Genomic DNA, 72089 nt, shown 5'->3' with positions numbered 1-72089 from the left:
ACTTGGCTAAACCAATGGATATACCTGATCCAGTGTGTGACTTATCAGGGCAGTTGAACACAACCTACCTAGATGTCTCAGATTTTATTGTGGAAAGGGGAATGAAGTATACCAGTCCAACTAAATCGTTTATGTTTGATGTACTGAACTTATAGTTCAAAACTAGCATTTCAAATTCAATAAAAGTGTGTTTAAATTTCCTATTATAACTTGCTTTTAACTATGATTCCTTTACTCAGAGAGCATGGATAAAAACTATGGTCATTCTCAAAACATGAGAAATGGCAGAGTTATTTGCCTTGCAGACTGCGCAACCACGCATGCAATACTTCGAGATCGAAAGTATTTCTTAAGATTGATGCTTACAAAAGTAAGGGTAACAACACTATCAGACCATTCAGATGTAATTAAAGGCTCAGGGAAAGCCCCGATTATGTTACCAAATGGAACAATATTGTCCATACAGAATGCGTTGTACGCTACTCGATTTACTCGAAATTTGTTAAGTTTTAAAGACATACATTTAAATGGATACCACAGTGAAATGAAAAGTGCATAAAATGTGGAGTATCTATGCATTACCTCTAATGATACCCAGAAGTGTATATTGGAGAAGTTGCATGATTTGACGAGTGGATTGTATTACACGTACATAAAGATAGTTGAATCACATACTGTCATGAACCATAAGTTCATTGATTCAAAAGTTTACATACTTTGGCATGACCGTCTGGGTCACCCAAGATCTACCATGATGCGTAGAATCATTAACAACTCCAATAGACATCCATTATTAAGCAAACACATTGCTATCTCAAATGATAACCCTTGCAAAGCTTGTTCTCAAAGGAAGTTGGTAATTAGACCATCACAACTAAAGATTGATGCTGAATCCCCATCAATTCTGCAAAGAATTCAAGGGGATATTTGTGGTCATATTCAACCATCATATGGACCATTCCGATATTTTATGGTTTTGGTTGATGCATCTACCCGATGGTCACATGTTTGTCTCTTGTTTACTCGGAATGTAACTTTTGCAAGACTTCTTGCTCAGATAATTAAGTTGCGAGCACAGTTCCCATATTACCCCATTAAGTTAATCTGACTTGATAACGCTGGTGAATTTACGTCTCAAACTTTTGATGATTACTGCATGACATTGGGCATTAATGTTAAACACCTTGTTCCTCATGTCCATGCTCTAAATGGTTTAGCAGAAGCATTGATCAAGCGGCTTTAGTTAATAGCCCGCACTTTGCTCATGAAAACAAAATTGCCAGTTTCTGCATAAGGACATGCCATCTTACATGCTACATCATTGGTTCGATTAAGACCTATAGCCAACCACCAACACTCATCAGTACAACTCGTGTTTGGATATCAGCCAAACATTTCACATTTACAAGTTTTTGATTGTGCTGTTTATGTACCTATTGCACCACTACAATGCACTAAAATAGGACCTCAGCGCCAACTAGGAATTTATGTGGGTTTTGATTCACCATCTATCATTAGATATTTGGAACCCTTGACAGGTGATATGTTTACAACTCGTTTTGCTGATTGTCACTTTGATGAGACAGTCTTCCCATCGTTAGGGGGAGAAAAGCCCGTTCCAGAAGAATGGCAAGAGCTAACATGGGTTGTTCCCACCTTATCTCATTTTGATCCTCGAAGCATTCAATGTGAAGATGAAGTAAAAAAGATTGTTCATCTTCAAAGTATTGCCAATCAAATGCCAAATGCATTTAATGATGCTATGAAAGTGACAAAATCACATATACCAGCTACAAATGCACTTGCAAGAATTGATGTCCCTGTTGAACAAAATAAAGTGGCAGTGAATGATTTATCTGGTACACACTTGAAGCGTGGTAAACCTCCAGGTTCAAAAGATTCAACCCCTCGAAAGAGAAGGACAAAGGCATAACTTAATCCAAATGAAATCATTCAAGAAGAGAAAATGAATGACGAATCCACAATTCATGATTTTGTACTTTCAAAAAAAGAAAATATCCTTGATGAGACACATGTACCCAAAGATATAAAGGTACATGAAAGCAAAGAAATCTTCATAAATTATGCTTGCACTAATAAATTGTGGGATTATAATGAAATAATCATCGATGACATGTTCGCATTCGTAGTAGCTAATGAAATTATATTAGGTGATGATCTTGAGCCCCGCTCTGTTGATGAATGCAAACAGAGACAATATTGGCCTAAGTGGAAAGATGCAATCCAGGCAGAATTAAATTCCTTGGAAAGGTGAAATGTTTTTTGGACCAATAGTCTAAACCCCGCCTGGTGTAAACCTCGTGGGTTACTAATTGGTATTCACAAGAAAACACAATTAGAAAAATGAGATTGCAAGATATAAAGCACGACTCGTTGCACAAGGTTTTTCGCAAAGACCTGTAATTGATTATGAGGAGACATACTTTCCTGTAATGGACGCAATTACGTTCTGTTACTTAATAAGTTTAGTGGTTTCAGAAAAACTTGACCTAAAACAACTAACAAACCACGAGGTATGCTCTCAATCAAATTAAGGCGATCATTGTATGGGCTGAAACAATCTGGACGAATGTGGTATAATCGTCTCAATGAGTATTTGATCAAAGAAGGGTATATCAACAATGTCATTTATTCTTGTGTGTTCATTAAGAAATCCAACTCTGGAATTGCTATAGTGGCAGTATATGTCGATGATATAAACCTAGTTGGAACCCCCGAAGAGCTCAATAAAACTGCTGAATATTTGAAAAGGGAATTTGAAATGAAAGACCTTGGAAAAACAAAATTTTGTCTCAGCCTGCAGATCAAGCATTGTGCTAGTGGCATTTTCGTCCACCAATCAGCTTACATTGAAAAAATCCTGAAGCGATTTGGCATGGACAAGGCTTATCTACTCATCACGCCAATGGTCGTTCGTTCTCTGGACATTAAAAAAGATCCATTCCGTCCAAAAAAAGATGATGAACTGGTCCTTGGTCCAGAAGTACCATATTTGAGCGCAATAAGTGCTTTATTGTATTTAGCATAATATACTAGACCAGATATAGCTTTTTCAGTCAACTTGTTAGCAAGGTATAGCTCTGCTCCAACAATTCGTCATTGGAAGGGAGTCAAAGATGTATTCGATACCTTCTTGGGATAACAGACATAGGTCTTTTCTACTAAAAAAAAATCCACAAATGACCAGGTCCTTATTGGATATGCAGATGCTGGTTTTCTCTCTGATCCGCATAAAGCCCTCTCACAAATTGGATATGTGTTCAAGAATGGAGATACAGCAATCTCTTGGCGCTCAACAAAACAACATTAGTTGCTATATCTTCAAATCACTTAGAAATACTTATTTTACATGAAGCAAGTCGTGAATGTTCTTGGTTAAGATCAATGATCAATCATATCCGAAATTCATGTGATCTACAGACACTCCAACTGTTATTCATGAAGATAATGCAGCCTGTGTTGCTCAAATGAAAGAAGGATTCATCAAGGGCGATAAGACTAAACAGATATCTCCAATTTTTTCAGTGCACATGAGCTTCAGAATGCTAAAATTATTAAAGTCAGACAAATGTGGTCCAATGAAAATCTGGCAGACTTGTTCACCAAGTATTTACCAAAGTGCACGTTTCAAAAGTTAGTGCAAAGTATCGGATTACATCAACTTACCAATCAACTAAATTTGGAAAATGCGGAATCAGGATGAGATTTATATCAGGGGGAGTATCCATGATAAATGCATGTTGTACTCATTTTCCTTCGATTATGATTTTTCCTAGTGGGTTTTTCCTATCAAGGTTTTAACGAGGCAACATTAGCTTACTTAACTCTATATCAACAATCCAAATAAAGTTGTACTCTTTTTCCTTTGCTATGGTTTTTTCCCACTGGTTTTTTCCAAGCAAGGTTTTAATGAGGCAACTAATGTTTATATATGGGTATCCAAAGGAGAGTGTTGAAAACATTGGCAATGTTGAAACCGTTGGTAGCTTAATGAATGTCAACATAGTTTTTTCAATACCCACACAAAGTGATGTAGACTTTGGAAATAAAGGTGATCGTATTTTCAAAGTCATGTGCTGTAAATTTCAAAATTAAGAATATTTTCGTATCGAGTTGCTCTATAAATAGAGCACTTCGACTGTTATCAAAACACACAGAAACAAAAGGGAAAGATCATTAACATCAGTATCTATTCCTTCCTCTTTTATTTGTCATCCCCTTGAATTATTGTTACAGTGTGATATTTTACCTCTACTTCGCACCTGTTACTAGTAAAGGATCTCTAACTTTTACTTATTTATAACAGAAATTAAATTTTGCACAAGCGTCAAGCTGCGCTGAATGACATTTCCTCTTATAAATATAAAGCGGCAGATGACATTTAAAGACCCCTTCAAATTAACATACAAATTGCCCTACACAAAGCTTCTCAACAACCCTGAGATTTTTCCTCTCCCCTTTTCTTCTCTCCAACACATCTTCAGTTTGGATAGATGATGCGAGAATTATACGCACACAAATTAAACCCTCTTTTTGACAATTGTAGTAAGTATGTAAGTAGGGATCGTTCTGGACCGGGGATTAGGAGGGATTGTTAATCACTTGGATTTGACTCAAAAACGCTAAAAACACAATCTAAAACACTATACTAGACTCAAAGAATGCAAAACTAAACTTTAAAACACTAAGATAAACCAAAGACTCAAAATGCTTTAAAGCATAAACTAAATTGATTTCTAACTAAATTGAACAATAAGGTAAAGGGGGATTTAGGTTTTGATTAAACTAAATGACAGATTGTAAATTAAAGCATAAGGAAATGAAGTAAACACAAAATGAATGAATCAACAGCTAATAAAAAGAGATAGCACAAATGGAGATGAAGCTAGAGATTCGATTTCACCATTGCTAAGCCAAGTCCATGCTTGTTAAGTCAGATTATACTCATCCCTCTATTTATTTCTTGGGTTTGTTTCACTTAGATATGATCAGCCATATGATGTGTGGATTTGATCAAATGTCTCTAATCATGAGCCTAATTGTGATGTGCAACTTTGGTTCCTAATCAAGACTATGTAGTGCACAAGAAACTTTCACAAAACCAAAGGGAACACTCGGCAGGATGTTTGCAAAACATTCCCTTCATTCATTCACATATCTACCAAGATTATGCATGATGTGTGCTTTAATCTTGGCTAAACAACCTGTGGTTAATTCAAATGATGATCAAGCATTAAAATCAACACACTAAGTCATAATTAAATCGGAAAATGAAACAAGAAATAGATAGATTAAATGAGAATTCCGAATTAACTACATGGCAATCTTGCAAGGCTACATCGAATCCCTAGAGAGAGATTAGTTACACTTCATGTTTACAAAAGGTTTGACATAAAAATATATAACATGAGTGAACATAGGATTAAGAAGAAAGAACCCTTGAAGCAAAACTGATGTCGAAATCCTTTAAGAAATGGGAGAGTGTATCTAATGGAATGAAGCCGAGAGGAAGTTCCTCATGGTACCAAAACAAAGAGAATCAAAGAAACACCTAAACATTCCAACAACTCAAACTTGAATTGTATGAACGTTTAGGCCCTCTTATCTTCCTCTTCGTCGTAGCACAAGGTCTAAGGGATGTTGTTGGTGTGTTGAATGAATTGGGGAATTATGGAAATGGATGAGGAGTGGTGTTTGGATTATAAGGGAATGGTAGCTCAAGGCAATGAGGGAAGATTGGATGTGTTTGTGATGTGTTGTGTATGAAAATGAGATGTGATTTTTGTGTATGAATGCATGGGTTTTTATAGGGGGAATGGGAGAATATGTGGGTGATTGTTTAAGAGTGAATGTGGTTGTTATGATTGAGAGTGCATGTGGATGAAATAATGATGGAAAAAGAGCTAGGTTATTGGTGTGTGAATGCATGTGTTGAATTTGTGATGCAATGATGAAAGAGTAAGTGCATGTGTGTGTGAATGGTGGTGCAATGATGAAAGAGTAAGTGCATGTGTGTGTGAATGGTGGTGCAATGATGAAATGATGAAGTAGGAAGGTGGAAATGCATGTGTTGAATTGGTGGTGCAATGATGAAAGAGTAAGTGCATGTGTGTGTGAATGGTGATGCAATGATGAAATGATGAAGTATGAAGGTGGAAATGCATGTGGCTAAGGGTTGTTGATTGGGCTAGAGGTTTTGCATGGCTCAAAGGATTGTTTGATTGGGCTAGGCCCTTTGTTTTATGTCCAAAGTGCATACAAGGCTTTCAAATTCGTCCAACACTTTGGCTCCAAGCATATGCTATCCATTCCAAGCCCAATTTTGCTCCAAAATGCTCCAAAATGCATCTTTTTGCTTCCTTAGCCATATGAACCTAAAAACACACGAAAATGGCTTAAACTACTAAAACAACTATGAATTAACAACATAGATGCACGAAAACAAGCTAAGTAAGTCGCCTAAATATGCTCCTATCAATAGACAGCACTGTGAAGGCAATCGGCGACATTTTCAGTTTGGATAAACAACACTGGAGTCGTAGAATCAGCCGGCCAATGAGCACCTTCAGTTTGGATACACAGCACTGCTTCGAGACTGACTGGTTATTTATCTAAGTCTCGGTCAATAAGGATTTTCGAGTCCTTGTTTGTAAAGGTCATCTCATCAGCCTTGTCGGCGAAGTGAGGTGTTACCAAGTTATCACATTTGGCATATTGAAAGCCAAGTTTGAAATTGAATTTCGCAGAATTAGTAGCCTTGTCTTCAGGCTCTAAAACCCGAAAGCCGAGACATGTTCCTTTCTCGGCTGCAGTCTCAAGATCAAGAAGTCAGTAGCGTGCCCAATGCCACGTCAACATAATTTACTCCCCGACCGAACTCGGCCGACGAGTTGGCACGCCCTGCATACAACCGAAGGACGTAGTTAGCTTATTAATTACTTAGCCTGCGCGCCACGTAGGCTTGGTAGTTTTTAGGGTCAACAGCCACGTAAACTAAGTAGTTTTAGAGTCAACACAAACACAGTAATGGACTAGAATTCATATAATCAAACCCACTTACTGAATAAGGCTTGTTTTCGTTTTATTTTATGAGGAAAACGATGGAAAGGTTTCCTTTATCCATTCCAGAAGTCGATGAGCCTATTATGAAGAAGCTGTAGAAGAGCACCACCACGAAAAAGGAAGGAAAATCCTATCCATGTAGGAGTGCTTGAAAGGATATTACTATGTGGTTGTCAAGCTCGTATCTCGCTATTTGGTTGGAAAGGGCGGTCTGGAAGCTTCATCTCTGCCCCACGAACTCCCGCTGGAATGAATGGGCCCCGAACGGTTTCTACGCTTTCTGAAAAAAAATATCTAAAATCACAAACACTTTTTTTATTATGGATCTACTACCAGAAATTCAATGCGTAATTTCAGCATTCAATGGAATATTTTACCACATTATGCATCTCCCACTTAAAATGCTACGATCATTAGCAAGTTTCCTGAATTAAAAAGAATTTTTTATCTTATTAAACAAATTGCCCCAATTAGGGAGACAATAAATAGAATTTACACAACTATGATTTCTTTTCCCCTTCACATTAACTAAAATACTCCTTTTGTTTTTGGTCCAAATTTTAATTAAAATACTTCCAATCCATACAATACTCCAGCGTGTTGCTCGGGCCCGCCATGCACAAAGTACACGTCCCTCATCTTCTGGAACGCATGCCATGTCAACAAGCTATCTGAACCGGCCTGGTGGCACTTCCCGACCGCCCGGTCCACCTCCAAGGTTCTAGCAACCCGGTCCAACCCGCCGTACAGGCTTTTGCAAAATCGCATCATGTGCTTGACGTCATAAACCCTATTACCGAAAAAGACCCTCAGAATTTTCAGAAATTCGTTCAAGCCACTGGGCAAGTCCCGGCGCGTGAGAATCTTCATCAGGTACCCGAAGTCGTAGGCGCTGTGAAACGTGACCCAACTCACCGAGTCGTTGCAGACGAGTCCCGACGACATCATCAGCTCCGCGAAGCGCGAGGAGTCGACGCCGTGGGAGCGGTTGCGGTCGAAGTCGATGCCCTGGCGGCGGAGGAGTTCGATGGAGTCGGGAGCGTGGGGGTCACGCGCGACGTCGAAGTCGTTGAAGTTGAACTCCCAGATGAAGCGCGTGGGGGAGCCGAGGTCGGGGAGGTTACCACGGGAGTCGGAGAGGGTTAGTCCGACCTGGATGAGGCTGAGGGCGTCGACGTTGGATTTGAGAATCCTGTAGTGATCGGAGGGCCGGAGGGTCTGTCGGGAGTAGGGAGTGGTAGGGTCGACGGGGGGCCGGAAGACGACGCCGGGAAACTCGGTGTCCATGGAGATGAAGGGGTAGGCGTCGATGACGTTTTGGATGAGCTCGAATTCGGATTCCAGATTGTGGGCCCAGACTTCACGGATCACTATGGGCTTTTGGATCGGAGTCGTCGGATCTTGGTCGCCGTACATGTCGGAGAAAAATAACTGGAGAGAAAATGGTTTTTATTTTTATAATTTTATTTTGTTGGAGGAGCTGAGACAGGAGGAGCTGAGAAGGTTTGAGAAGGCTGAGAGTGATGAGGTGAGTTTTATAAAAGGGGGAGAGAGAGAGAGAGGAGAGAGAGATGGTGCTGGGAAATTGGATAAAGGAGGGGTGGAGGCGTGTAAGTGGAGTTTGAATAATAAATAATAATATTAAATAACTGGGTGGGGGTAGGAGTAAGGGGTGAAAGAGGGAATAAGATCATTTCAGGATTTTAAAAATCACCTCATCGTGTCTGTTTATATTTTATCGTAAGGTTATAAATTATTTTATTTTTTTATTTAAAATTGAATACAAACTGTAATTGACGAAAAATAATTACATAATATACAATAAACGAGTACGATAAAATGATACCGGAGACCTCACAAAAGAATCCTGAGAGCATCCTCACCGTGAATGGGGTCAAGTGTTGAATGAATGCGTTTTTCCGTGTTGACCGAAACAGTCAAATGGAGTAACAGAAAAAAGGAGGTGAAGAGAAATGGTCCAGGTTGGCTTCTTCTTTGCCCATTCTGTCCCTTTCATTCCCACAGTTCAATTCAATGTATGATTGATGAAACAGTTGAATGAATGAACCTGTTGCTGTCCATCCATGTGTTGTATACTTCTTTTCTTATGGTATCATCTTGGCGAGTTTTTCTTTTCACAGTTTGCTCTTTTTGTACAGGCCTCATTATCTAAGGTATAATCTTTTTTGAGAATTTTTAGTCAAAATTATTCGTGATCGATTTTCAAAACTTCACTTTGATGATTGAAATCGGTAAATTATAATTCATTTTATAAAATTAAAAAGGTACGGGTTATGACATCATTTTACTAAACATGTTGTAAATGTTATTTATAAGGTGGTTGCCCATATTCTAGGGTCTATGTAATATGCTAATAGTTTAGTCCTTATTGTAGTAAATACGGAAAATCCTAAGTGACGTTAGGGGGAAGAAATGATAGTTTCAAGAAAGCCGTGGATCAACGTTGATGCATACGCTCTCGTCTCATAAGACTTTGGGCTCCCCACAAATGGAGATTAATAAAGTTCAAGCCCTAATTGAAAATAACTTTCTACATGAAAGTTTGATCCAATTCTATTAAGTAATTCAAATTAAGATGTTTGTTCTAGATGTGGCAATGGAAGCCCTAAAGAAGCATTGTACCCAAGCAATGAAAAACTTATAAATTAAGCATGCGCATGCGCATGCGAACGAGAGTTGTTGGGTCACAAATCGATGATACTAGATAATTTTTATTATAGTAGCTACTCACATCATCAAGGGCTCTTCAATAATGTTTTCCCATTAAATGTCGACAAACCATAAAAGGTAAATTCCATTTTTGAGAGGCACTAAAAAATGTGAAATAAGTGAACCTGTAATTTAAACCCAAAAAGTTACTCTTGGATGTTTGTATTAAAGTGAAATAAAATCATTGTATGGCATATGCTTCTTGGTATAGACATAATCTACTATTATAAATGCAACCACATTTTTATAAGTACAATGTCATCTTAAACATGAGACTTATAGCATGTGGAAATTGCATACTACTTGAGTTTTTAAGTTTTTGTATCTTTCTCAAAGTAATTTCATAAAGAATAGAGAATTCCATGAAATTCTTATTCAAAGATTTCAATTGAAGAGCACAGAGCTCAAAATATGTACTCAATACCTATTCTAGATAAATTTGGTATATATTACCTTAATGAGCACTTTTGTAAGTTCGAATTGAATTATGTTGTTGTGAACATACCCTTAAAAGATTTAAGAGTTATGATACAACTCTTGAAGAACCTACAAGGCTATTTGCTTATATGGTTTATATTACCATGGACTTGTACACTACTACTAGTATATTTTATATCCTAAATTTTGTATTTATTTGTTCTTTGCAAGAACACAAACAGTTGTTGTCAACTTCCGATAAACTTTCGTACTTCCCCATGTCAAGTTCTACTCAAGTATAATTTCTTGAAGACCTAAGTCACATTACTTCAAACTTGACAGTGATGACCAGTCAAATCAAGACTTACTATCATAAGGGGGAGTCACTTATTTAGCGGAGTTATTCATTAGGGATAGTGTTCGACAATATATTATAATAGACATACAAGTGCATTGTGCTCTTTTCCTCTCGACCAGGTTTTTCCTGTCAATGTTTTAGCTAGGCAATATTATGCACATCCAACACCATGTCAATATTTCATAATCATGGTGCCTGATTTTTCTCCTTTGCTTAGATTTTTCCCATCGGGTTTTCCAAGCAAGGTTTAATAGTTTAGTCCTCATTGTTGTAAATATGGAAAATCCTAGGCTTATATATAGGCAATCTAATGAGAAGAATGGAACACTTTTATTTCCTCCTCCTAATCCCTCTCTTGTAGCTATTCTTTCTATATTTTTATTTCAAACAGTACAGACATTATAGTTTGAACAATTCATACCCTTTATCATCGTCTAAAGAACATCTCTACAACATTTCACTCAAATCGGAGGTCGCTTAGTCATTCATAAGAATTTTCTTAGAGATGATATTTAGATGATGATAAAGAGAATGAAAAACTCAATTGTAACGTTTGTACAGTAAAATGTTATCACATCGTCATGCAAGAAGAAATAAAGACAATAACCGTAATAAACATTTAACTAATTCGATTTTAAATTTTAGTTGTCATCATTTTAACAAAAAATATAGTTTATATTAGTAACTACAATAGAATGATGCTTCAAAGCATCTCCAATGAAGTCCCTAACTAAGGACAATCACTATAAAGTAAGTATAAAACAAATACAGGGATAAAATGAATCTTTAATAGATTGAAAAGTGAATCCCTAAAGTATAGGGTACCAACGAAGATTATGGGCCACATCATCGATTTTGGCTAGTGATAACACAAATGTTTCTGTTTGACAACTTGTTTTACCAAGCGGATGAAGTCTGTAGTGGTCTTATTTCTCTCATCCATTTTCCTGGTTGACTCTTCTTACTTTTGAACAAGTCTGCTATGTTTTGCGGATCAGGATACTCTCTTGACCTTAGGAGGCTAAGCCTCCTGAACAAATCACACGGTCTATTGGATCAAAATCGACTGGTTACAATTATTATAATTTTTAGAGGAGCTCCTTGTTTGTAGCTGTTAAATTTTGATCCAACAGCCAGTGTGATTTGCTCAAGAAGCTCAACCTCGTAAGCTCAGGAGAGGATCCTGATCCATGTTTAGCAATAACAATTTAGCTCTTGAAAAACAAAAATTAATTAATTCATAAGACGGAAATAAGTATCAACTAACAACTTTGGTTGGTCAACAATATCAACTAACTTGACTTTTAGTCTTTCTTGGGGAATGCATTATTATGCCCTTATGCTGGACATATATTATACACAAATTTATTTAAAATTTAGTTTATATTTTACGCTTGCTAAATTTGAAATGATTCTTAAAATGAGTCACGATGTTTTAATTTTTTTTATCACATCTTAAGATAATAAAATTATTTTATTTCATGCCTCTAGTTTAACTGATTGTACGATAATTCAACGAATTAATGTTGAGGTAACTTGAGACTCTTATTTGAGCTAATGTGTAAGATACATTTACACTAATTGATAATTAAAAAAAAAAAAAAAACTTATCAATTTAAAAAATCACTTTAAACATGAAAAGTATAAAATGTAGGTTGCCTTTAAAACAATGTTGTAATACCAAGTGACCATCTACTATAGTGGTAGACAGAAGTGTTGCCTTTGCATCACGATGTGTGTCCGAACCCCATCAACTCTCTAATCCAATAAATTTATCGTTTGATTAAAGGAAAAAAATAAATAAATAAAAAGTAATGTTGTAATATTATTAATATTGTAAATTAGCTAGTTGATTGGATTGATTAATTGTATTGTTTGATTTGTGTTAAATAGTTAATTAAGAAGAGGTCGATTGCAAGCAAGTTGTGTAAAACCAATGATTGAGAACGCTTAAAAGCGTGTCAACTTCAAAAGGAAGGACTTTGGAAGCTCTGCATCAACTTCCAGCCGGCTTCTTGCTTCACAGTCAAATAAACTTGCGCGCGTTTTGAATATATAAAATTACAGTATTTGTCCATGTGCTAAAGCTAAATCATGTTTATAGAGAGACGGAGTTTTTAGTCGATGGCTTCTTGCTTCTTTGCGAAATAAACTTCCATGCATATGTATTCGGAACTCATTTGTGATCCATCTATCCCTCACGTGAGGCCGTCAGTGCACGCTGGAAAATTTAATATTATTATTATATTATTAAATTTATTAATTGAATGGATTGGAAATTAATATGGGAGTTTCTCGATGAAAATGAAGAGTTGCAACATTTGATTCTTCATGAATAATCACATATTTTAGATCATATTTTAAAAAGTGACATCTTTATTTCTATAAATAGGCAAGTCCCCTTGTAGTCATTTAGTAACCTTTTCTATCATATGCATAACCATACAAATAGTGCACAAGATATTAGAGTGTCATTAGTCCATATGTGAGAGTTTTCAACATCTTTGTGGTTCACTGGTGCGTTGTAATTTTGAGTGCTACTATTAAGAAAACTCGTTGTTGTATATTTGTAAACAAGCGCTGATCAGCCATGAGCACTGTAACTACTACAAAAGAGGCTATCACTGGCGGTGTAAAAGTCGACGAGAAACCGCAAGTATTGTCGGATTTTTGGTAAAAATCCGACACCAAATCGTGCAATGTCGGATAGGGGAATCGACACCATTGCTAGCATCATGAAAAGGGTATTAACGTCGATTAGTCCCCTTAATCCGCCACGAAGAAGGAAAGCAATATAATATAAAAAAGGATCGTAACATCGGTTAAAAATGACATCAAGGCTCACGTCAGATAAAAGCGACATTAAGTATTGACAATGACTGTCGGATGGAGCAAACTAGTGTCGGTCCTAACCGACACCACCTAATAATTTGATAATAAAATAGCCACTATAATGTCGTTCATGCATTTCTGCAAATATATTGTCGCTCATGCATTTCTGCAAATATACTATACATTTCTTCACTGCTTTGTTCCATCTCCCAATAGACCAAAATCACTAGCTCCTGAACAACTGCTTGCACATTCAAGTTATCTAATGCACATAAACCAAACACAATTTATAATTACTTGATTAAATTAAAAAATAGAAAAATTGAAATTTATAAAAATTAAAACAATAAACTAAAAAGATGAAGCTTAATTACCCTAATTGAAAAGCGACCCATCTGAGGCAGCAAAGGCGGTGTGCTAGCGGTCGCAAGCAATGTCCAACCAACACCAATTAGCCTCTGCCGTGCACCCAAAAAGCTTCGGAGAGTTGCTTTGGGATCTTCAACTGCTACTTCTTCCCATTCTGACCCGTCTGCTCGAACTTGCTATATCTCCACACGTAAATCGCCCTCTTTGTCAGAATGCTCACTGGCCGGTTGCGACCCAGAAGCTCATCAATGTCCATTTCCATAAATTCCCTTCACAAACTGAACCGCAAAGTTTCAAGTTAACATTTGACAAAAAATTAACAAATTTTAATCCAATTGAAGGAGAAAGTTGGGAGCTTTACAAAATGGGTTCTCTGTTTGGTTACTGAGGAAATGGAAGAGTGGTGAATTGAGATTTTATCGGTAGCCAACCTAAGAGAGAGAGAGAGAAAGAGAGAGAGTGGTGGAGATACTTGAGGACTCAAAGCAGACGAGGAAGAAAGAAGCAAGAAAATCGAAAAAAATTCTCACGATTTGGAGAGGGGGAGTTTTACAATTACTAGCTAATGGGATGAGATAAACCAATAAATAAAATTTGAACTTCCTTTTTATTTTGGGAAGTGTGCCAAAGTGTTGTGAAATTTTTAAATTTCAAAGATGTTTGAAAATTTGCAAAATTCTTGTCCCACGCCTTCTCTAAATTTTGTATTTAAGTGTGTGTGATTTCACCACTTCCTTTTAAAAAATAATTATTAGTGTCGGCTACAACCGACACCAGGTTTTAAAACATTTAAATATAATTATTAATGTCGGGTAGAAGCGACATGATTCTTTTTTTAACCGACACTAACTTTATGTCGGTTGAAAGTGACACGGTTTTCTTTTTATATGACACCACCATTTAAAAAGATTAAAATCTATGTCAGTTATAAGTGACATTAATAGTCTATGTTGGTTATAAGTGACATAGAATAGATAGTTTATTTCGGTTATAGCCGACATTAATTCCGACACCATTTAAAGAGGGTGTCGGAAATGTCTTATCCGCCAATATATTATATAAAATCGATACCAGCCACCAACACAATAAGCCATTTTTGTAGTAGTGTGTACTAGGACGTAAACTTGTCTTAAGGACAAAATGTCTAACATTTTTCTCGACTGATTTTCAGACTTCTCTAACCCATTTTCATGTGCATTTGACATTGTTTTCTATTATGAGTATGCCTTAAATTTGGTATCTAGTCGCATGCATGAACTATTATTTGATTTTATATGTGATAATATAGCTATTAGACCCTATTTTCCAATCTTTCATCTTATATTCCATATCACAATTATTTATCTGAAATACTTGGATATATTCATTTATCTATGTGGATTGCTTACCTACTAAAATTCTTGTAAGATTTCTTATTTCAAACGATCCTCTATCTTCCCTTATCTAATCATTTCTGATTCCCTATACCATTGTTATCCGCCTTTCCCGATTTATGACTGGAATTTGAGTTAGGATTTTCTTTCTTACTTTGTTGCCTTGTGTTAATCTCTTCCGTATGACCTTAGGTGTGGCGTTACATCCGAATCTACCTCCAAGTTCACAGCATTTGAAGAACTATGAGAAGACATTCCATTGGAGGTGTGAAACTGTTGATCCACTTCAGACGAATCGGACCCCATCACCTGCATTGCTATCGCTCCCAGAGTTACGGTGTGCAATATTCAAAGTTGCACTCCATAATCGACAACCTAAGCATAAAGCTACATCTTCAATAGTTTGCCAATTGCCATTTCTTCTGTGACCTTTCTCTGCCATTTGAACCATTTGAAAGGATAGAAGAAACTTTGGTGATGAAAATGAAAAACAAAAAAAAATTGTTGATTTTTGGTACTTATAAAGTTTGCGATGAGTTTAATGGTTGGAGCTTATATGGACTTGCTTATGTGGGATCATGATTTTCTGCGCCTATGACAGGTGACAAGAAGGACCAGAATGCCCATAGTCCATAAGCACATTCTGGCAACCTAGGTTTAGGTTTATTGAAGATATTACTTGTCTCCCAAGTAAGGAAATCCCAATTCAAGTCAAATTGAGATATGTTGAGAGAATTAGCCAACATAATCAAGATTGTAGGACGATTGGGTATCTTATCCTAGATTTCTTCCCAGGTAGTGTCTTGATTTGATAAAGATTACTTTCCCTACAAGGACTCTTAAGATCCCTATAAATATTGTAGCTTGGGTATTTATCAAAGGGAATATCGACATCTTTCTCCTTGACCTCTTTAGAGGTGTTTGTTTTCCCTCACTAAAGTTCACTAGACTGGACTAAGGGTTAGTCTAGTCTCGTGTTTGTTCCCCGTAGGGCCTAGATTTAATGAGATTAGTTCTCATTCGCCTCGACTGAAATAAGGGCTACCCGGTCTTAGCTAAATCCCCTAAAAACCATGGGATTGCTAATCCCGTGTCCAAATCTACGTACGACGATCGCATGTTGCAAGTCTTACGAACGCTGCAAGTCTGCAAGCATGCTTTTGGGCAACTTTGTTTGACAACCCATTTCCCAAATATGAAATTCAGCCCCACCCACTGCCTAAACATCAACACCAAAATTTGGCAAAAAAAAAAAAATGCAAAACGATAACAACAACAATCCCAATAAAAAATTTCTTTCTCATTCCCAAAAAGTTCTCAGAAATTTCTCAAAACATTTTCCCATTTTGCCAGAAAATTCCGAAGAGAAATGGATAGAGAAGGGGAAAGAGTAGCTTTGGGATGAAGAGAAATGGAGAGACGGAGAGGGAGGAGAGAGTAGCTTTGGGGACGATTTTGCAGGAAAAATGATTTTGAAGGAAGCCTTTTTTGCAGGAAAAAAGATGGAGAAAAGGAGTAATTGGGGAAAAAGCTAAAGAGGAAGAAAAGAAGAACTCTCCAAAGAGAGTCTAGTGAGAGGTTGAGTGTTCTAGGCTCCCAAAAACGCCTCTTGATTAAATGTTAATGAATCTACGCTTATCTTTTGTATTCATTACAGCTAACTCAAGAGTGACTCGAGCAAGCTCTTCCTAATCATATGATGACCATGATCGAGGATTCTGCATTCTTGAAAAGAATGTCATGAGTCAAAGGAGGCAATCCTAGAATATTATTGAATTATTTTGGATTGCCAATAAGGTCGGCGATGTTGTATGGCACGGAATATTGGGCGGTGAAGCATCAACACATACATAAAATGGGTGTAGCGGAGATGAGGATGCTTTGTTGGATGTGTGGGCACATAGGAAAGGATAAGATTAGGAATGAGGATATCCGAGGTAAAGTAGGAGTAGCCGAAATTGAAGAAAATATGAGAAAAAATCGGTTACGGTGGTTTGGACATGTGCAGAGAAGGCCTACTGACGCTCCGGTTAGAAGATGCGACTACGGGACAAAGGTTCAGGGCCAAAGGGGTAGAGGAAGACCTAGGAAAACTTTGGAAGAGACTCTAAGAAAAGACTTAGAGTACTTGGATCTAACGGAGGACATGACACAGAACTGAGCGCAATGGCGTTCTAGGACTCATATAGCCGACCCCACTTAGTGGGAAAAGGCTTTGTTGTTGTTGTGCCTAAGGAAAGGCCATAAAACAAAGTGGGCTTTAAGATAGACATGGATGCATGAAAGAAAAAATTGGATGTCCAGTAGTTGTTCTCTTCCTAATGTTTAAAAAGATTTCAAGTTCAAATCTCCCCACCTCTTTAATAAAGAAACACAAGTTGCATGAATCGAATGGTGAATGAAACAAGTTAGAGCTTGTATTCGGACTGATACTGCGATGTCAAGTTTTAATGAAAATGCATGTAGCATAATTTCATCTTGATTAAAGACAATGCATGGTAAAGTGAATGTATGATAAGAAATTCAAATTAAAGAGGACTACAATAATGATAGTAAATGGTCGATACTTGGTATTCATGTATTTTATTTTTTTTTATTTTTTTTTGTCTTTAATTCAAAGTTCAATCCTTTTTATTTGTTGTAACCACATATACATTTTTTCGGTCTGCAAGTACTTTCAAATTTTAATACACTATTCGTGTATCTTTTCCTAGACATTGAATAACTGGGAAGTAACAAGGAATGCAACATCCCTATATAACATGACCCAAAAATTTGTCGTAGATATTGGCATAGGAAGCTGAACTTCAACAGAGGCCAATGCTCTTTGGCAACAAACAAGCTCGTCTTGGGCCTGTGTGAGGATTTCGATGACTGGTTTTGTCACCGTCATTGACCCCTTGCACTGCGAAAATGAAGACCCCTAAGAGCAAGCCCAGCGTGGGCAAATGCTCGGGGGACAGGGAACAGAACAGGGGCTCGAGGCCCGGTGGATCAGCTCCAGCATGGGCAAGCCCGAGTGAACGTAGAGGCCTGAGTTCCGGGCCCGTGGAGAATTGCCAGCCCGAGAGCCTGAGGCCATGTGACGTCAGTGCTGACGTCAGCCTGGCGTTAGGTAATATTTATTTATTTTTTTTTTTTGTGTCGGGCGCGTGCACCCCACTCGCGCGTGGGGGCGCGTCGCAGACAAAAAATCGGAAAAAAAAAACTTTTTCAATGACCGTTGGGAAGCCATGTGGCTTCCCACGGTCCGTTCGATCTCAACGGTCAAAAAAAATAAAAAAGTCTTATTTAATATCCACCGTTCGATCTGAGATCAATGGTGAATATTAATATGCTTTATAAATAAAAAAATAAAAGAAAAAATAGTTTTAAAATTAAGAAAAGTTACCGTTGTGACACGTGGCACAATCTGGAGTGTTGAAATTCAAATTTTTTTATATCCAACGGCAGAGATTAATTAATTAAATAAAAATTTAAAAAATTCAAAAAAATTCAAAAAAAAAAATCTGAAAAGTCTGAAAAAATATGAAAAATCTGAAAAAATATGAAAAATCTGAAAAAAATTGTAAAAAAAATTGTTTTTACTTTTCTATAAATACCTTCTCATTATCATCTATCTTACACAACAATTTCATATTTTCTCAACTGCTTTCAATCACATTCCTTTCTTTGTCTCAAAGTTTGAATCCATTTTTTTTTCAACAAAATGACCACTGGTGCAGGTACAAATTGGTCGCTTATTGAAGATGTTGCATTGTATACTAGTTGAGTTGAAATTACTCATAATTCGCTTACGGGTAATGAGATGCAGTTGCGAGAAATGTGGAGTCTTATTCATACCAATTTTCTTGAGAAAATTGGTGGGAAAAGAACCAAAGAATCGATGTCCAGTCGTTGGAAATTACTTAGCCAATCGTTTAGTACGTGGAGAGATGCCTTGGCACAAGCTAGTAGTAATATTCGAAGTGGGGAAAATTACTCGGATTAGGTAACAATATATTATTTATTTGATACCCAAATTTACATTATAATTATTTGTTTGTATTATTTATTTGTTACCTACATAATTTATTATTTATTGTTTGTATTATTTATTTGTTACCTACTTACATTATAATTATGTTGTTTGTATTATTTATTTGTTACTTATTTTCATTATAATTATTTATTTGTATTATTTATTTGTTACTTATTTTCATTGTGTAGGAACTTCAAGTACAAGCTTGGTACGCTACCAAAACCAAAAGCAAAAATAAATCATTCAACCCGTGGGAATGTTGGAATATTGTCAAAGATTGTCCTAAATTTAGAATTGTGCCAGTCGGTCCAGAAGTGCACATGAACAGCACCCCTCTACACTCTACACCCGATCATGTCTCGCATGTTCATGAAGATGATGCAGAAGAAGTGCTCGAAACGCCCCTCCCTGAACAAGCGTTGGGTTCGACCCGTTATCCAATTAGGCCTCAAGGTAAGAAAGCTTCAAAGAGAAAAGGGAGTGCTTCCAAGAATGATTATGCAAAGTTCATGGAAGAACTTACTCGCCAAGGTGAATTGACTTTGGCGAGGGAACTGGCGAAATATGAGGCTGATAAGGCTAGAGAGGACCCAAAAGCTGCAGCTATTGAGAGAGAATTTCAGGCTAATGAGAGAGAAAAAGAGCTACTTAGGCAAGAAAGGGAACATGTTAGAGAAGAAAGACGGGCTCAACGAGATCGTGAGATTATGAACACGCCTTTAGAAGGGAAGTCTCCAAATTCCAAATTTTTTTGGAAGTCAGAGAAAGCGGACGTGGTGCTAAGGAGGCGTGCAAGAGAAGCGATAGCAAGCCAAGGTGGTCCTAGCACCACAAGAGAAGATCATCCTAGCACCACAAATTGGTTAAGTGATGATGAATAGAGTACTTTTTGTAATTGGAGCCCATAATTTTCCAATCACTTTGGGTTGTAATTTATTATTTATTGTTTGTATTATTTATGTTGTTTCCAATTTATTGAATATTTATTCAAATTAATTTGGTAAGTTATTTATACTAAGAGAATATTTATTGAAATGACAAAAACACACCAAATAAAATTACATAAGCATACGGAATAATTAAAAACTCACTAAAAAAATTACATAAACATACCAAATAATAAAACACACCAAATAAAATAACATAAACATACCAAATTCAAAAAAACACACAAAATGAACTTAATTATCTTTGGCTTGTTTCAATGCCCACTGGTGCTCTATCAAGTCAATTTGTCAAGCATTGTGCATGTCTGGCATTTGAAATGCAGTATATCGTTGAATGAGTCTTTCATTGTAACGTCCATCCCTTTGTAATGGCTCATGTTGCATGGGCTCATCGGTGGCGTCATGAGCACAATATATACGTGTTCTTGAATTGTTCATCGCGTCTGGCTCATATTCATCAACGGCTTCATAATCGTACTCATCTTCCACAATCATGTTGTGAAGAATGATGCACGTCATCATGATGGATCGAAGTGACTCTACATCAAACAATCTGGCAGCACCCCTGACAATCGCCCAACGAGCTTGGAGGATACCGAAACAACGCTCCACATCCTTACTGCACCCCTCTTGACAGCTTGCAAAGTGTTTTTCCTTTGCACTTCGCGGACGTGGCACTGTTTTGACAAATGTTGACCATCGCGAGTAAATGCCGTCAGCTAGGTAGTATGGCCCGTCGTACATACGTCCGTTGACCTCATATGTGACTTTTGGTGCCTTTCCTTGCAGGACATCGTTGAACACAGGGGATTGGGTAAGGACGTTGATGTCATTTTGAGCTCCTGGGATCCCGAAAAAGGCGTGCCAAATCCATGTATCAAAAGATGCCACCGCCTCCAGAATGATACTTTTTGCTCTTTTTCTGTCCCCATAAGCGGCTTGCCATGCACTTGGACAGTTTTTTCCATGTCCAGTGCATACAATCAATGCTTCCAATCATCCCAGGAAAACCACGCATCTCGGCCTTCTTCAACAGCCGTTCCAAGTCCATGTTTGTAGGTTTGCGGAGGTACTCAGCGGTGTAGATAGATTCAATTGCTCCACAAAACCTCATCAGGGACTCAAGAATGGTTGATTTCCCCATCCTTGTTATCTCATCCACTTTGTCTGCAGATGCTCCATATGCAAGCATCCGCAAGGCAGCATTAATTTTTTGTTCAGGCAGTAGACCCATAGCACCAAAAACATCTTTCTTTTGCACGAAGTTAGAATCATGGTTGCAAATAGCAATCATGATTTTGTTGAACAAATGTCGTTCCATTCTAAAACGACGTCTAAAGTACGTATCAGGGAATGCACTATTAGGAACAAAATAATCATCCAAGAGTTCCATACCTCGTCGTTGCCTGCTTCTATCAAGGTTTCCGGAACGGCTGGACCTGCAGATCTGATTGGAATATCTTTCCAAAGAGATTTTACGCATGGCTTATAGTTGTAGCCGAATTGGTCTTGCATTTGCTTGCAAACACTCCTAAGTAATTGAGACACTCTTGCATTTGCAAATGGTGCTGGAGACGACGAGATACATAAAAGCAAGGAAGCAGTGAACACTGCATAACTGATTCAGGAGGCAATTGCTCAAGATGCATGTTTTTAAATTGAAGCTAACGTGATTACAAATTATTTGTTTGGGTTAAGAAATGAACGAATAGAGTATGACATGTATAAGCAACCCAAGAAGGGTATAAGTCTAAATTCAAGAGCGTAGTTTTCTGTACCTTTTGTTTTTGTTTTATCTGTTACGTATTAAACCATTGGATGGAAATTACTAGCTTTAACCTATTCTTCTAGTGATTTTTGTTTGAACAAGAACACAACAAAAGCTGGACTTCATGGTTTCTAAAATTCCAATCCTAACCATACAATTGGACATCGTGGTTTTTGGTGGATATATCTTGTAATTTAACCTCTTTAGAGCTTAACCTAGTTTGACCATTACTCGCATCATCGCCCGCAATTTTGACTTCAAAATTTGGCCGTCATAGAATTCTCGTAGTTTGTCTTCGAATTTAGCTATTTAATGAAGCAGTGTCAGGGCCAGAAAGGGAAGCTAGGAGGAACCTCTAAGCCATATGACAGAAATTGGATTAAAAAAATAATACAATCAATGAGAGAAGATTTGGCAGTTAACTTTTGTATAGGATTGGAAATTTGAATCAAAAGAGAGCAACCGAGTCACGAAAGTAATAATTTAACATTGAGATAATAGTACCATAAGTGCTGAACTTGTTCATAAGTTTTGCTAAAAAGAAATGAATACTACATTGAAGTTGAACAAGCATTACATATCATGGCTCAAAAATGCAACTACGTGATTTTTTTTTTCTTCAATATAAACTTTTTCAACAACACTACGTATATAAAATGGTGATTTAAATACGTTGTGCTCAATGGAAAGCACACAAATATAAATTAAAGCTAACAAACACAAGCAAAAGCATACAAATTAAAAAAAATGATGGAGAGGCCCAGTCCTATCTTAGTCGTCATGTGTCTCTGCCACTAGAATAATGCCGCCACCTTGCGATACAAAAAATGATATTGTTAAATAGACTCCCTAGAATCCCTCTTGATTAAGTGTTTATAAAGCTACTCCTATCTTTAGTATTCTATACTGCTAACTCAAGTTATTATGCTGACCACGATAGTGTATTTTGCATTCTTGAAAAGACTGTCATTAGTCAAAGGAGGCAGTCTCAGGAGATTATCGAGTTATTTTGGATTGTATAAGGAAAGTTCATAAAACAAATGTCTAAAAAAGGTTTCAAGTTCAAATCTCCCTACCTCTTTAATAAAGAAACACAAATTGCATGAATCGAATGGTGAATGAAACAAGTTAGAGCCTGTATTCAGAAGATACGAAAACGTCAAGTTTAATGAAAATGCATCTAGCATAATTTCATCTTGATTAAAGCCAATGCACAGTAAAGTGAATGTATAATAAGAAATTCAAATTAAAGAGGAACACAAAAATGATAGTAAACGGTCGACATTCAGCATTCATGTCATTCTTTTTTTCTTTTCCTCAAGGTTCTATCCTTTTTATTTGTAACCACATGTACTATTTTTTTGGTACGCAAGTACTTTCAAAATTTAATACATTATTTGCATATCTTTTGCTAGACATTTAATAACTGGAAAGTAACAAGGAATGTAATATCCCTATATAACATGACCCAAACGTTCGTCATACATATTGGCATAGGAAGCCGAACTTCAACAGAGGTCAATGCTCTTGGGCAGCGAACAAGCTCATCCTGGGCTTGTGTGAGAATTTCGATGACCGATTTGTCACCGTCATTGACCCCTTGCACCGCGAAAATGAAAGCCCCTAAAGCAAAATCATACGAATCTACGCACTGCTTTACAGTGCTCGTGCCATTAGCATTCTTGCCGGTGGCGTTGAAAGCTTTTCAAATGTAGCTTTGGTTTGCGCTGCATTTGCTGCTGCTAATTTAAGAACGGCTATACCAAGATCTTTGAGATTAGTTGCCGACCTAATTGGAACATATTTCCAAAGAGATTTTACGCGAGGCTTATGGTTGTAGCCGAATTGTTCTTGGGTCTGCTTACAAACACTCCTAACTAATTGAGACGCTCTTGCATTTGCAAATAGTTTAGGAGATGACGAGAGACATAAGATCAAGGAAGCAATGAACACTGCATAACTGATTGAGGACGCCATTGCTGAAGATATATGTTTTTAAATAGAAGCTAACGTGATTACAAATTATTTGCTTGGGTTAAGAAAGTAATGAATGGAGTATAATATAAGCATCCCAGGAAGGATATAGGTTAAATTCAGGTGCGTAGTTTTTTGTACCTTTTGTTTTTGGTTTATCTGTTACGTATTAAACCATTGGATGAAAATTACTAGCCTTAACCTATTCTTGTAGTGACTTTTGTTTGAACTAAAACACAACAAAAGCTGGACTTCATGGTTTCTAGAATTCCAATCCTAACCATACAATTGGACATCGTGGTTTTTGGTAGAAATATCTTGTAATTTAACTTCTCTAGAGCTCAACGCAATTTGACTGTTACTCACATCGTCGTCCGGAATTTTGACTTCCAAATTTGGCTATCGTAGAATTCTCGTAGTTTGTCTTCAAATTTAGCTATTCAATGAAGAAGTGGCGGAGCCTAAAATGGAAGCTAGGAGCAACCTCTAGGCCATACGACATAATTTAGATTAAAAATAATACAATCAATGAGAGAAGATTTTGCAGTTAACTTTTGTATAGGATTGGAAATTTGAATCAAAGGAGAGCAGCCGAGTCACGAAAGAAATAATTTAACATTGAGATAATAATACCATAAGCGCCAAACTTGTTCATAAGTTTTGCTAAAACCAAACAATTACTACATCGAAGTTGAACAAGCGTTACAGATCATGGCTAAAAATTCAACTGCGTGATTTTTTTTTTTTCAATATGAACTTTTTCAACAACACTACGCATGCAAAATGGTGATTTAACTACATTGTGCTCAATGGAAAGCACACAAACAGAAATTAAAGCCAACAAACACAAGCAAAAGCATACAAAATAAACAAAATGATGGAGAGGCCCAGGCCTATCTTGGTCCACATGTGTCTCCACCACTAGAATAATGTCTCCACCGCGTGGTACCAAAAATGATACTGTTAAATAGGCTCCCTGGAATCCCTCTTGATTAAATGTTTATAAAGCTACACCTATCTTTCGTATTCGTTACTGCTAACTCAAGTTATTATGCTGACCACGATCGAGGATTTTGCATTCTTGAAAAGACTGTCATTAGTCAAAGGAGGCGGTCTCAGAAAATTATCAAGTTATTTTGGATAGTATGAGGAAAGGTCATAAAACAAATGTTTAAAAAGGTTTGGAGTTCAAATCTCCCCACCTCTTTAATAAAGAAACACAAGTTGCATGAATCGAATGGTGAATGAAACAAGTTAGAGCCTGTATTCGGACTGATACAACAATGTCAAGTGTTAATGAAAATGCATCTAGCATAATTTCGTCTTGATTAAAGCCAATGCATAGTAAAGTGAATGTATGATAAGGAATTCAAATTAAAGAAGAAAACAACAATGATAGTAAAAGGTCGATATTTAGTATTCATGTCATTTTTTTTTCCTTTCTTCAAAGTTCTATCCTTTTTATTTGTTGTTACCACATATACATTTTTTTGGTATGCAAGTACCTTCAAATTTTTATACATTATTCGCGTATCTTTTCCTAGACATTTAATAACTGGGAAGTAACAAGGAATGCAACATCCCTATTTAACATGATGCAAAATTTCGTCGCCGATATTGGCATAGGAAGCTGAACTTCAACAGAGGCCAATGCTCTTTGGCAACGAACAAGCTCATCTTGGGCCTGTGTGAGGATTTCCATGACCGATTTGTCACCGTCATTGACCCCTCGCACTACGAAAACAAAAGCCCCTAAAGCAAAATCATACGAATCCACGCACTGCTTTATAGCACTCATGCCATTAGCATTCTTGCTGGTGGCATTGAAAGCTTTTTCAAACGTAGCTTTGGTTAGTGCTGCATTTGCTGCTGCTAATTTAAGAACGGCTATATCAAGATCTTTGAGATTAGTTGCCAATCTAATTGGAATATCTTTCCAAAGAGATTTTACGCATGGCTTATAGTTGTAGCCGAATTGGTCTTGGGTTTGCTTGCAAACACTCCGTACTAACTGAGATGCTCTTGCATTTGCAAATGGTGCTGGAGACGACGAGAGACATAAGACCAAGGAAGCAATGAACACTTCATAACTGACTGAGGAGGCCATTGCTCAAGATGTCTGTTTTTAAATTGAAGCTAACGTGATTACAAATTATTTGCTTGGGTTGAGAAATGATTGACTGGAGTATGATATATATAAGCAACCCAAGAAGGGTATAGGTCTAAATTCGGGAGCATATTTTTCTGTACCTTTTGTTTTTGTTTTATCTGTTACGTATTAAAACATTGGATGAGAATAAGTAGCTTTAACCTATTCTTCTAATGATTTTTGTTTGAACTAAAACACAACCAAAGCTGGACTTCATGGTTTCTATAATTCCAATCTTAACCAAACAATTGGACATCGTGATTTTTGGTAGATATATCTTGTTATTTATCATGTCTAGAGCTCAACGCAGTTTAACCGTTACTTGCATTGTCGTCCGCAATTTTGACTTCAAAATTTGGCCGTCACATAATTCTCGTAGTTTGTCTTCAAATTTATCTATTTAATGAAGCAGTGGTGGAGCCAAAAATGGAAGCTAGGAGGAAGCTCTAGGCCATACGACAGAAATTATATTAAAAATAATACAATCAAAGGAGAGCAACTGAGTCACGAAAGTAATAATTTAACATTAAGATAATAGTATCATAAGCGCCAAACCTATTCATAAGTTTCGCTAAAAAGAAATGATTACTAGATCGAAGTTTAATAAGCATTACAGATCATGGCTCAAAAAAGCAACCGCATGATTTTTTTTCTTTCAATAAAAACTTTTTCAACAACATTACGCATGCAAAATGGTGATTTAAGTACATTGTGCTCAATGAAAAGCACACAAATAGAAATTAAAGCTAACAAGCACAAGCAAAAGCATACAAAATAAAGAAAATGATGGAGAGGTGCAGGCCTATCTTGCCCCTCATGTGTCTCCCCCACTAGAATAATACCACCACCACGCGGTTCTAAAAATGATATGGTCAAATAAACTCCCTGGACTCCCTCTTGATTAAGTTTTAATGAAGCTACGCTTATCTTTTGTATTCATTAGACGATATACCACCGAGGGGAATGTCAACATCCTCAAGGATGCCTCAACCAATAACGTAGCAGAACCACTGACAAAGTCAAGTCTCAAATCTAACTTGACCACCATATAGAAAAGATGGGTATTAGATACATGGGAAGGTGGCTTTGAGTGCAAGTGGGAGATTGTTGGAAGTATGCCCACAAAGCCAGTCATTTGATGTAATAACTTTTGGAATACTCATTATGTTAAACTATTATTTGCTTAATGAAGGGCAAAGTTTATTTTTAATCATTGTTTATTGTATCATGTGTTTAAACAACAGGGAAATCCAAGGAACGTATTCGTTCTAAGAGAAAAGTGATCTCAGTAAGTTAGATTAATAAGACCTTTCTCTTATGTTCATTTCTAAAACAGTCCTAGCCATAGGATTGCCTATTGGACATTGACAATCCGCAAAGGGTAGTATGTGTTATGTTGACTCAAACATGAGTATGACTAGTCTCAAGTCATTTAGTGTTGGACATTAAGACAAACACATAGGTACTCGAAAGGGTAATCAAGTACACTGAACAATGATCAAAAGATAGTTCAACCATACATGTCATGTAAGAACTCATAAGTTGCAATATGCAAGGTAGTTCTTTGACCTGAGGCATCATAGTTGTCTGATGGTTAGGTCCTGATCTTTGACTATGTTAAAGGCATTCCATTGAGAGTGTCCACGACATTGTTGGGGTTAAGTCATCTAGTCATGTAGGCATGTGAATGCATAACAAGGGATCTCTAACCTTCCATGGTGGAAGGAGAATACTCTGAGATATGATTTAGGAGTTTCTGGCCAAAGCATATGAATATGACCAAGGAAGAATGTTCCAAATCATTTTCAATTGAATACTATAGAGAAGTGTCATATTGGATAGTAGACATGAAGCAAAAAATCACTTAAACAATGTGATCGAGAGTATTGTATTAGAGAATGACCGTATTGCATTGTAGTTGTAACTAGATAGGTTCTCCAACCACTTCTACTTAGCTTGGTAGCCATGACATAATGCTAGGTGTCACTCATGGTTTATGGAAGCCCTAAAAATTATTGATTACTAATCTTCATAAAAGGGAGAATTGAAATGTGATTTCAATTCACAATCGATGGTTAAGAGTAACAATTCCCACTACCTTGTTAATTGGAACCTAATGGATTGTACTCCAAGTAAAGATGAATGTGAAGATAAAAAAGAGATGGATAAGCAATTAAATAGTTCAATTGAGAATGGTCAAGATTAATTAATTAGTTAATTAAATATACGAAAGGTTCGTATTTGGCCTTTTAGGTTAGTTTCGGGTTTTGGGGCCCAAAAAGGTTTTGGTCCACTAGGCCCATTATATTTAAGTTATTTGACAACTAAAACAAAAATGGGCAAATAGCCCAATCACTTAAGGTGGCCAGCCATAGTGAGGGTAAGTGGTGAGTTTTGCTTAATTGCAAGTTTGCCACTCACCTAAGAAAGAGATACAAAAGCATCTTTATAGCTTTAACCTCTTTAGGGTTTTCTTGGGAGAAAAAGAGAAAGACATTCACTCTCTCTTCTCTACAAGGAGGTTGGCCACTTAGGGAGACTTTCACTAGCATCAAAATCTCTCTAAGTCATCCATCTTCTCTTCACACTACATCTTTGGTGTGGAGACTTAAAGGCACGAAGCCTTTGGTGCTTTTGGAGATCCTTCCTCATATCCTCAAGGAGCAAAAGAGAAGAAAAGGAGCAAAGATTCAAGAAGCAAAGAGCCAAGAAGAAAGGAAAGAACCAAGGAGCAAAGGAGGTGACTTGAAGGCCCTCCACTTGGGTGAATTCCTTGTGCAAACAAGGATGAGCTTAAAGGGTGAAAAAAGCTCAAACTTTCCTCTTTCTTTTGCAAACAGTCTTTAGGTTCACCATAAACTAGGCTTTGAATTTCTTTGGATCAAAGAATTGTTTTGAATGCATGCCTACTTTAAGAGTTTTTGTATGCTTGTATGTTCGAATATTCTCACATGTCCTTATCTAGGACAAAATATTTCCTTCAGTTGAACGCATTAAGATCTTCGAATTTAGGTGCTGATTGAATTGGAATATCTTTCCAAAGAGATTTTACGCATTGCTTATAGTTGTAACCGAATTGGTCTCAGTTTTGTTTGCAAACACTCCTAACTAGCTCAGACGCTCTTGCATTTGCGAATAGTACTGGGGACGACGAGACATAAGAGCAAAGAAGCAACAAAACTGCATAACTGATTGAGGAGGCCATTGCTCAAGATGTATATTTCTAAATTGAAGCTATCGTGATTACAAATTATTTTCTTGGGTTAAGAAATAGTGAATGGAGTATGAGATAAGGGTATAGTCTAAATTTAGGAGCGTAGTTTTCTGTACGTTTTGTTTTTTCTCTTGCATATTAAACCGTTGGTTGGAAAGTAGGTTTAACCTATTTTTCGACTGACTTTTGTTTGAACTTAAAAAAAAGTTGGACATCATGGTTTCTAGAATTCCAATCATAACTATATAATTGGACATCGTGGTTTTTGGTAGATATATCTTGTAATTTAATTTTTTTAGAGCTCAACGCAATTTGACCGTTACTCGCATCATCGCTCGCAATTTTACCTTCAAATTTAGTTGTCACATGATGCTCGTAATTTGTTTTCATTACTTAGCTATTCAATTAAGCAGTGGCAGAGCCAAAAATTAAAGTTAGGAGGAACCTCTAGGCCATGACATAAATTAGACTAAAAATAATATAATCATTGAAGGAAGATTTGAGGGTTAGATATGGCAAAAGTGAATCAAATGTGAGAACCCATATCTTTCTAATGGGTATATACACACACACACATATTAGTTCGATGAATTGGTTAGTTGGATTCAGGCTTGGCATTTTAACAATTAAGCAAGTGTTTATATTAGCATGAGAGGATTTTAGTTGCTTGAGATGGAGCAAATACTACACGTTTCCATGGCAGAGTAGAACCTTGTTAAATATCAACCTACACATTGCCATCATTATATTAGGAGGTGGCATGATGGCTAAGCTTTTGAGTTGGAAGGATTAGGCTGGAGGTGGTCTTGAATTAGCATGCAATCAATATGTGTGTGTATGACTCTGTTTTATAGTAGGAGCTGTCGAATTAATGGCTTAAGTTATCCATGAGCAAGCTTCTCACACACTTATATATAAATATATATATATATATATATGTAAGATTGAGATGTTTATATATATACACACTTATATATACATTTATACAGGCCCTTTATGCAAAGGGATCCCATTTTTATTAAAAAAAAATGGGAATTAGGTGTGGGGCTCACTCCACATGGAACTTCAACAATTCGAACCATCTATTTTGTAAGTCTCGCTTCATAGATCATCCTTGCAAAAATTCAATTCAATCTGAAGCCATTTGCCTATTTAATTATCAGGATAAAATTTCGTTGTTTCTTATATAACAAAGTATTCGTTAATTTCTTTGAGCCCAATTAGATTTCTTAAACATTTCCATTTTGACTAATATTTTGCAAGGATGATCTATGAGGTGCAACTTGAAAAATAGACGGTTTGGATGTTAAAGTTCGATGTAGTGTGGACCCCACAACTAATCCCCATTTTTATAAAAAAAATAGGGATCCCTTCCCTTAAAGATTTCCTATATATGGAAAGAGAGAAAGGAAAATTAGGGTTTGGTATACGTGGAGATTGTTAGTTGGGTTGTCTTGCCAAAACTTGGATTATTGAGGTGAGAGGTTTATGTAATGTGTTCAAAAAATATTCTTATTTTCTGATAACTGAAAACTAGGAGTTATCAAGTGATTTTATACTATTTTCAAATATTTCTCTATTTCAAGTCAAAGCATGTTATATTTGTTGAACTGTTTGATATGTGGATTATTTGGAAATGTTCATGGAGCATGAGAACTTTGTTGCTTGTTGCATTAATCCAAGGAATAAATGTAAACTGCAAATGAGGACATTAGGGTAGAATGGCCATTAGGGGTCACGGGGTGAGTTACAATTTATGAAGGATATAATGAACACATAAGGGGATGATGTTATATGGCACTACATGGCTAAAGCTTTGATATTATTATTGCAATTTCTAGTGCGTGTAAAACGGCATCGCTTGACTAGCATATTATATATCCTACTCACTGAGCGGCGGTGGTTGTTGTTCACCCCTCACATTTTTATTTTCAGATGAGTTACTTAGCAAGACAAGGACTAGACGAGCTAAGGTTGTGTTAGACGAGGGATTAAGATTTTTATTATTTATTTATGTACACCCTGTAAAGATTTTGGACTTAATTGTTATAAGAAAAGTTCGTTTTCGTTTTTAATTTTACTTTTACTTGCGCATCTGGCGTGGGGTTAAATTTTTTTCGCCGACCTCAGGTCTGGGGCATGACATCAAAGGACAACAACAAAGTCATGAAAATAATAATTTAACATTGAGATAATAATATATAGCAAGTGGAACGACACCCTTCTCATGCCTAGCTTGAAGCAGCAAAGGAAGGAAAGAAAGAGGGTTATTCTTCGAACTAAAATTGAAGAGCTTAAAGCTCAGAACAGTATGAGAAGCTCTTCGAGATGCTACATCAAGCTAGACAGACTCAGTCTCATAAGCCCATCAACGCAAAGGTTCACATGTCTTCAACAAGGGCATTCTTAATGAGGAGCAACTTTCTCACCAAGATATTGGTCAACACGAGACTTCTCTTAACCCAACTAATTCAAACTAAAGTAAGAGAAGTGGAAGAACACATCTCCTTGCAAAAGAAATGGAAGGATCAAAAGTTGTTTATCACGACTGTTGAGACTTTTTGAGGCAGTGTTGAGAAAAACCCATGTACATAGGCTCAAAAATCAATGACCCAAGGGTTTTTAAGGGTTCAGTCCCCTACCACATCTTAGGCCAACTACCAATCTAAGGAAGGAACAACAAGCTTTGGAGGAACAAGAGAGCATAGGAGACTCAAGGGACTTTTGACAAGCTCATCCTGACATACAGTATGTTGAATCCAAGAAAAGGCCACATGTTCTTGACCAAACCTCCTTATTTTCAAGAGATGGAAACTTTCAAAGGAGGGCTCAGATGGTACATGACTCTACTCAAGATCCCCTTATCCTGCAACGCCTTGACGAAGTGAACAAAGTGAAGGTCAAGCGTCAGGCCAAAATACCTTATTGGAATCAACTAAGGCCAAGTGCTCTAACAAGGAGGATCCTTTGCACCTCTCTACAAGGAGAAATGAAACAAAAGCTTGGTTTACAATTGTATACTAGGAGGGAAGATCTAATTAAACATACCTACCTCTTTGAGTCCACCATGACATACCAAAGACACATTGATGAGGAACGATGTCTCATTTTTCCCTTCACTCTTTCTAATTGAGCTCTTAATTGGTATTTTTATCTTTAACTTAATATAGTAGATTCCTTCGTTGAGCTAAGGAGAATCTTCGTGGCTCAACATATCTTCCAAGCTGATTGCTTACACTCCGCTAATGAGTTATACACCATTCGTCAGAAATCAGATGAGTCGTTGTGTGAATATGTCAGTCACTTCAGTCATAAGTACTCTCGCTGTGTTGAGGCTATTGACAAAACTACACTTATGACCTTCACGGTAAGCATGCGTGAATGCTTCTACAAGTAGATGATCACTACCAATACTTGGAAGACTTATTTGAAGTGTTGACGCAAGCTTACAATAGTGTTTTTGTTAAGGCAAGGACATACTAAAGGAACCCTCCTATGGTTAACCCCTATCAACAAGTGGGAAACAAAGGTAAAATTCTAACAAGTGAGAAGGTTTTGGCCATTTAGACACTCTGTGCATCCCCTCATGCCCCACTTAGCAACCTGTAAGCTCATTACAATAAGAGGGATAAAGGTTCGTATCAAGACAATCAGGGGTGAACGTATCTTCAACTGTTATGGCCATGAGGTCAAGCCTCGCTCTTTCAAAGTGGAGGATTGGGTACTGAAGAAAAGTTATTATAGAAAGACATAGGTATTCCAAATGTTTCGACCTTCAACCATTTGGGATCCTTTGTAACATAAGCCATTCGAAAAATATTTAATGAAGAGGTATTTCAGACAACTTCATCTAAGTCTTTTATATTTCTAACATCGGAACACTTGGTCTAACTTTGACCTATCTATATACTCTAACTTAGAGCTTCAATATACGTACTTTAACACAAAGTAAGTGAAACTAAATGGTATAACCAACATGGTTCACATACCCAAACAATGGATTTCCTTCATGCATAGCAAAACATTCATAAACAACATACATGTCATGAACATCCCTCATGTCATAAGCATCATATCACTAATTAACCAGGTGATGAAAAATAAAACCAGTACTCTAATAAACAATGTTGAGCTTGGACAACTTGCCACTCTTCTTACCAACTAGGTGATGGAAGAACTCACCTTCGTATCACCAATTAGGTGGTAGAGGATATAATTAGTACTTTAATAAACATTTGTGCCTCAACAACTTGTCATTCTTCACACCAACTAGGTGATGAAGGAACTTGCCTCTCTTCACCAACTAGGTGAAGAACGGTACAAGTTGTACCTGTGGATTCTTAACATTCATAAGTAGTCAAAAACTTTCAAGCCTTACAATCTGGAAAAGGCGTAGACAAGCTTAATTGAATTTAACTAGGGGAGCACTTAAGCCCAACATGGGTTATGGTCAACAATAAAGTCTTATTACAAATCAACAAGGGTTTCAACAATGTGCGATGCTTTAAGAAGACAACAAAATGCTTTAGTGCATGTGTAATGCTTCAACATCATATTGTTTACAAGTCTCTTGGAAAAGTCTGAAGCTCCAGAAAGCTACATATAGTATACAAAGGCCAAACTTTTACAAGATTATTGTCATCAACATGTGAAGCAGTCTCTCGCCAAAGCTCTTCAACCCTCTTGAATCTACTTCAAACATTTTCCTCTTGAACAACATAAACACTACAACTTCATTGTGGATCCTTAAGGGCACCGTTAAAAGGTCAATCAATTTATATGGCGTCTACAGAGCTTCAAGCAACACAAAAGCTTCAACTTTTCAGTACTTATGTTGCAACGTGCAATATGAAGTATTATTAGCATATCCTTCAACTATACTAGAAAGGTCAAACATCATAGCTTCAATAAACTATTTGGGCTCCCAAAGGTATAGGTTGAATGAAGCTAATTTTGAGTTATTCAAAAGCTTCAGGCATTTTCTACTCCAACATTTACAAAAACTCCGAAGTCAGAAGCCTTGATAACTTATGAAGCTACACTTGACAACATGCAAGTACTACATCTTAGCTTCACTTACCAACGGTAATAAATGGGAAGTTTTGGTGGGTGGTAATGCACACTAGTGTCCAAAGAAAAATCATATTATATGACTCTACAAACCTTGAACAACTACATGTAGATTAACCTCTCTAGAGCTCAACACTATTTGACTGCTACTAGCTTCATTGCCTGCAACTTTGACTCCAAATTTAGCCGTCACAAGATGCTTGTAGTTTGTCTTCATTACTTAGCCATTCAATTAAGCAGTGGCAGAGCTAGAAATTAAAGCTAAGAGGAACCGCTAACCCTGACATTGCCAATGTATCATTGAGAGAAGATTTGAGGGTTAACTTTTGTATAGGAATGGAAAACTTGAATCAGAGGACAAAAATGTAGTCATGAAAATAATAATTTAGCATTGAGATAATAATACCTTAAGCACTGAACTTGTTCATAAGTTTTGCTTAAAAAACAATTACTACATTAAAGTTGAACAAGCATTATAGATCATTGCTCAAAAATGCAAATGTGTGATTTTTCTTTCAGTATAAACTTTTTAAACAACACTATGCACGCAAAATGGTGAATTAACTACATAATGCTCAATGGAAAGCACACAAACAGAAATTAAACCTAACAAACACAAGAAAAAACATATAAAACAAAGAAAATGTAGGATAAGCCCAGGCCTATCCTAGTCCTCATGTGTCTCCGCCACTAGAATAATGCCACCATTACGTCGTACCAAAAATAATATTGTTAAATAGGTTGCCACGAATCCCTCTTGATTAAATGTTAACGAAGCTATGCTTATCTTTTGTATTCTTACTGTTAACTCCACAGCAACTCGAGCAAGCTCGTCCTAATCACATGCTGACCATGATCAATGATTTTGCATTCTTGGAAAGAATGACATTAGTCAAATGAGGCAGTCTTAGAAGATTATCGAATTATTTTTGGATAGCCTAAGGAAAGGCCATAAAACAAAGTGGGCTTTAAGATAGACATGGGTGCATAGAAGAAAAAATTAGATGTCCATAGCTGTTTTCTTTCTGATGTTTACAAAGGTTTCTAGTTCAAATCTCCCCACCCCTTTAATAAAAATAATAAAAAAGTAGAAGTTGCATGAATCGAATGGTGAATGAAACAAGTCAAAGCTTGTATTCGGACTAATACAACGATGTCAAGTTTTAATGAAAATACATGTAGCATAATTCATCTTCAACAAAGACCAATGCTTTTTCACAACGATCAAGGTTGTCTTGGGCCTGTGTGAGGATATTCGAGACCAAATAATTATCCAAGGTTAATCCACATATTACTAACAATGTATGACAGTTAAGACATTCATACGAAGAGAAATATAGAATTATCCAATGAGTTGATAGACTGGACAAAACCATGCCCAGGGACAAAACATATTTTCAAGGCTTGGAAGCATAGATATTCAACCTATTTAATTAATAGTATAAATACCAATAGACCGTCGAAGATTTTCATACCTTCGATTATCCAAAGCTTTTGTGAAAATGTCAGCTAGCTGTTTTTTAGTTCGCACAAAGATTAAGGTAAGAATTTTACTTTCCACGAGATCTCTAATGAAGTGATGGCATATGTCAATATGTTTGGTCCTTGAATGTTGGACGGGGTTCTTTGAGATGTCAATTGCATTCATGTTGTCACAATATATGAGAAAGGTAGATTGGGATATGCTTCATCCACATTAACCGAGTAAAACAACTTCCCACGACAACATATTTGGCTTGTACGATTGAGAGAGAGATGCAATTTTACTTCTTACTATGCCAAGCCACCAAGTTGTTTCCAAGATAAAAAGTTCCCCAGAGGTACTTTTTTGATCATCAATACATTCGGTCCAATCGGAATCACTATAACCAACAAGATTTGTGTTGGTGTCAAGAGTGTAGTCCAAGCCAAACTTGGTAGTTCTATTAACATACTTAATGACCCTCTTGACAGCCAACAAATGAGACTCTTTAGGACAACTTTGAAAGCGAGCACACACCCCAATGGCAAAAGTAATATCCAATCTACTTGTCGTCAAGTAGAGAAGACTGTCAATCATACTTCTATACAAGGTTTGATAAACATCATTGCCACTTCAATCCTAAAAAGTAGTTTATTTCCCCAACCAAACTCATTTCAAATTCACCTGTCATCATGTTGATGAACTGTTTCACAAGAGAATTTGAGGTGGAGCTGACAATAATGTCTCCACATATACTCGAGCAATCACAATCTGAGATTTCACCTTCTTAACAAACAATGTCATATCAACTAAGCCACGAGTGTACTCAAGAGCACAAAGATTAGAAGAAAACTTGTCATACCAAGCACGTGGAGCTTATTTCTAGCCATAGAGGGTCTTCCTCAATTTTTACACACTATTTGGATTGTGAAGATCCTCAAAACCTTATGGTTGTTCCACATAGACTTTTTCATTAAGATACCCATTAAGGAAAGTGATTTTGACATCCATTTCAAACAATTTGAACTTAAAATGGCGTGCAATGGCTGAAAGGAGTCTAACACATTCAAGTCAAGCAACAAGAGCAAAAGGTTTCATCGAAATCAACACCGTCGAGTTGAGAGTATCCTAGTGCAACAAGTCCGGCCTTATTTCTAGTTACATTTCCTGACTCATCAGACTTGTTCTTGTATATCTATTTGGTGCCAATAACATTTGTGTTTGATGAATGATCAACAAGGAACCATACCTCATTCTTATCAAATTGATTTAGCTCTTTCTACATGGTTAAGATCCATTCCTCATCAGTAAAAGCATATTTGATATTCTTGGGCTCAGTTTAAGAGACATATCATATATGACCAACTTCACCTGCAATTTGTCTTCGAGTTCTAACACCTTTGTCAGCAGAATCCACTATCTCCTCATCTCAATGACTTCTAGCCCATTTTGGCTTATCCTTGAATGTGATAGAGGAATCTTGATTTATACTTACTTAAATGTCTCAGTCACTTTCTAACAACACAACTGACTTACCAGAAGCATCGTTGTTCTCTTTTGAGGGAGGAGAAAACGCATCGCCATTTCCAATATAAGGAGCAAGAGGAACATCAGAGTCATCCACTTTAACATTAATGGACTCCATAATGGTTTTTGTTTGAAGATTGTAAACCCTATATGTCGTGCTTATGTTGAAGTAGCCCAAGAAAATTCATTCATCACTTTTATTACCGAATTTTGCTAGATGTTTGCGATCTCTCAAGATATAGCAAACACTCCCAAAAACTCTAAAGTACTTAACCAAATGTTTTTTTACCTCTGTAGAGTTCATAGGGAGTCACATTTGTGCCAGGTCTAAAGAAGACACAATTGGAGACTTAGCAAGCTGTACTCATGGCTTTGGCCTAAAAGTGTTTTGCTAGATTTTTACTGCTTAGCAACACCCTTGTTATCTCAATTAGAACGCGATTTTTTCTATCAACGACTCCATTTTGTTGAGGAGTGATTGGAGCAAATAACTCATGCTTGATGTCATTTTTTGAGCAGAAATCATCGAAGTGCACATTCGAGGACTTAGTGCCATCATCAGTTTGAACTCTGACTAATGCAGGATGATTGGATAAAGACTTATTCAACATCACTTTATACACAATAAGAGATTGTTGAAAAGTGTCAAACTTCTCTCTTAAAAGCATACCTAGGTAAATCTAGAGTAGAGCTGGAAAAAATTCTCGAAAATCCCAAACCAAACCGAAAAAATCCCAAACCTAAACCGAAAAATCCCAAACCCAAACCGAAAAATCCCAAACCAAAACTATCCTGAACTTTGGTAATCCCGTACCGAAAAATACCGAAATATTCGGTATGGGATTGGTTTTCAAATTTCATTTTATTCGGTAATCCCGAAATCCTGAAATATTCTTATCCTATCGTCCATTATAAGTTTAAGTTGGGTCTTTTCTTTTGTATTCTTCTTAATTCCTCAGACTCTATCTCTCTCAATCGCTCACTCTCACTCTTTCAAAAAACAAGTTCGAACAACACTTTAGCACTCATCTAGTTCAAACGCCGCTCTTCCATCCACTTTAACGGAGCTCATCCGGCCACACACACAGATGCAGAAATATGCGAATACAACAAGAATCGAGTCCCAAAATTCAGGTAAGGGTCTTTGATTTTCAATGGGTAAGAGTCCCAAAATAGGCAATTGTTGAATCGGTTGAAGAAAGTATGGAAAGCTATGGAAGGTGTGGTTAAGATGGGTCTAGTTGCATCTGGAAGGGAAAAGTTGGCATCTGTTCCATCTGGTGGTGGTGGGGTTATTGCTCCTGCCATTGTTAAGTAGAAGAAGTAGGAAAAGGTGGAAGAAAAGGAAGAATCAGATGACGATATGGGTTTCAACTTTTTTGACTAAGGGATTTTTGTTTGGAGCTTTGCCTGTATCAAGACTTCATCTTTACAATTTTGGGACCAATGCTGTGTTTTTAAGTTTATGTTTGCAGTTGGATATGGTTCTGGATCTCTAAAATTTTGTGTTTAGATTGCAAGTGATCGAAGATGTTTGCTTTGGATCTTAATTCCATCTATTTAAGTATAGAAAATAAAAAATAAAGAGATGGGTCTAGTGAGAACGATTGGGGTCATCAATTTCAATGTTTTGCAAATCAAACAATTGCTTAAATTTGCAAATATTGTACCCACTGTCAATCAAGTTGGATTTCGTAGATCATTCTTGCTATTTTTAATAGCTCAACATTAGAATTTGTCGTTTGAATGATGCAATGGATTTCCATCTTTTTTTTTTTTTTTTTTTTTTTTTTTTGCCGCTTCTTTGATTACAATGTCGATCCATGGACCTAATATGTTAGAGTAGACAAGTGATTTAATCTAGTATCATTTTGATGAGGAAATTCATTGGATGAGTTGGCTTTTCAGCAATTATTTTGCTACAATCTACTAGCATGAACGAATAATCCCAACTTCTACTGTTTTCTGTTAGGTATTTCCTCAGGTACTTTAAGACCATTGTTCTGCATATATTATTTGAAAATATTTTGGGATTCCCAATTTATCCTGAAATCCCGAAACTATTTCGGGATTCCCGAAATTTGGGATTCTCGAAATTTTGGTTTGGGATCAGTCTTGAAATTGGGATTCCCGAAAACTTCAGTTTGGGAATCAGGATATGGTTTTCAGTTCGGTATCCTATACTGAACCAGCCTTAATCTAGAGTTGTCATCCACAATTACCAAGAAATATTTCTTCCAACCAATAAACAAGGTTTGGATTGGTCTTACTAGGCCTGTATGCACTGATTGAAGAGCTTTGGATGTGCCAATATGAATTACTTTCTTGTGGGCTACCTTAGTTTGCTTTCCTAATTGGAATGATCACATGGGACTCAGAGACAAAGAAATGTGGCAGACCTCTTACAACCTCATGTTTGGACAATTTTTAAAGATCCTTGAAGTTGACATAACCAAGTCTTCTATGCCATAATACCCTAGTTTCATCAATTGCTTTGTTGCACTTTGAATATTCACCAACTTTAAAAGCATCAAGAATGTAGCAATTGTCTCCGAATCTTGGTAGGACAAGCATATTCTTCCCATTTTCATCCACAATTTGGCAACCTCTTTGGGAGAAGCAAAATTCATCAGATACTTCATCAAACAACTGGCTAATACTGATAAGGCTTGACTTCAGCCCTTCCACATAGCTAACATTTTTTAGCTGAGGAAGACTAGGGATCTTGATAGCACCCTTCCCAATGATTTGAGATTTGTCGCCATTACCAAATACCACACCACCATTACTAAAGGGAACAAGTGACAAGAAGGCATCTTTGTCCAAACATATGATAATAACACCCATTATCAAGATACCAAACATTTGGTTTGGTGGCTGAAAGTGCATTGAGGACGATATGATTCTTCAAGGACATTCTTTCCAGAGTGAAGCTTCCCACATTTGGTCGGATATGACTCACTTTACCATAGTGATAACATGTGGGAATGAATTTATTCTCTGAGCTAAGATTGACATTAGGAGCCATAAGTTTTGATTCCTTCACAAACTTTGTCTTAATAGCCATAGAACTTGAACCACTTTCAACAAAATTAAGACTATTTTGTCTCCATATGGTTTCCTAATACTCAGTTTTTGGTCAATTCCTTCTGCACCAATGGTAAGACGAATGACATTGTTGTTGGCCACATTCAACTTGGCCAACTGCTTTAAATTTTCCTTATAATACATTACATTATTGGCCTTTAATACACGAACTTGATTTAACAAGTTTTCTTAAGATTTCTTTAGGTTATGAATTTGAGCTTCAAGGGCAGCAACAATTTCATCATTTTCTTCTATGTCATCACCAGCAAAGCCCCTTTCATTTAGAAACTTGACTTGATCCTCAAGAGAAACCACATTTTCACTCAATCCCATTCTAACTAGTTGGAGTGACTCATTTTCTTTCTACAACTTAGAGACCTTCCGAATAGCTCTATATTGTCCACTTTAGCAACACAAGTGTCACCAAAAAGTGAGTCATACTTGATACATAGCTCATCATACGTCAACTCCTCAATATTATTCAACACTAGTTCATCATCACTAGGATACACCTTTTTAACTGAGGCAACAAAAGCAATAGTTTTCTCTTCATCATCTGATGACTTGTCAAAACATATAAATCCATCACTTTCACTTTCGCTCTTGGTAGCCATCCTTACTTTCTCACGTTTTTCGATTTGGCTTCCTATGGTTTGAACACCCAGCAACTCGATGTCTAATACCACCACACGAGAAGCATGGTCGGGGTTCACTAATAGAAGGCTTGTCCCTACGACTGACAAACTTTCCTTACTTTCTACCAAAAGTAAACTTACCTTGAGGTTGAAACTTGAAATCTTTTTATGGCACCCTAGTTTTTTTTACCTCCCTTCCTTTGTTCTTGAGAATCCTTCTAATTGTTTAACAAACAAAGCAAGATCATCATCAAGGGATTAATCACAAGGTTCAGAGGTAGCTTTAGCATTTTCCACACTTTGAAGAACAACATCTTTTCTCTTCTTTGAATCACCTTCTTCTATGTCAAGCTCTATCTCATAAGTGATTAGTTTACCAACCAACTTTCCATGTTTGATCTCATATAAGTTTTGACACTCCTAAAAAACTGCCTTTTTTGCTTTGAATCATGTATGCAAGGTTTTCAAGATCTTTTGTACAATAGTTGTCTCATCAATAGGCTTTCCCTAACGTAAGGCTTCATTCGTCAACATTCCAACTTTTTTCATAGAAAGCCGAAAATGACTCAGACTCTTTCATCCTTAAATCCTCAAACTTCGAGAGAATCATATGAAGTTTGAGATCCCTCACTTGTTTATCAACTTCATGAAGGATTATGAGTTTGTCCCCAACTTGTTTTGTCATGGTGATAGCAAATGTGTGCAAACTGAGTTGGTGAGATTATGGTGACAATGGCATTCCTTGTTTTTCGGTTTGCCATGGCCGATGTGAGTTCACTAAAAGTCCAATCGCATTCAACAGTTACCATAAATTTACCATCAACAATCCTCGAATGAGCTTTCCATTCAAAGGTGAGATAATCAACAGTAATTAAGTCTTGTGCTTCTAGGAAAATTTGAAAATTATCACGCCATGCAGCGTAGTCCGTTCCATCAAAGAACAGAGGCAAGTTAAAAGAGCCAGCAACACAATCACGATCCATGGTGAGATTCCACCCAATACCAATAACTTCTAGAGATCACTCTATGTATATCTAGATCAAAGCTCTGATACAATTAAGTTGGTACCAAGCGGAATGTATAGCAACTATGATCTAAAATATACTAGATTGACTAGCCAAACAAACTAGTCAACTAAGTGCAGAATTGGTAGTTATAAAAACACAAATCCAACAGAAATACTCAATTTTTAATAAGTTAACCTAGTTAACAACCCATGCAGTAATATCTTATAATCATGCAGTGAAAACTTAAGAACAAGCACATATAAAACAAGTCACATAATATATATATATATATATAGCATGTGATAAAGATCAAGATATGTGAACAAGTTTAAACTACCAAGAAAACAAACGATTTTGACCAGAAAAACCCCCCAATGGATTAAAAAATCGTAGGAGATCTAAGTTGGAAAAGAAACAAATACTCTCTACAAAATAATTTTTCACACCATGGAGGAAATGAAATTCTCCAACCCTATTAAATAAAAAATTTTGATTGTAGTAGACAAAAGTACAAAATAAAAAAAAATAAAAAAAAATAAAAAAAAAACACTTGTCAAATGTAAAAGCAATCCGAGCAGATCAATGGTGAAAACCTTAATCCTATATAAAAGGTATCAGTCAGCCCATGTGGGTGGCCTTGCATTGTGTGCCCAACTCGCATGAAAACATCAAGCAATTCTAACCAGACAACTTCACTAGTTAGAATGCATAAGAATCTAAACGTGAAATGCATATGCATGTACAAACCTTACATGTGATAAGGCAACACCATATGTACTTTGATCTTCAATACTAAGTATCCTGAAGTCTAATATGAGGCACAAGGATCTAAAGTGAGCATGTGTGGTACATATTTACAAGATTGACAAGAAAAGCCAAAAACAACTAAGTCTAGACTTCAGAAACCCTCCCCTAACCGATTCAATCAAATTCAAGATAGGCATGCAATGCTTTTCAAGAATCATTGAATTAAATTATTCTGCAATTGAATTACTCATTTCATCCCATCGATTGCCCCTAAAAATGAATCAGAAATATCTCCATTTACACTTCTCATTTTCAGAATAGTTTTATCAAAATTTTCAACACTACATGCATATGCACAATCACACAATTGATCCTTCAAAAACTTATTACCTGCACACCGCCTCTCCAAATTTTCCCTCAAATGTTTAATGCAAAAATCATGAGAAGCAGTAGGGAAGTATTTCCAAATAGCATTCAAAAGCCCATGATATCAGTCCATAATGAATGTGATCTTCCTTCTTTGATGATTTAATAATACTCAAGCCAAATATCGAAGAAACCACATCCAACTGTCTTCATTTCTATGTCCACAATACCATAACATACAAGAAAAATCTCAGTATAAAACACAAGATAAATAAAAAATGTATCACAAAACTAATTCTGCAAAAAATAGAAAACTAAGTCTAAATAAATGTTAATAATGTTGAAATTCTTAACTATTCATGAGGGGGTCCCCCCAACCACACACACCCACCCACCCCCATCTCTCCCCCGCCCCCCCCCCCCCCCCCCCACCAAAAAAAAAAAAAAAAAAACTCAAAACAATAAACAATATTAAAACTATAAAAACAATAAACTGAATCTGTAATCTATTACATTAAAAAAACTTACCATTATTTGTATTTTTCGCACAACACCTAAGAAAATTACCAGTATATTTGGCCTTCAAAAACGTTCTATCATGGAACAATATTGATCTACACCATCATAATCATTTAATACAAGCATCAAAAGATATGAATAACCTTTCAAACCGACTAGTATCCTTATCAAGTTCTAGAGAACATAAGAATCCATCATTGGCACACACAAACTCATCAAGGTACCAAGGCAAACATCTCTAAGAGAGAGTTTCATCACCATTAACCTCATTACATGCAATCTATTTACCACACCAAGCTACATGGTATTTAACATCAAGATCATAACTCTCCTTCATTTCCCCCATAACCTCTTTTGCCTTAATAGATGGATTCAAACGAACATGGTAACCAACAAAAGGGATAAAACAGAAGGACCAAACATTTTATTCTCCTTTTGATGAATACATCCAATGCAAGTATGAATATTATTTAATTTTTTTTAATGATGAAACAAACACTAGGTTGTTGCACAAGAGTATGAACAAGCCATTAACACCCCTCCAACAGTTTCTTTGAGTAAATAGCAGTAATACGCTTTCAATCAATCCTAGTGTACTTGAAAACAAACCCAACTTCAATAGAATATTGTATAAGTTTTCTACACAACTCAATTGCACCATTTTCATAACTTTGACCCTCGTAAGAAATATAACTCTACCACTTATTTGTTGCATAATGGTGAGGTTCTTAAAAACCATATTTTCCCAAGTATTAGTTATTATATCTAGTCCTAATCGTTTCACTTAAATAAGAGGACGACACACTACTAGTAGAAACTATAGATATGTTATTCTTCTCATGAACATAAACCTCAACAATTGGATTAGAAATCAAATTATTCACCAATGCAAGAGTCTAAATATCTTCATTGCACTCTAACAAACAGTTTGCTTCACCACGGTATAATGAGTATCTCAAGGAAAACTATCCTAGAAACAAAGTAGGAAACCTAGAACTTAATTGCTCACACAAATCCTCATAACTAGTATGCGGATAAAGTGGCACAACTACTACACCATTTCATATACACACTTCAACACCTTAACAACAGACATAATTTACACATAAAAATAAAAGAAATAAATAAATAAATTAATCATAAATTGATTCTGTATAAACTGATGTTGTACAAAGTAATGTATAAATTGATTATGTATAAATGGATTTTGTATGAACTAATTCTACACATATATTATAAACACAATGACAATACTTAAACTGATTCTACACACAAATAATTAGACATATGCATACATTTTTTTTTATGTAAAACTAATTATGTTTAAACCTATTTTGCATAAATGTTAGTAATGTTGAAATTCTTAACTGTTTCTTGAGGGGAGGTTCCCACCAACCCCTACACAACAATATCACAAACTAATTATGCATAAAAATTGATTCTTTACAAACTCATTTTACATAAATGTTAATAATGTTGAAATTCTTAATGTTTCTTAGGGATTGACCCCTCTCCTCCAAACTCGTTCAAAATCTAAATCAAAACAAATTCAAAATCGCACAACACATATGAAATCAGAACAAAACTTCAAATAATAAAACTCAAGCTGAAATCTAAACATAAACCATCAATAGAGGGAACACAAACAGAAATTGAACGATTTCGAATAAGAACGACTAAATCTGAAGCTAGTACTCTCTGTCAGCCATGCTTTTAAACGGACGGAAGGATAATTTCGTAACTTTCATTCTAACAAAAAAAAAATAAGGGCCCATGATGTCATCCTCTGTGTTTAAAATTTTATCTCTCCTTGAAATGTTTAAAAAGTGTTGTGTCAATACATAATTAAGTATTAAAAGTATATTCTAGAAATAGTTTTCCCAATATTTACTACATTATGCATCTCCCATTGAAAATAAAAAAAAAAACTAATAAAAAGGGATTCAAAACTTTGAGTTTTAACCAAAAACCACCCACTAACTTTATTTAATGATAAGGATAAGAGAAAGAGAAAAATTAAAAAAATACCTAACAAAAGCACGTGCAAGCCCTGCACCTCTGTCAATACGTGGTCCACCACTTACAAAGAAGAACAATATGAGGAAGGAATTTTTCAAACCGTCAGTCGGTAGTCTTTTTTCCAATCGAAGGTCAATGTCTCTTCAAATCTCTTAGAATTCAACTCTGTTTCAATCTCCAATTTCCGAACATCCAAACGGACCTCAAAATCCTATTGATTCAAGCAAATGAAGTTGAAGATCAATAAAGCCTACGATTTCCATACACTTGTGTCAATATGTAATCCGCCACTGTGACAACGATGATGATGATCTTCCTACTCATCAGACTGATTTGGGATGGACCCCATCATTCGCATCCCCATGTTGTAGTTAGACATTATCTCCACCATTCGCATCCTTATATTGTCGTTAGACATTATCATTTGGTGTTGGTGGGGGTATTGGGGTAGTGTTGGTAAACTCTTGTGATGTCCTCTTTCTCTTCCATGATTTAATAAGAATTTCCTGCTCCCAACTCCAACCGCCCTGTTGATGGTATGATGGAAATTATGATCCCAAGAGGAAAGCTGCTGATGTTGCTCACCTTCAACTTATTTTCTGTGGAAGTTTTTGTGGCAGCTGCAGTCAGAGCAGTTGAGGCCCTTGAGGGCTTCTATGGTGCCCTCTTTTCCATTAGGCATGAATTCGCCACAGCCATCTGTAGTAGTCTTTCCTATGGCTATTGCATGGTTCTTGAGACACCCCTTGTACCTCACACCATAGTGCCCAACTTTTTCATTATTAAAAGTGTTGTGTTTGCAGGGCACAACATTTGCATTTGGTGGAGGAAAAAATCAAGCCGCAGATGAGTGAACAATAGAAGAAAATTAAATAATTGGTTTAGAAGAAGAAAATGTGTTTGGAAGGTGAGAATGTGCCAAGAAAATTCAAGAAGAGGAGAGAGAAGAATGTAGTATCGTTAAGTTTCATAAACAGTGTAATAAGTTTCATAAACAGTGTCGTAAGTTTGATAAACAATGTAGTAAGTTTCAAAAATAGTTTAGCACCGTTAAGTTTCATAAACAATGTAGAAAGTTTCATAAACAATTTGTAAAAGGACGCGTAGGTCTGCATGTCAAAGTTCTTTTTTTAATTTTTTTAATATTAAAATGATGTATTTTTCATTAAAATTTAAATTCTTTTGTCATTTTTATTAAAATTTAAGTCTTTTTAATTAAATAAAATTATAACATGATTTTTTATTAAAATAAACTTAGCTCAAGACCTTTCATAAAAGTTCCCTTAAAAATACTAGGATCATTAGCAAAGTTTCCTGAATTAAAAAGAATTTTTCATCTTATTAAACAAATTGCCCCAATTAGGACCGCAATAGATAGAATTTACAGACACAACTATGTTTTCTTTCCCCTTTCACATTAATTAAAATACTTGTATTTTTTGTCAAAATTTTAATTAACATACTTCCAGTCCATATAATACTCCAGCGTGTTGCTCGGGTCCGCTATGCAAAAAGTACACGTCCCTCATCTTTTGAAAGGCATGCCATGTAAGCAAGCTATCTGAACCGGCCTGGTGGCACTTCCCGACCGCCCGGTCCACCTCTAAGGTTCTAGCAACCCGGTCCAACCCGCCGTACAAGCTCTTACAGAACCGCATCATGTGCTTGACATCATAAACCCTATTTCCGAAAAAGATTCTCAGAATTCTCAGAAATTCGTTCAAGCCACTGGGCAAGTCCCGGCGCGTGAGAATCTTCACCAGGTACCCGAAGTCGTAGGCGCTGTGGAAGGTGACCCAACTCACCGAGTCGTTGCACACGAGTCCCGACGACATCATCAGCTCCGCGAAGCGCGAGGAGTCGACGCCATGGGAGCGGTTGCGGTCGAAGTCGATGCCCTGGCGGCGGAGGAGTTCGATGGAGTCGGGAGCGTGGGGGTCACGCGCGACGTCGAAGTCGTTGAAGTTGAACTCCCAGATGAAGCGCGTGGGGGAGCCGAGGTCGGGGAGGTTACCGCGGGAGTCGGAGAGGGTGAGTCCGACCTGGATGAGGCTGAGGGCGTCGACGTTGGATTTGAGAATCCTGTAGTGATCGGAGGGCCGGAGGGTCTGGCGGGAGTCGGGACTGGTAAGGTCGACGGGGGGCCGGAAGACGACGCCGGGAAACTCGGTGTCCATGGAGATGAAGGGGTAGGCGTCGATGACGTTTTGGATGAGCTCGAATTCGGATTCCAGATTGTGGGCCCAGACTTCACGTATCACGATGGGCTTTTGGATCGGAGTCGTCGGATCTTGGTCGCCGTACATGTCGGAGAAAAATAACTGGAGAGAAAATGGTTTTTATTTTTATAATTTTATTTTGTTGGTGGGAGCGGAGAGTGTAGAGGTGGGTTTTATAAAGGGGAGAGAGAGAGAGAGAGAGAGAGGGTGAGAGGGCGGGGGGATGGTTCTGGGAAATTGGATAAAAGAGGGGAGAGGGCGTGTAAATACGGACTAATAAATAATAATATTAAATAACTAGGTGAATGAGGTCAAGTGTTGAATGAATCGTTTTCTTTTGTGTTGACTGAAAAGCTAGCGATGAGAAATGGTCCAGGTTGGCTTCTACCTTCCAATTATGTACCTCTCATTGCGTGTTGCGGATAGGACTGGAAAAATAAATAAAGAATTTTCCGATCCCAACCGAAAAATTCCGAACCCGAAATTGAAAAAGTTTTCAAACCGACAAATTTCCAACGGTTCAGTAACCCATACAGAATCGTAACCGAAACTTTCAGTACGAGTTTTGATATTCAACCTGCCTTGTTCGGGAATCCCGAACCGGACCCAACAATTATATATATATATATATATATATATATATAATTAAATATATAGTTTGAATTATTATAGTCCTTGCCACCACCACCTTCTTCGAGACTCGACTCGGGCCACCCCACCATACCCTCTCATCCTGCTCCAGCCACCATACGAACAACAAGCAAATCAGGTTTATTAGATCCAGCAAGCGGGAAGGAGGACGAAAGAGACGGCCCCAAGCATCAACTCACTAGTATCATAATCAGAAGTGGCACCAGGTTGGTTCGAACTAATTTTCTTTGGTCTATGCAATTTTGTTTCGAATTAAGATTCGATTTCTAGGGTGTGAAAATTGGGTTCTAGGATTTGGTTTTTGCAATTAAGGTTTGTTCTAGGATTTGATTTCTGCAATTGGGGTTTCTTTTGCAATTTGGATTTCTGCAATTGTCACGAACTATATCGAAATTCCCAAAAATATTTGACAATCCCATAATTTTGGTTCAGTTTTGATTTTTGAGATCTCATCCCGAAATGAATTGGTTCAAGATCCGGGTTTTGAGATTTGGTACAGGATCCCGACCCAATCCAGCCCTAGTTGCGAACATCCCTCAAAATTCATTTTGTCCTTTTTATGTAGCCCTGTGATATCATTTTAATGTACAAAAATATTATAATTTGAAAAATTAATTATGTCTATCATTATCTAAATAATATTTATAGAATATTCATTTGATTTGGAGGCCTTTAGCCTCCAAATTTTTTATGTGACAATCAATCTGTTAGGCGATTGAGAGAATATCTCGATCGGGAAAGAAAAAGGGGAGATATGATATTTTAATAATGATAAAGAGAATAAGGCCTGGTTTGGTACTGAGATGATTCTGAAAAAAACTGATATAAAAAAAAGCTGAGAGCTGTTTTTGTGTTTGGTAAACATTCAGCTTCAGTTTTTTTTCACAGTTTTGGATGTGAAAAAGCCAAAAACAAGAAGCTGCAAAACCCAGCTTTGAAAAACTGGCTTTTTTTTCACATTTGTTTTACATAAAAGTTTACCAAACACTATAATACTGTTTTTTTTTTTTCAAAAGCATTTTTACAAAAAAGTTTACCAAACCATCTGCTGCTTTATTTCACAGCTGCTTATTCTCACAGCACAGCAGAAGCAGCTTTTTTTCAAAGCACAGCAATACCAAACCAGTCCTAAATGGTTTGATTATAACGTTTATACAATAAAATATTGTCACGTCGTCATGAACGAGGAACAAAGATAATAACTATATAATAAGCTTTTAACTATTTTGATTTTTAATTTTAATTTTCAACATTGTAATAAAAATATAGTTTAAATTAGTGACCACAATATAATGAACTTTTGCAACAAAATCTTTTAAATTCATAAAGTTCGATATAAACCCAAATATATTAGAAACTCAAAAATGCGATGATATTGCGAACAAAGATTTTGGGCACTAAATAATTTGGCAGATGCCACATCATCGTTTTTGGTTAGTGCTAACACATTTTTTTGTTTGAAAACTTCTTTGATCAAGTGGAGGAAGTCTGTAGTCTTATTTCTCTCGTCCAGATTCCTGGTTGACTCCTTATTTACTTATGAACAAGTCTGCTGTGTTTTGCACTAACAATTTCTGCTCTTCAAAACAAAAACAAAAATTAATTAAGTGGTAAGGACACGGACTGCGCATTTTCAGTAAATTAAAAACGTGACTGTAGCCACAAGTAAGATGAAATTTCTTATAATCTTTTTGAACCCAAAATAAATGAATAACTGTTGTTTGCTATCACTTATCATTTTTTTTCTTTTAAAAGAAATATAGAAAAAATTAATTCAGAAGACGAAAAGATGTCTCAACTAACACCTTTGGTTGGTCAACAATATCAACTAACTTGACTTTTAGTCTTTGTTGGGAAGTGCATTATTGTTCACCTATGCCGGACATATATTATACACAAATTTATTTGAAAATTAAAATAAAAGTTTATATTTCATGCTGTTCATATTTAAGATGATTTTTCAAATGAGTCATAAAATTTTAATTTTTTTTCATATTACACATTAAGATATTAAAATTATATCTTTTTGTGTCTGACTCATTGTTTCATTATATCTTTTTGTGTCTTGGGACTCTTGCTTGAGCTAATAATGTGTAATCCACATAAAAAAAAAACAAAACAAAACAAAAAAACTTATCAATTTAAAAATCACTTTAAACCTAAAAAAATACAAGACCATCTTCAATGAAAATGTTAAATTATTAAAGTCAAATTTCAATTGATAATTGATGTGACAATTTGAAGTCATATTTCAAATTTTGCGTTTCTCCAACTGAATTGTCAAATATTTTTATTATTAATATTAATGTAAAGCTTTAAATGGTTATATTTATTAAAAAAAATTGTTGAAACAAAATTTTATTGGTTGAAATGCTAATGGAATAAGAGACCTACCATTAAAATAAATTACAAATAAATTTGACACAAATTAGACTCCAAATCACCAAGCCTTCAAATCCAATCAGCAAATAATACTTTGGTTAGAGAGACTTTTGATATCAAATGTTCATAGTGGCATTCCATCTAGGATTTTGACATCTCCTTTAGAGATACTCTAAACACAAGCTTCAAATCCAATTAACAAATAACACTTCGGTTAGAAGGATTTTTGATGTCAAATATACACAGTCATATCTCCACCTAGGATTTAGCATCTGATTTTGTTATAAATGTTAATTTAATGGCTAACATGGCAATATCAGATTTTCCCTTTTTCCAACTGATATATTTTTTATTATAAGTGATATTTTTAGAACCCATTTTAAAAAGAAATCAATGATAATAAATTTTCTTGGTGCATTAATGGGACCTACATAATAAAATAATTAAAAATGATTTGACATCACATTTTCTCATATGTCAATCCATAGGATGGATATATCAGTTGAAGCTTGCTCTCGCCTTTAAAATTAATTACATGACATTCCACATATGTAACAGCCCGTTCCGAAAATTTTAAAAACTTACGCGTGAAAAGACGATTTTGCCCCTAGCGTGATTTTCCGTTGTGTAGTTGTTCTTTTTGGCTTGTTGTGGCTGGTTTTGCACCACACACTCCTCTCCACACTCACCCTCACTGTTTTCCCTATCCCTGCACCTGTCCCGAGCTCCCTTTCCTTTCCCATTTTCCATTCCAACGTACGGACACACACACAAACACATCAAACCTTCACAGATCGAAGAAACAAAGTACATATCCATGCTCGTGAGGCTCGTAGGAGTCCAACCATAACCATTTCAGGTAAGGATACCTTCGTTTTCACGTCGAACTCGGGATACCCGATTTTGGGGTACTGTTCATGCACACGTAATTTCTCATGTTTTTGGGAATTTCAAGCTTGTAGGAAGCTTGGTGAGGTCCCTAGGAGGCTCGGGGTGGTTCGTTTGAAGGTTTTGGACGTCGGGATAGTGAGTTTCGAGGTTGGCCGGAGTTGGGGTGATTTTCCAGGTGAGATTTCGTGGATTTTAGCACTTGAAAGTGGTATGATTTTGTTCCTCTCGTTGTAAGCTTCATTTTGGTACCAATTTTGTGAAATTTGGTTGAAAAACGAAGAAGATAGGAAGATTTAAAGTTTTCCCGATTTTCCGGCGCCGGCGACGGCGCCGGAGCCTCGCCGGAGAAGACGACGGAATATTCCTAACGCCGTTGACGGTTACCGTTAGGGATAACGGAATATTCCTGACGGCGTCAACTGACGCCGTCAGCGTGCCAGGCACGTGCCTGCGCGTGGGGGCGCTTGCGACGGTGAAAAAATTATTTTAAAAATATGGGGATGTTCCTGAGGTTGAGTAGATCACGTTGGTGTATTCATACACCCCATTTGAGCATTGTATGAGAAGTTATTTCTAAAGGTTGGTTATGTGTTTAAAATTAACGTTTTTGTAGTTATTTCGCATATAGGTGAATCCTATCCCGAGGACGAGCGTGGTCACTCGAGGCAGGGGGGTTACGACCCTTCCACATACCAGTGAGTGGGCTTTTGGTTTTCCGTATATACCTATATACTTATATTTTCCCAGAAATTGATTTAAACGTTTATTAGTTATATGCCATATTTATATTGCCGGTTGGTATGCGTGATTAGTTGCATTTATATATGTATGTATTGTTGCTGCGGACGCACAGGTAAGTGCCAGGTAAGTGTAATTCATGTTTACATTCAGTAGTGATTGAGATGCATAGAGAGCTCATAACCTGCACCCCCGGTGTTAGTGCTCCCGCCCAGAGTTGGACATAGTCCTTCACGTGATGTTCACCTCCCGCACCACACGCTCAGCTTGGATCCAAGTTAGGTGCACAGTCCTGTCGTACAGACCACTCTAGGTGGTTCCGACTCGTAGGTGACCCGCGACTATTCGTACAGCCTTCACATGATCGTAGCACTTGAGCATATATATATGTTACACCCAGGCCTGTCGTACAAACCACTTTAGGTGGTTCCGACTCGTGTGCAGATCTAGTTACTGAGATTGAGATTTGAGCTCTAGTTTCAACCGTACAGATCACGTTAGGTGACTCCGGCTGACAATTATATGATATTGATGTGTTATTACCTGAGCACTTGCATTTTTACTTTGAGGTTTTGGCATAGCATATTCTTGAGCATTGATATATATATATATATATATATATATATATATATATATATCTACTTTCTGGGAAGTATACAGGTTTTACGGCGAGGGGTTAGAACTTATTTAATAAATGGTTTTCGAAAAGCTTTGTTTTTACCCACTCACGCTTTTGTTTTGCGCCCCTCCAGGTTCTAGTTGGCTAGCACGTTTGGTGGTTTCCCTGAGGATTTCCCCAGCATATCTGACAGACGATCACCAGTGTAGGACCACCTTCAGGTGTACTTTTGTTGCGTCATTTTCTCCCGGACTGCTTTAGGCTTTATGCTCTGAACTTAGCGTCACACTTATGCTTGCACTTGTTATTACTTTATGTAAAACTAGTTTTTATTTATTCGTACATTTTCCATTATTATTTTATTAGCTTTCGCACTGTGCACATGGTTACGTCACTTCCACGTGACGGCCAGCATGCCCTGATCTAGGTCGGGGTGTGTCAACATAGGATTTGACATCTTATTTGAAGATGGTCTAAAATGTAGGTTAACAATTTTGTAATATTATTAATATTTTAAATTAGGCACAGAACCGAGCGCAATGACATTCTAAGATTCATACAGCCGACCCCACTTAATGTGAAAAAGGCTTTTGTCATGCTCCGAACCCTGGATCGATAGAAAGATTCGAACCCGAATCAGAAATGTGAGTTAAAAACTAAATAAATAAAAGAAAATTAAAACGGGCTGGAAAACAAATTTCTTTTATAAAAATAACTAATGATTCTTGAACAAATCAAGAATTCTTTACATGAATAAACTTTATATTCTCACATTTAATCCGATCTCATCATGTCTACTCCTTTGAATGTCTAGTTCGTATACCTGCATAACAATAAAGGAATGAGCTTCAACAGCTCAGTAGAGACATAACCTTACCACAGTAAATTTACAATATTAAATTAAGTGTCATGGAATCACATAGCCAAATATCAAATCATTTTTTTTATAACAATGCATGAATGCAATGCAACCTCTTCGGCTACCCCTATTAATTTATATAATAAAACACATGGACATGCACATCCCATACCATGCATTTTACGACTGCGGTGGTGGTTCGAATATTCTATTATACAAACTAACCCCCATAAGATATCCCAAGTTCATAAACCCCTTTTGCTAGTCATCTTATCTAATTCATTGATCTCCAGCCTAAATCACCCACATTGACAATTTATCTCGTCGATATCCTATTCTAATGTGCACATCGGGCTCGCCTGGAATTGGTTTCACAATGAATAGACTCAACCACACAAAGATCCCTTCGACCTACCCTCATTTTCCAAGTTCCAATCTCAAAATTAAAGTTCCAACCACATCTCACAACATGAGTGATGCACAAATAATGTCATTTCATCTTTCACATGTATCACAATATATTCTCAAGGAATAGCATTTCCGCAATAATTCCATAACCAATAACAAGTAAACAACTGAAGCAATTAGCCAATTAATATCCAACCACATGAATCAATGAAAAAGATAAAGAATATTATAATACTTCACAAAATTTAATAAAATCAATTTCCGTAAAGGTCTGTTGCATTTCTCCTACCTGGATTCCAAATCTAAAACAAAGATCCACGTAACAACCAGAATAGCTAAGCTCCATATACTTATCTACGTCACTATCGAAATATTTAAGTTCCATGTACTTATTCACGTCACTACCAAAATAACTAAACTCCACGTACCTGAACAAGCTCCTTGATCACTCCTAATGCATCATATTTCTTCCACTCTATTTTCTTTTTTAATCTCTTTCTCTAACTAACACACACACACACACACACACACACCTATACACGGACCATGCATGCATGCCAACCAACATATGTTTCCTAAAGTGGTGAATGAAAGAATGCAATGCAACCCTCTATTTATAGTAGAAATAGGCGGTGTCAAACTTGCTTCCAACTGGATGGTTTTGCGGCCAAAGATGACTAAAGCATTGTATGTATAAGGTGTCAAATGCATAGCTAATATGCATGACACGTCCAATTGATAGCTTCAATTAGTATGCATAATAGAGTGCTTTGTTAGCATTTCTCATACAAACTAGGCACGTTGCAATCTAGTCATCAATTCTAGAGCCAAGAAGAAGGTAACTGAGAATAGTAGAAATGTATCTATTTGAATGGGGATTGGGTTTCAATTGAACTCTTTAAAATAAAATAGAATTATAGGCATATAAAATAATAATAATAATAATAATAATAATAATAATAATAATAATAATAATATATTTCTAAAATACAAGGTCTCACAACTTTGTTGTTGTATTAATATTTTAAATTAGCTAGTTGGTTGGATTAACTGCATTGCAAGCTTTGTGTTAAATAGTTAAGGGGTTTTTGAATTTTAATCCTTCAAGAAGATTAAAATTTAAAAAAGAAAAAACCTGATGTTAGATTAATTATTGATTTTAGACCCTTAATGTGTACTTAATTCAAATTCATATTATATTTTTGTTTTTATATTTAATACAATTTTTTTTTTGTCAAAGTTTTTATATTTAATAGATAACTTATTTAATGTTATTACATTAAATTTTAAATTTATTATTATACAATTTTATTTAACTTTCTCCAATTAGTGTACCTAAACATCCATATCATAATATATTTTACTAAATTAGAGTACTGAAATGCCCGTACCTAAATATGTTATAGTGAATTAGTGACAAATAAGAAAATATGTAAAAACATAAGTGTACCAAAATTCCGTACCTAACTATATGATACTAAACTATTGTACCAAAATGTCGGTACATAAATATATTATACTAAACTAGTGTACCGAAATATCCGTACCTAAACATATTATATTAACCCATTGTACCGAAATGTTCGTACCTAAATATATTTTTATGAGTTAGTGGCAGATAAGAAAATATGCAAAAACATAAATGTACCGAAAAATCTGTACGAAAATATTTTCTTATATAAGATGCCTACCACGATGAGAATTAAAATTTATAATATTTTCATAAAATTTAAATTCATAAAATTATAAATAAAAAAAAGAAACATTGAATACATATGCTGATATTAAATAAAGTCTAGGGACTAAAATTAATTTTTAATCTTGTATAAGACATTTTTCGAAACTTCATCTATTTAGGAATTAAAATATAATTTTCTACATAGTTAATTTAGAAGAGGTCGACTGCAAGCAAGTTGCGTGAAAACCAATGATTAAGCACGTTTAAAAGCGTGTCAACTTCAAAAGGAAAGACTTTGGAACCTCTGCATCAACTTCCAGCCGGCTTCTTGCTTCACAGTCAAATAAACGTGCGTGCGTTTTGAATATAGAAGTACAGTATTTGTCCATGTGCTAAAGCTAAATCATATTTTTGGGTAAACGAATTTTATTGCGGATGACGTCTTCCTTCTTTGTGAAAGAAACTTCCATGCATATGTATCCAAAACTTATTTGTGATCGTTCTATTCCTCTTAAACAGTGCCGGAACTAGAATTTCATGTAACAAGAGGCATTTAACAAAGGGAAAAAAGGTGGCGGATATCAATTATAAAACTACTTACCAAAGCATCATAATAACATATTAATTGATAATGGTGTGTTTAAAAATGCTTTGAAAATGATTGCAAGTGCTTTTAATAAAAGTATTTTTAGAACTAATCCTTAATTAAAATAGAAGTGAATCATGAAAAAAAGAATTTGAAGTGTTTCTTGAAAAGAGTACATAATTAGTGATTCTTCCAAAATTCACTTACAACGTTTTTGGAACCCAAAAACACTTTCACTAAAAGTTCTTTCATTCATTGTAAAAGTACTTTCTAAGCATGTATAATATTAATTGTTGCATGACAACCTTGTCATCTATACTATTAAATTTAATAGGAAGAATCAATAAAAAATTCTACACACTAACACTTAAGTAAGAGCTAAGATAGAGAATAAACAATAAAAAGTTATAGAGAATAAGATAGATTTTACAATTGAATAGAATAATAGCTTTGGAAACATGGAGTCCTACTTGTGGTTGCACTGTGAAAGAGAAAGATCAAAGTGTTATAAACTTCTTATTCAAGTGTGATTGTGTAAATCATATATTAGATTTTATTCTAGTTATTCTTCCCTATTAGGACTTGTATTCTTTGGAGGATAAGGATTTCTTCTCTCCCTGATTACTATAATTAAAGGCACTGTGTAGGGAGAATAACAAATCCTATATACAACCCTACAAACACATCTCTCTCTCTATATATATATTTTCTCTGTGCCACCGGCCCCTTCTCCATGTCAGTTAAATATAGGCCACAACACGTTATCAGCATGCTCATGCTGCTGCACTTAGGAATCTGATGTAGAAGTTTTCTGCATCAAACTAGTTCATCAATATCATCACGCAATTAGGTTCTTTCAAAACAACAGTTTTTATCTCAATATTTTTGCAGCTTTGATAGCATGAACATTCACCATAATGCATGACCCAACTTTACGTTTTTCGAATTTTAGATTCTGCATAAATTGTGTATGCATTATATCCATAATTGTTGAATTACGTGAATTAATATTGCCATGAATTGTATCATATATCTGTCCATGCATTAAATTATATGTTGAATATGCATCAAATTTCATTAATTTTATAATCTGAAATTTAATTAAAAAAAAAAAATTAGGGTTTTGTTGAAACCCAACCATGTCACACGGGCCATCCCCTTCTCAAGCTGAGAAACCCAATCTTGGAGCCACGATTTTAGGTGCAAACCCTAAACTCGATGCCCAAACGGTGTCGTCTCTCCTGCACCATCGAGTAGCATGGCCTACAGCCATGCCTAGCCACCACGACTGCTCTCCTAGACAACCTGAAGTTGTCATCGACGATTTTTGAACGAGATTCGTTTGAATCTCATTGGTTTTTCTTTCGAAATCCCGATTTAATTTTTGGGGTTCCAAAAAACAACGTTGAGAGTTTTTCCTTTCCGTTCAAATTTTTGGATTGCCGTTGAACCCACGGCATTCACCGTGATTTTTTGCACCAAGACACGACCGCCTGAAACGGTGGCCCTGGTTTTCTTCTCCGGCGAGCTCACCCAGCTCACTTGGGTTTAGCCTGTCTCTCAGCAAGCAGTGCGATGTCTGGATAAAAAACCCAAGCCCACTTGGGATTGGCCTGTCTCTCAGCAAGCATCAACCCTTGGGATTTGACGCACTTAATCGCGTCCCTGGGGAACACATATGTTGTGAAGCAGCGGATCCGTGCTTATTTGTATTACTAAGGCGACTGCTGTGCTTGAAGCATATTGTTGCATAAACCAATGCCCAAAATACTAACATAAGCATGGTAGGGGTGGCCAGAAGCCACCCTGTCAAGGTCAACAGAGCCAAGGCCCACTTAAGGGAAGAAACTGAGCCCGTAAGCACCCTAACATTGCTCCCAAGGCGGCAAACTTCAAGAATAAGGGCAAAGCACCTGAAACCATAGATGCAGACATGTGTTATCGCTATGGTTCAAAGGACTATTGGTCCAATGTTTTCCAAGCTCCCCATAAGTTTGTAGCTGAATATCATTCTCGTAGTAAGAAGTGTGAATCAAACTTTGTGCAAGTGGAAAAACCAGAAAGTACCAAGATGAAGGTTTCTGACTTTCAGGAGGATACCAACCCTATGGATGATTAGAATCTTAGACTTGAACTATGTTTTAGTTGAATTTAGAACTCTAGGGGTTGAATTCCACCTAGTTACTGAACCCTCCCTTGTTTTTTGTTTAATTTTGAACAATTTCCTTTATGTTTGGATTATTTTTAGGTGATTTGTTTTTGTTTTTTTGATATTAAGTTTTTATTAATTACCATCCTTGAATACTTAAATTATTTTGAATGGATATTTGTTTTTAGAATTTTTATGCATGTGACCGATTCAAATTAATTTTTATTTCTAGGTATGACTAGTGCGAAAGTTAGTTGTCTGGCAGATAGTGCAATCACGCACACCGTTTTGCATGAACGCATCTATTTCACTAACTTCATACCTAAGAATGCACCTTTCACAACCCTCTCAGGCCCATCGAACCTGATCGAAAGATACGGTAAGGCACATATAATGTTGTCCAATGGTACAATCTTGACCATTGATGAGGCACTTTATTCTCCGCGTTCCAGAAGAACGTTGTTAAGTTTCAAGGATATTAGAGATAATAATTACCATGTTGAAACCTATGTAGAAAACAGAGTTGAATCTTCCTATGAATACGGCCAGAAGCGTATTCTAGAGAAGATAGAGCGTACCTCGAATGGTCTATATATTATGACCATACGCCCTATAGAAAGCCACTATGTGGCCAGCTTTACCTCTAGGACTGTGCACGAAATTACACTTTGGCATGATTGTTTGGGACACCTTGGACGAACAGCGATGCACCATATCCTCAAATCATCACACGGGCATCCATTAACCCGAAGTGAAGGTTCAATTCAAGCAATCGCATGTCAAACCTGCTCCATGGGAAAGCTTATTATTAAGCCTTCTTATGACAAGATTCGTTCAAATCCTCCTATTTTTATACAAATGATTCAGGGGGACATTTGTGGACCGATTCACCCTCTCTGCAGAACATTTAGATATTTTATGGTTTTGTTTGACGTTTCCACACATTGGTCACATTGTGCTTGTTGTCCACAAAGAACATTACATTCTCCAAACTGTTGGCTTAAGTTATCAAGCTTAGGGCTCACCACTTTGATTATTCAATCAAATCTATTCAATTGGAAAATGCTGGAGAATTCACATCTAAAACGTTTGATGACTATTGCATGTCAGTTAGCATTGAAGTTGAATATCCAGTACCCCATGTTAACACCCAGAACAGCTTAGCAGAGGCATTCATTAAGTGCTTACAAATGATTGCTCGATCGTTAGTCATAAGTACCAAGTTCCCGATCACTGCTTAGGGCCATGTAATATTGCATGCAACCATGTTGGTCCACCTGAGGCCTGTTGCGACCTAACCATATAGCAGCGCCTTTCAGTTGGTTACCAAATACAAACCCGACATATCGCATCTGCGCATTTTTGGTTGTGCAGTCTATGTGCCGATTTTGCCGCCCTTACATACAAAAATGGAGCCTCAACGAAAAATAGGAATCTATGTCGGATATGATTCTCATTCAATCATTCGTTACTTAGAACCTTTGACATGTGATCTATTTACCGCTCATTTCGTGGATTGTCACTTCTATGATACAGTCTTCCTGTCGTTAGGGGGAGATAAGAACGTCAACATTCCTAAAAAGCGACGTGAATTATCATGGACGACTCTCACTTTGTCTCATTTGGATCCCCGCATCGCTCAATCTAAGACTGAAGTGCATCGCTTATTAGACCTTTAAAGTGTAGCTCAGAGCATGCCAAATGCTTTCATCGATCTAGTGTGAGTGACAAGACTTCCTTCTTGGAGGATTGGGACGCCACTTTGGCCAATCAACGTACATTAGTGGCTAGCTAATCATTTGCCCCTACACACAAGCGTGGTAGACCACTTGGTTCAAAGGATTCACATCCCCGAAAGAAGAAACCCACGACACAAGCCCTTGAAGAGTCTACCATGAATCCACTGTCGCCTACTCATTCTATCCAACTCATGAGGAAATTCTAGATTATGGAAGCGTCCTTGAAGAGACGAATCCACCTCCCGAGAATCATGAGATTCAGTCCATTATGCTAGCTTGGATGATGTTTGGTGTAGAAATGAGATAATCATCAACGATGCATTAGCATATGCAGTAGCTACTGAGATTATGTTGAGCAATGACATTAAACCTCGTTTTGTTGATGAATGTCGATGTAGAACTGATTGGTTAAACTAGAAACAAGCAATCCAAGTTGAACTCGATTCGCTTGCGAAATGTAAGGTGTTTGAACCTGTAGCTCCTACTCCTCCACATGTGGAGCCCGTTGGCTAAAAGTGGGTTTTCGTTCAGAAGCGTAATGAGAAGAATGAAATTGTGTGTTACAAAGTTTGTCTTGTTGCGCAAGGCTTCTCACAACGCCTTGGGATTAACTATGACAAACTTATTCACCCATTATGGATGTGATTGCTTTTCGCTACTTTATCAGTTTGGTAGTTTCTAAAAAACTGAGTATGCAGCTGATGGACATAGTAACTACATATCTCTATGGGGATCTTGATACATAAATTTATATGAAAGTTCCCGTAGGACTTACATTAACTGGATCAAATATTTTCAAACCCTGGAACATGCTCTCAATTCGGCTAAGGCATTCACTCTATGGTTTGAAGCAATCCGAAAGAATGTGGTATAACCGTCTGAGTGAGTATTTGACTAGTCAGGGATATGTGAACAACGAACTATGCCCTTGTGTGTTCATTAAGAAGTCACATTCTGGTTTTGTGATTGTTGCAGTATATGTTGATGACATGAATCCCATCAGAACTCCTAAAGAGCTTGCGATAACTACCGCGCATATGAAGTCGGAATTTCAAATGAAAGATTTACAAAAGACTTGATACTGTCTTGATCTCGAGATAGATCACCGTTTGGATGGAATCTTAATACATCAATTAAACTACATCCAGAAGGTGTTGCACCGCTTTAACAAGGATAAAGCAAAGCCTTCGAGTACTTATATGGTCGTTCGATCACTAGATGCAAAATGAGATCCCTTCCATTCAAATGAGGATGATGAAGAAATTTTGGAGCTTGAAGTTCCTTATCTAAGTTCGATGGTGTTTTATTGTACTTAGCTTAATGCACTAGACCTAACATCTCCTTCGCTGTTAATCTTTTGGAAAGAAACAGTAATGCACCAAAATGCAGACACTGGACTGGTGTTAAAGACATCTTCCGTTACCTTAAAGGTACCATGAATTTGGGCTTGTTCTATCTCTATGAATCCTCGAGTGATGCCGCACCCCCTTATCTCGAGTCAATTCTCGCCTTGTTGGTTATGCCGATGCAGGATACTTATATGATCCGCACAAGGCACGTTCTCAAACAGGTTATGTCTTTACCAATTGAGGCATCGCAATCTCTTGGAGGTCAACTAAACAGAACTTAGTTGCCATTTCGTCTAACCATGCTGAAATTCTCGCCCTACACGAAGCAACTTAGGAATGCTTCTGGTTAAGAGCAATTGTGGGCCATATTCGAAGCTCTTGAGATCTTTACCCCATCATTGACGTCCCAACAATGATCTATGAAGACAACACAACATGCATCGAACAACTTAAGAAAGGTTACGTCAAAGGAGACAGCACCAAGCACATTGTGCTGAAGTTCTTCTTCTCACATCAACAACAAGAGCATCAGAAGATTGAAGTCACACAAATCTGTTCACAAGATAATCTGGCCGACCTCTTCACTAAATCACTACTGAAGGCGACGTTTCATAAGCTTGTTCAAGGAATTGGTATGCGTAAACTTTTTGAGTTGTAACATTGTTAGTTCTCTTTGGAATTGTGTCAAATTCAAGGGGAGTATCCGGAAGTATACTTGCTTGATCTTAATATAGTTTTTTTCCTTACGATTAGGAGCATTTTTCCCACAGGGCTTTTGCTACCTAACGAGGTTTTGACGAGGCACCCACCTTGGGTTGATCATATCCCTGATGACGTCCCGTACACATTTCATTTGACTTTGAATTACTCACACATTTTTCCTTAGACTATGGATTTTGTCCCTCTTCAGGTTTTTACCATAGCCTTAGGGTTCTTTGTGAGACTTAGTTCCTTATGCAAGTTCCTACCTTATTGAGACTAGTGTGTTCCCAGAATCAGTGTCGACGAATCGACTTCCTCAACTACTACATGATGCCGAATCTACTTGAGTATTTACACACTCAATGGGGAGTGTTATAAACTTCTTATTTAAGTGTGAATGTGTAAATCTTAGATTAGATTTTATTCTAGTTATTCTTCCTTATTCGGACTTGTATTCCTTGGAGGAGAAGGATTTCTTCTCTCCCTTATTACTATAAATAAAGGCATTGTGTAAGGGGAATAACACATCATCTACACAACCCTACAAACACATCTCTCTCTATATATTTTCTATATGCCGCCAACCCCCTCTCCCTGTCAGTTAATATAGGCCACAACACAAAGTAGATTTTTTCTTTATTTTATTTTTTCTTTATTTTAAAAGTGAAGGTTTAATGTCACTTAGTACTACGGTCTAATGATATTGTTCTTCACTTGTAAGTGAGAGATGTTTGGTTTGATTCTCAACAAAAGAGAATTTGAATCACATTATTGCTAGCCTATTGTGAGGCTTACCCTACTTCCCTACTCTCTTAGTGTAAATAAAATCGTTTGTTTTAAAAAAAAAAAGTCAAGGTTTAATGTTAAGGTTTTGTTTTAATCAAATGTTAAAGGTTATTAATTTTATGTCATATAAATATAATAAAATATTAGAGTTAGTGGTGTTTTGTAATGAGACTTGGAAGTTAGAAGTTGGAATAGAAAAGAATGTTTGAGTTCGTTGTACTCTTGATCAATGCTTGTTAGCAATTTAATAATATTATTATAATATTAAATTTATTGAATGAAAATTAAAAGTGGTGTCTTTTGGTCGAAATATGTATTTCTCTAAACATGAAGAGTTGCAACTTTTCATGATTCATGAATAGTTACATACTTTAAAAAAAAAAAACCATCTTTATTTCTTTATCTTATCCATCTGGCCTTTAGGAGTGGCGTTATATCCGGATCTACCTCCAAATTCACAGCATTGCTATCGCCTGAGTTACGGTGTTCAGTGCTCAAGTTGCACTCCATAATAGACAACTAAGCTAAGCATGAAACTACACGTTCACTAGGTTGCCAATCGCCATTTCTTGTGTGACCTTTCTTTGCCATTTGAGCCATTTGATGCAAGGTTTTTCCTGTAATGTGAGTTGTAACAAAACCTTGTCATTTATATATTGAGAAAACTTAATGGACTTACAATATGTGTTTTAGTCATGATAAAACACCTAACGCACAAAATCAAGAGGATGAGTTGGTTGCAAACTCTTCTCATCGTGACATAACTGCTACCACAATGGGTGGATTGTGGTAGCAGTTATAACTTTATGCGATTAAAACTACTGCATGGTCTCTCTTTTGGGACACCAGTTCAATATATACATCCCCCATCGTTTGTAGAACGTATTCGAGTCCCACAGAAGAGAAGAACACAACTATCATTCCCCATAAGTTTCTGCAGTAAACTCTCCACTGCAAACCCTAGTTTTATCAACATTATCGTTGCTTACTTTCTTATCATTACGGCAAACTCTGCACGTAAGTGTTGTGTGTTCTTATTAGTTTATACTAGTGTGATTATACTAATTCATCATATTAGCATGTAGTCCAAATATTCAGTTGATTAAATTTCAGTTCCACGTATAAAGGTTTACATGTGGTATTAGTGCCAGTCAACTTAATTTTTGGACTCATTTATGATCAAATGTATACTTCTGCAATTCTTTTCCGCTGCATAATTTGATGATATCATCTGGCTTAAGTTATGTTTGTGATATAAACACATTTCCATCATGTTGTGTTCAATTTTTTTTTTTTTTTAAATTTATTTTGGGACTTTCATGACTATCAAATATATAATCATACTTGCTGCGCGTTTTTATTCCAACAAATTGTCATATTATTAGGAGATACAATGGTATTGTTCAATGATTTCATGAAATATTTAGTAGAGATCACCAAAGTGGTTAGACTACTGTTTTGATTTCATGAGTTCCAATAAAGATGAACAGTAAGCAATTTGTATGCACTAACAAGTAAAGTATTTTCCAAAGAAACTATTTACTGGGATTAGCTATAAGTTGATGTATAGTGAGTTATGAAACCAGAGACATAATATGCTTATTCTTGTCCAATGACGTTACTTTACATGTACTTTGGTGGTTATACTTGGCTTGCAAATCTTTAAGATTCATACTTTTGATTATATGGACAATCTCTTGCTCAAAAGTGTGGTTGGATCCATATTTTTTGAGTGACATTGAACTTTAGTTTTCATTCATTAGTCACAACTTAATGAATCTTTACATACCTTAATGGCAGGTTTTAACATGCTCAATCTTATGAACATTGAGAAGTTAAATGGCAACAACTTTAAGACTTGGAAGCAACAGACCGCACCTTTTGAATTATGGATAGGTAGAAGACCAATTCTTGCACACTTGCATAGCTGGGGATGCAAATATGAAGCACAATTGTATAATCCAATGGAGAAAAAGTTAGATCTCAGAACTACAAGTTGTTATTTTGTAGGCTATCCTGAGAAATCCAAGGATTTTAGGTTTTATTGCCCACACTCTCACACAAGATTGGTTGAAACCAATAATGCCAAGGTTGTGGAAGATTCTGGTTTATATAATTCTCACTAGGCTCTTCCAATCTTACAGAAATTATACCTTCCACCACTGAATTGCGAAAATCACAGAGAATAAGAAAACTTGCATTATCTAGTGATTATGTGACTTATCTCAATGAAATGGAGTATGATATAGGTCATGATGATGACCCTACAACTTTTATTGAAGCTATGCACAGTTCACATGCTACATTATGGTATGATGTAATGGAAGAAGAATTGAACTCGATGGCACAAAATGGTGTTTGGAGTTTGATTGAGGGAACTAGTGACTTGAAACCAATTGGGAATAAGTGGGTGTTAAAGACTAAGAGAGACTCCAAGGCAACATTGAACGACACAAGGCTTGATTAGTAGCTAAGAGGTTTACATAGAAAGAAGGGTTGGATTGCACAGAGACTTTTTCTCCAGTTTCAACCAAGGATTCCTTTAGGATCATCATTGCCCTCACAGCTTATTTCAATCTTGAGCTGCATCAAATGGATGTGAAGACTGCCTTCTTAAATGGCAGTCTTGATGAAATAATTTACATGAAACAGCCTTAAGGATTCATTGAAAGGGGGAAATAAGGTTTTGTATGCAAGCTTAATAAGTCTATATATGGACTTAAACAAGCTTCTAGGCAATGATACAAGAAGTTTGATCAAGTGGTAACTTCATTTGGTTTCAGTGAGAACAAAATTGATAGCCGCATATATTTGAAGACAACAAGATCAGGGTTCATCTTCATGGTATTGTATGTTGATGACATACTCTTAACAAGTTCCATTGTTCAACTCCTTACTGAAACGAAGAGCATGCTTTCAACTAGCTTTGACATAAAGGATTTAGGTGAGGCACACTTTGTTTTAGGGATTGAAATTGTGAGAAATCGATCCAAAGGCACCATAGGTCTTTCACAGAAGAACTACATTAACAAAGTACTTAAGAGGTTCAACATGTCCAATTGTAGTAGTGGAGATGTCCCTACAGCTAAGGGTGATAAACTTTCTTTGGCTCAATGTTTAGTGACAGACTTTGAAGTGGATGACATGAAGAATAAACCTTATGCCTCACTTGTAGGCAGTGTAATGTATGCACAGGTATGCACTAGGCCAGATTTGACTTTTGCATTGAGTGTACTTGGAAGGATTTAATCAAATCCTGGTGTGGCTCATTGGAATGCAGGTAAGAAAGTCCTGAGATATTTGAAGAAAACTCGAGAGTATGTGCTAGTGTTTCATCATGTAGAGAATTTGGAAGTGGTGTGTTAAACTGAAGCTGATTTGGGAGGTTGTGTGGATGACAGAATATCGACCAGTGGTTATGTATTTATCATGTGTGAAGGTGCAATCTCATGGAGAAGTAAGAAGCAAACTACACGAGCTGTCTCAACAATGGAATCATAATACAATGGTTGTTTTGAAGCAATGAAACAAAGTAACTAGTTGAGAAACTTAATTCATGAGTTGTCTCAACAATGGAATCATAATACAATGGCTGTGACAATGCAGCAGCAGCCTTTTTTTGCCAAGAATAACAAGAGATCAAAGGCTTCAAGGTTAGTGGATATCAAGTATTTGAAGGTACAAGATAAAGTAAGGGAGAAAGTGATCGAGATAGAGCATCTTGGCACTTACAGCATGATTACAGACCCTTTAACAAAGGCTCTACATGTTACAGCTTTTTAAAGACATGTCACGAGCATGGGTTTACAAGCATGTCTTGATTATGTTTAAATGTGGAAGTAAGGTATGGTATTTTACTCATAACGGTGAATTCATAGTTATGAAGTAATTGTGTTTGGTATAGCTGCAAACATCTCTTACAATACGCATATTTTGTTGTTTCATGATACTCATGAAATATTTGGTAATGGAGAACTACTAAAGGATACAGAAATGTATTAAAGGAGACCAATCATATGTGGGAGGATAGCTAGTACCATTGGATGTAAAAGTCATTATGAAATTTGTATATATAAGTCAGTGATCACCATGTTTTCTGAACATAATTTGCATATGGTTTTAATTACACTCATGTGGGAGAATGTAAGGTTTTTCCGATAATGTCAATTGTAAAAAAACCATGTTATTTATATATTGAGAAAACTTAATGGACTTATATTATTAATGGACTTACAATATGTGTTTTAGTCATGATAAAACACCTAAAGGGAAATCACTAATGCACAAAATCAAGAGGATGAGTCGGTTGCAAACTCTCCTCATCGTGACATAACTGCTACCGCGGTGGAGCAATTATGACTTTATGCAATTAAAACTATTGCATGGTCTCTCTAATCAGACACCAATTCAATATATACATCCCCCATCATTTGTAGAATGTATTCGAGTCCCACAGAAGAGAAGAACACATCCTTCATTCCCCATAAGTTTCTGCTGTAAACTCACCACTGCAAACCCTAGTTTTATCAGCATTATCATTGCTTGCTTTCTGATCATTATGGTAAACTCTGCAAGTAAGTGTTGTGTGTTCTTATAAGTTTATATTAGTGTGATTATACTAATCCATCATATTAGCATGTAGTCCAAAAGATTCTGTTGATTAAATTTCAGTTCGACATATAAAAGTTTACATTTGAACCATTTGACAGGATAGAAGAAACTTTGGTGGTGAGAATGAAAAAAATGATTTTGTGTATTATCAACAAATGAATGAGTACGTACAAAGTTTGCGATGAGTTTTATGTTGGAGTTTCTTTGGATTAGTTTATATTATTATTTTTACCATTGCTTCAAATTTGAGCAGTTAAATCATTTTTTCGTCGAAATTGATTGAAATGAATGTCGGAGCATTAGACTACCGTTTACAGGAAAAGAAAAGGGTTTCAATATCTGGATTATCCCCGTAATACGTTAATAACAATAGTGAAAATAGGTAATACGTCATCAATAACATGTATTGTCTTTCTTTTCTTGTAATTCCCGGCCTCCAAGTCCAACGGCGGTCGACCTTGACTCATCTGTAGGACATCAAGATCATGTTTGACAATCTTGACTATATTGAATTACTATTTATAACACAAGATTTTGTGGAAAATCCACACTACTAGGTTGCATTCAATCGAACGTGTAATTAACGAGTTGAAATTCAAAGAAACATATCTTATACCTTCGTCACCTTCATCTGACCAATTAATAGTCATTTATACTTAAAGTCATAGAATATTGTAATGATATCTCAAGATTTTTTATTTTTTTTTAAATGAAGCGTTGTATTGAATAACTAAACTCATTCAGAGTTACATAAGAGTAGGAGGCTCCTCAATCCAAACTAGATTATTTCTACTAGACAAAGCAAACTTAACAATCTGGTGGGCAACCCCATTACATAAACGAGAGGCATGAATAAATTTCACCCTCGGAAAGGTCAAAGCCAACTGTAACACATCCTCCACAATCATACCTAAAGCAGATGAATCTGCATAGGTCCCATTAAGAACTGCAATAACCTTCAACGAATCACTTCCGACCACGACCTGCTGAAAGCCTTGCACTTGTGCCACCGGCAAACCATACCGCACTGCAAACATCTCCAGGAGCGGCACCGAAGTGATCCCTGGAAACTGTTGCTCCCCTGCCGCCAAAAATCCACCCCTCCAGTCTCGCAACACCACTCCAACACACCCCCACCCTTCACCGCCCCATCCGCATTAATCTTAACCCACCCCTGAGATTTGACAATTCTACAATGTGACTGTGACAATCTAATTTACTATAAATATAAAGGGTATAAATAGGCTTATCATACTATGTTAGGGTTCTAGTCACAAAGAAGAGAGGAAAGGAGAAAAGATAAGGGAAAGAGGAAATTAAAGACTAAGGGAGTTGTATTCAATTAGGATTATGTGAGGTTTTAAAGGAGTTTAAAAATTCATGGGTATTCAATTAAGATTTTAAATGAATCAATTAGATGCATGTTGTATTCAATTTAGATTTATAAAGAGTCAATCAAAACCTGGTGGTATTCAATTTAGATTTTTAGAGTGACTTTCCAAATCTAAGAGTAATAAAAAAAATCAAGGAATTTGTAGGATTCAATGAATTGTGCTGATTTTGATGGATTCTAGGGTGTGAGGTATAAATATCAAAGGCCTTCACAAATCAGGCACTCCTCTCCATATTTCAACGTGATTCCTCATTGTCAAAACATACTATGGAATACGAACACTTCTTCTTCAAAAGTCTCTTCTCTGGGTAATACACACACAATATACTATGTCTCCTATTGTAAATCTTTTGATTAGGGCTCTAGTTATCAAGTTTATTTGTGAGTTTGCTCTTTTTTTTTACTTACGCCATGGATTATGTGGGTATTGGTTTATTTGAAGACGCATTGAAATCGGAAGAACTACTTAATCCGATGGGTATTTCCAGACTCCGATAATTTGATAAATGTATTTGGCATGGAACAACTTTTGGGAACAACTCGGTTGGATTGGGTGAAGACACTTATTCTAGAACATATTGAGTGGGAAAAAAAATACAAGCGCCGTAATAGAGGACTATGTTATTGATGGCAATACTGACACAAATGTTTGTGTTATTGCAACTCTAATTGAAAAAAGTTTATATTGGTTTGGATTCAATGGAGGCAATTGCTAATGAAGTTTGAGGAATGCAAAGCCTAGTAAACAAAGGAGAGAGAGGGAGATGTAAAAGAAAAACAATGACTTTTAGAATCCGTATATAAAAAAAAAAATTGTCCAATGACCATTAGACTCCATAAAAATACATTGAACTTCATAACAAATTCATACCAAATCTTTTAACAATTCACCGGATTTTATGTGAATCAATTAAAATTCATGAAATTCATGAGAGTTAATAATTACACTAAATTTTATTAAAATCCTAATTGAATACACCCTCCTAAATTCTGCTGAATCATCACCTAACAACCATTTACTACTACACTGAAGGATGATAATGTTATGGAGGACCTACACATACTATGCTATGCTATACAACTATCCAATTTACTTTTAATAGTTCAATCAATCCTACATGTAAATGATAATAGATAACGAGAGTTGAACACAAGAACTCATGATGCAAGATGTATGCTTTTTAACAATTAAGCTGCAAAGCTTAAGGCCTCGTTAGTACGTTAGATTGTAATTAATGTTTCAATCGGTTAAACAAAATCAGCGGGCGAGAAATGACGGAATTTCACAATCATCGACTTGATAAAGGGTTCCGCCCGAAGAAGAAGAATAATTCGCATGTTGCGCACGAGCAGATTCGCCATAGAGGCAACAGAGAAAGAGCAAGCCCGAATTTGTGAAACCGACTAAATTATACATACATTTTGGGGTGGATAACTTGGCGGGTGTGAACCGTATAAAAACACGTGAGAATAGATTAGTTTAACCGGTGACTATTTAATACATAAGGGAACTATACACCAATTCGGTTCGGTTCTTAGGCCAAAGTTGACTCTGTTAGTCAACTCGATTTTTACGTTTTTTTGTCGCAGTTCGGTTTCTTGGTTTCACAGTTTTTATGCCACCCTAGTTGACGGTCCTCATCAAGAAAAGGTATCCCTACTAATCTCCACAACAATAGTAAAATTAAAAGAGAACTTCTTTTCATGAGTCATCTTTAACTTAAGGAAGTTGTCATTCGTTGCCTCTATCAAAATACCTTCAATATAGTGAATAGTCTTACCCATGCCAATATTCTCTAACAAACGAAGCCTTAAATGTTTATTCAAAGTGGCAAATATTATAGCATCACGTACTCCTGCGGCTAGCAAAAGACAATTGGAAGCCAAAAACAACAAAACAATGTACCTTCCTCTCTACAAATTTTGGTTTTGGTAGTAATTTGTAAACAATTACCTGAAATCCCACCCCAACATATAATTTTCCCGGTTGTCTAAGATGCTTAATCGACATGGATTACCTTCTAAATCAATATCCAAAACATCGTGTGACAAAAGGGTTGTTTAGATCTTCCGACTGCCATAAAATTATCCTCCGAAAAGGAACTTAAGAAACGAAACAAGCAAAATCTGCAATCAAAATATCTGAAACGATTAATCATTCACAAATGATTTCAGTATTTCAATCAAGACATGGAGAAAAATCTAATTCAAAAAGTTTACAAAAGAAATACCGAAAAGAGAAACGCTAGGTAGGGGGGAAAGTGATACTAAAGCTCCTTAAGGACCACTTCTTTTTTGTTAAACCTACCGTTAATTGAAATATTGTACATGTATACAAGCATTTCAGCCTATGCCAATTCGTTTTTCAACAAATGTGACAAACCTTCAAAGTTGCCTCCAATTAGTAGTATGTACCTTCTGGTGGTTGGGCAAGCTTCCGGTTGTACGAGGCTGCCATTTCCTTCTTCAGCTGTATCAGTATGTTTTCCATGGTGAACTCCCGCTGCCAATTTGCCAGCATTCCAAACTTCTTTGCTTCAACCTGTTACCAATCACTCAACAAATTAAGCAACGGGAGTCAAACACAACTCCTGAACAGGAAATTAGGAAATGAGAACGAGAAATTGCTGAGATGTCTGATCAATCACTGCAACA

The 72089-nt window shown here is 36.4% G+C and overlaps 4 protein-coding genes and 1 pseudogene across 4 annotated transcripts in view; all 5 read right to left on the bottom strand.

Moving 5' to 3' along the window:
- Positions 1–7513: 7513 nt before the first annotated feature.
- On the bottom strand, positions 7514–8621 carry LOC137715220 (probable CCR4-associated factor 1 homolog 11). Its single transcript, XM_068454467.1, has one exon. It carries the CDS (start codon positions 8497–8499, stop codon positions 7648–7650), a length of 852 nt encoding a protein of 283 aa, XP_068310568.1. The 5' UTR covers positions 8500–8621; the 3' UTR covers positions 7514–7647.
- A 14688-nt stretch (positions 8622–23309) lies between these two features.
- LOC137715223 (uncharacterized) lies at positions 23310–23875 on the bottom strand (annotated as a pseudogene).
- A 1537-nt stretch (positions 23876–25412) lies between these two features.
- Positions 25413–25979, bottom strand: LOC137715222 (uncharacterized). Its single transcript, XM_068454469.1, has one exon. The coding sequence runs from the start codon at positions 25977–25979 to the stop codon at positions 25413–25415; it is 567 nt and encodes a 188-aa protein (XP_068310570.1).
- A 21010-nt stretch (positions 25980–46989) lies between these two features.
- On the bottom strand, positions 46990–48061 carry LOC137715221 (probable CCR4-associated factor 1 homolog 9). The gene has a single exon (XM_068454468.1). It carries the CDS (start codon positions 47978–47980, stop codon positions 47129–47131), a length of 852 nt encoding a protein of 283 aa, XP_068310569.1. The 5' UTR covers positions 47981–48061; the 3' UTR covers positions 46990–47128.
- Positions 48062–71562: 23501 nt separating this feature from the next.
- The window catches only part of LOC137716132 (ubiquitin-conjugating enzyme E2 variant 1D-like), a 5129-nt gene continuing 4602 nt past the window's right edge, over positions 71563–72089 (bottom strand). The window contains exon 4 of the mRNA XM_068455533.1: positions 71563–71976. Coding sequence (XP_068311634.1) covers positions 71836–71976 — 141 coding nt within the window. The 3' untranslated portion in view covers positions 71563–71835. The remainder of the gene's footprint in view (positions 71977–72089) is intronic.

Source organism: Pyrus communis, chromosome 14, assembly GCF_963583255.1.
Source record: "Pyrus communis chromosome 14, drPyrComm1.1, whole genome shotgun sequence".
NCBI classification, from domain to species: Eukaryota; Viridiplantae; Streptophyta; class Magnoliopsida; order Rosales; family Rosaceae; genus Pyrus; species Pyrus communis.
Note: the sequence above shows the minus strand (reverse complement) of the source record. Positions and strands in the feature narration are given on the sequence as shown.

Bases quoted from the DNA above. Each gene is read 5' to 3' on its own strand.
- LOC137715220 (XM_068454467.1), bottom strand. From the start codon at position 8,499: ATGTACGGCGACCAAGATCCGACGACTCCGATCCAAAAGCCCATAGTG.
- LOC137715221 (XM_068454468.1), bottom strand. From the start codon at position 47,980: ATGTACGGCGACCAAGATCCGACGACTCCGATCCAAAAGCCCATCGTG.
- LOC137715222 (XM_068454469.1), bottom strand. From the start codon at position 25,979: ATGGCCTCCTCAGTCAGTTATGAAGTGTTCATTGCTTCCTTGGTCTTA.